Below are 65,231 nucleotides of genomic sequence, written 5' to 3' on the forward strand. Positions count from 1 at the left end.
AACAGGATAATTTCACTGCCCTAAAAATCCTCTGTGCTCCACCTATTCATTCCTCCTTCTCCACTGCTGCTGCTGCTGCTGCTAAGTTGCGTCAGTTGTGTCCGACTCTGTGCGACCCCAGAGACGGCAGCCCACCAGGCTCCCCTGTCCCTGGGATTCTCCAGGCAAGAACACTGGAGTGGGTTGCCATTTGCTTCTCCAATGCATGAAAATGAAAAGTGAAAGTGAAGTCGCTCAGTCGTGTCCGACTCTTAGCAACCCCATGGACTGCAGCCTATAGTTCTGCGTTTTTCAGAATGTCGTATAGTTGGAATCATACCATGTGTGGTAAGCTGCCTTAGTCATGTCCAGCTCTTTGCAACCCTATGGGCCATAGCTCACCAGGTCCATGGGATCCTCCAGGCAAGAATAAGGAATGGGTTGCCATTTCCTTCTTCAGAGGATCTTGCCAACCCAGGGACTGAACCTGCATCTCTTATGTCTCCTGCATTGGCAGGAGGATTCTTTACCACTAGAGACCCCTGGGAAGCCCCAAATCATATTATAGCCTATAGCTTTTTCAGATTGGCTTCTATCAGTAATATGTATTTAAGTTTCCTCCATGTTTCCTAATGGATTGATAGCTTCTTTTTAGTGGCGAATACTATTCCATCATCTGGATGTACCATAGTTTATCCATTTACCTGCTGTCTCTGTCACCTTGGGCTGCTATAACAAAACAGCGTGAACTTCGTGGCTTAAACAACAATTTCTTTCTCACAGTTCTAGAGGCTGAGAAGTGCAAGATAAAGGCACCTAGATTCAGTTTTCTTCTGGCTTGCAGATGGCCTCCTTCTGGCTGTCTCCTTGTGTGTGAGTGTGTGCTAAGTCACTTCAGTCGTGTACGACTCTTTGCAACCCCATGGACTGTAGCCCACCAGGCTCCTCTGTCCATGGGATTCTCTAGGTGGGAATACTGCAGTGGGTTGCCACGCCCTCCTCCAGGGGATCTTCCCAACACAGGGATTGAACCCAGGTGTCTTATGTTTCCTCTTGGCAAGCAGGTTCTTTTACCACTAGCGCCACCTGGGAAGTCACCTTAGACGGTAGAAAAAAGAAAACTCTGGTTCTCTCCTCTCACAAGAAGCAAATCCCATCATGGGGGCTCTACCCTCATGCCTCATCTAAATCTAACACCCCCCAAAGACCCCACCTCCTGCAACATCACTATAGAGGGTAGGGCTTCAACATATGAACTTGGAATGTTGTTGTTATTTAGTCACTGAGTCGTTTTCAACTCTTTTGCGGAGGGGAGAGGGGCAACACAAACATTAAGCCCATAACACACTGAAGGACATTTTGATTGATTCCAAGCTTTGGCTATTAAAATAAAACTGCCATAAACATCTGACTGCACATTTTTTGTGTGGAAATAATTCTTCAACTTATCTGGGTAAATACTAGGGGGTATGATTGCTGGACCATATGGTAGTATGGTAAAGTTACTGATCAGGGTCCCTGGATTCTTCAGTCAGTAGAAATTGGTAAGAGGAATTCAGGGAAAGCTTGAGAAACACTGCAGCATGAGGGGATGGAAACAAGTAACAGCTGCCCTTGCTTGCTCCCTGCGTGGGGTAAGCTGGTCCCTGAAGGGATGAGGGTAGGGGACAGATTGGTCGGTCAGCGGGGACGAGTGGCTCTAGGTGGTCTGCCCACCCCCTTGCTGGTGCTGGGTGCAGACATCAATCATGTACAGTCTTGTCAGAAGTGGCAGCTGGGTTTGGCCACTTTGCATCTTGCTCATGATTTGCCGCAACTGCAAATTCATGAGGTATTTTTAATCCCCTGTAGTGTCTTTGTATTCTGTTGCTCAAGAAGACCTTTGTCCAGGTGCAAGCACTCCAGCCAGTAAAGGGTCCCACGTACAGGCCCTATCCTGTTTCACTCAAGAGTTTGTGTAGTTTTGTAAGAAACTGCCACTCTGTCTTCCAAGGTAGCTGTACATTTTACATAGCCACTGGCAACTAAAGAGAGTTCGTGTTGTTCCACAGCCTGGGAAGCATTTGGTATCATCAGTGTTCTGGATTTGGGCCATTTTAATAGAAGTATAGTGGATTCTAATTGTTAGTTTTTGTACTGTATTTTTTGTTTTTTTTTCTATTGTATATATACTACACAGTAAGATTTTCCTATTTTCCTTCAAAATGTTTTTATAAAAGTAATATATACTCTATAGAAGTCCCCTTTGCACACCAGCCTCTGCCTTAGACTCACGTATTTCCTATACCTCCTAGAAATATATCTTTTTACCTCTCTTCTGAATCTATCCCTTCTGCCATGTCTTTTTAAAAATAATTTAATCTATTATTCAGTTTTGACTGTGCTAGTCTTTGTTGCCGTGTGGGCTTTTTTCTAGTTGTGGCAATTGGGAGCTTCTCTTTGGCTGCAGTACGTGGGTTTCTCGTTGCGGTAGCTGCTCTTGTGGAACACAGGGTCTAGGGAGCTTGGGCTCAGTAGTTGGAGTTCGGGTTTTAGAACAGAGGCTCACTAGCTGTGACACACAGGTATGGTTGCCCCATGGCATGTGGGGTCTTCCTGGATCAGGGATTTAACCCATATCTCCTGCATTAGCAGGCAGCTTCCTCACCACTGAGCCACCAGGGAAGCCCCCTTCCACCATGTCTTGATCTCACCCCGCTCAAGCCTAGAGCTGTCAATGTGTTTTTGTGTTTAAATAATTTTATGTAGGAAAACATTCTGTATTTATAATTACAGTAAGCCCAGAGAATTGCTTTTATAATCTGTGATGTCTCTGGTTGTTGAACTGCCCATGTGATTCTCTTATTATCATTTTTGCAACAATGGATTTATCAATTAAAATACAATATTTTATCCAGAATTTTTACTAAAATGGAAATATTTTATTCACAAAATTCCTGTTTAAAGCCTTCTCTTTTTAAAATAATCCATTCAATTTGAGCAAAAACCTAGTTATTTAAGTAAAAAGTATGTGTTGAAATTAAAAGTGAAAGTTATCATCTGACATTATATTTAAAAAGAGACTGAAATCAAGTTTTTATTATGGTTTTGGTTGTCCATTAGTAGGTTTTCTTGGAGGCTGAATCCACCTTGAGTGTGAATTCTACTCTCAGATAAGGCGATGTGGAAAAGAAAATCCAGCCAATGGAAGAGGGTAACAAAGACCACCCCCTGCCCCACTCCACCGCTGTGGGAAGAAATTCTCATCACTAATGGAGAAGGTGAAGGGCCAGGCCAAGCAATGTGGGAGAAGAATTTCCTTTTCCCATGAACTCTGCCTTTGGCAGCAAGGATTTCTAGATTGGAAGAAGAGGTGGAGGGCCAAAGATGGCCAGGGCTCTCCCTGGTTCGAAGATTTCTGCAACAAGAACAGACATGTTCTGCTCAGTGCTCCATTTCTTCTTAAATAAAATAATTAAAGTTTTGAGTTTTGCCAAAGTTATACAAACAAAACTTAACTAGTTCTACAAGTGGGGATGGTTTAGTCACTAAGTTGAGCCCACTACAGTCCTATAGCCTGCTCCGTCCATGGAATTTTCCAGATAAGAATACTGGGGATTGCCATTTCCTACTCCAGGAAATCTTCCTGACCCAGGGATCGAACCTGAGTCTCATGGCCTCCTACATTGCCAGTGGATTCTCTACCACTGAGCCACCAGGGAAACCCAGATTTACTACTAATAAGAACATAGGTCGGTACAACCTCACCTCCCATCATTTCCCCTTACCTAGAGGAAATAAGTTAGACTCTTAATTGTTATTAACTGCCTGAAAATTGGGTTTCCCAGATGGTGCTAGTGGCAAAGAACCTTCCTGCCAATGCTAAAAGACATTAAGAGATGCTAGGTTTGATCCCTGGGATTCCCTGGAGAAGGCCATGTCAACCCACTCCAGTATTCTTGCCTGGAGAGTCCCATGGACAGAGGAGCTCGGCAGGCTACTGTCCATAGGGTCACAAAAGTCAAACATGACTGAAGCCTCAAAACCCACCTGAATTGCTCCATTTCCCTGGTCTCCACACTATTCTTTTTCTCCTTTCAAGAGGAGTGAACTCTAAGTTTCTTGAAGCTTACAAGTTTTAGGGACTCTTTTTAAGAGAAAGTTGCATTTCAAATAAAAAATTAAATGGAACACTAAGACTTAAGCTTCATTAGCTTCATGGTAAATCTGCCTCTGCCTTCCAGTGAAAACACACAAGGTCTATTGTTTGAAATGATCCTGTCTCCCAATCCACATACCATGTCTGGAACAACAAATCTCTCAATAATTTATGTTCAAGTTGTTTCCAAAGGCCAACAATCTCTATAAAATCTTTTCTATTGAACAGCAAAAACAGTAATATTTCTTTCATCCCTTTTTCTCTAAAATTTAATTCTGTATTTTCCTTCACTTATCACCCTGTAACACATATTTATCCCACTTGGTTTGAGGCAATTTTAGAAAATGACATATAGTCATGAGTAGCCCATGAAGCACAATTAGGAATAAAGTTGGCTTTTCATATCAAAGGACATTAGTTATTATCTAAATCATTAAGTTTGAGGCAGAAGTCCTTTTCTAGGTGCAAAAAGCTTTAGGGAAAATATAATTTCCAGTATTCGACTTAATATAGCTGCTTTGCTATAAAAAGTGGTAAAATACTAAATTTTAAAGATGACCAGATGGTAGGTAGTGAAGCCACTAAGAACAAAACCAAGTAGGGTAAAATCATAGGCACAAAATGTAACTTAAAGGAGTGGCAAAGCTGAAGCTATGTTTCTTTAGCATTATGAATCTCTTTCTTTGCAAACGACAATTCCAGAGCTCCAACGAGGCAATCTTATACATCAAACTGTCAGGAAAATATGTGCCTCTCTCCTGCAGTGTCATGTTACTACCGAAATTTTTATTTTCCAGTAATACAGGAGGTAGTAATTAGAAGGTATATTATTTCTGGCCAACCATAGTGGATACAACCACAGAAAAGGTTAATTGTTTTGCTACAAACACTGCAGTAATTAGCTTTTAAAGTGGGGCTCAACAGGCAACATACTTCAAGTGAAAGTTTTTAAATAAAGGTTATGCTCAATGTTGTGATCGTGTACTGTGCTTAGTCGCTCAGTCGTGTCCAAGTCTTTGCAACCCTGTGGACCGTAGCCCGCCAGGCTCCTCAGGATTCTCCAGGCAAGAATACTGGAGTGGATTGCTATGCCCTCCTCCAGGATGTTGTGCTTGTAGACTCCTCTAAATTAAGTCAATGAGCCATCAAATTCACACATATCACCTGTAGGGACTGGAGCCGTGGGGAGCTCTTCCAAGGGTTAGACCAGGAAGAGTTTAGGCAGAAACTTCAGGAGGGAAGGTCCGGTGCAGCCCAGGTTCCTCTCTTTCCCTCTGTTCTCTTCTGCGCCTCTGCTCAGCCCAGACTCCTCTAGCAGGAATCCCCTTAATGCTGTTTGCTCTCCAGTCCCTTAACACCTGAGGGGCAGTCACAAGCAGGCCTATCCACATGTCTGCAGGCCCCAGGCAAGAGTACAAAGGAGGGCACCGTACTCTATTTATTTTTTATTGAAATACAGTTGGTGTACAATGTTGTGTTCGTTTCTGGTGTGCAGCAAAGTGACTCCGTTATACTGATACATATACACACTCCTTTTCATATTCTACTCCACTATTGTTTATTACAGGTTACTAATATAGTTCCCTGTGCTATACAGACTTTGTTGTTTATCTTTTATATACAGGAGTTTGTATCTACCAGTCTCAAACTCCTAGCTTGTTGCTCCCCGACCCCTTTCCCCTGCTGGTAACCATGGAAGTTTGCTTTCTATGTCTGTGAGTACGTTTCTGTTTCATTAAGCTCATTTGTAGCATATTTCAGATTCCACATATATGTGACATCATACAGTGTTTGTCCTCTTACTGACCGACTTAGTGTAACAATCTCTAGGCTCACCCATGTTGCTGCAAATGGCATTATTTCCTTCTTTTTTATGGCTGAGTAGTCTTCCCTTTGTGTATATATGTACTTCGTCTTCTTTATCCATTCATCTGCAGATGGACATTGAGGTGCTTTCCATGTCTTGGCAACTGTAAGCAGTGATGCTATTGAACGCTGAAGTGCATGTGTCTTTTCAAATTATAGTTTGTCTCACTATACATCCAGGAGTGGGATTGCTGAAGCATATGGTAACTGGTTTTTTGGGAACCTGAATACTGTTTTTTGTAGTGGTTGCACCTCTATGTTTACATAGTTAAAAGTTATAAATCAAGCTAACAAACTGTTAAATAAAATATGTTCAGTCCTTCTACATTTATCCTAAGATAAAAATTTTATTATGTATAAAGCTATATTTTAATGAATATGGGCATTTTAATGGGTACGGGCAGTGATCAAAAGATTTAATTATTATTGTGAGTGCCTGCATAGCCTGATGATGGGCTGTAGATGTTTGGATAAGTAATATTAACAAAATAAAAACTCATACAACTTACTCTATGAAATTTATTTTCTGCCCTTCATTTCAGCAAAATAACTTAAGGAAGTTGTTATACCTATACTTCTCATATAACTAGCGTTCTATTAACAATAAGGCCAAACAACATAATATGGTAGCTTTGGAATTTTTAAATTTAAGTTCAACTTTTGGAGAAACTTTTTTCTGCTCAGTAGCAGTTGAAATTGCCAACAAGATACTTAAAAAAGTACTTATTTTAGAAAATGAAGAATTGGGGTTCCTGTTCTGGCACATAAAGAGTATAGAAGCCAGCACTTCATCCTAACAAGTAAAAAGCTGAACAAACTGAAAATCAACAACTCTTTTTAGATCTTTCAGGGAATTGAAATCACAAAGCAAACTGCTGCTCCTAAAATTGGAGAGACAAATGGGTAGAAACAGAGAATCACAACTTACTGGAGCAGCAACCCATGGGCAGAAACCTCCAGGGGAACCAGTAAGGGGTATGAAAAACCTGAACTGTCATCGATGAATTCCTGGAGATTCAGTGCCAATGACTCTGAGAGTTAAAAACTTCACGGAGATCCAGTGTTTGCAGGATACCCACACTTCTGGGAGTTTTATCTTCTGAAGCTCTACCAGATTCTCACAGTGAATATTAGAAAAAATATATAAAAAACCCTCACATTTCTGGAAGGGTGGAAAGAAAAGGTAAAATTTTTAAACATGCTACAGAATTCTGTTCTTAACAAGTCCTGTCCGCTAGAGAAATTATCTTACCAGAAACTAACTTTTGGGGTTTTCAGTTCAGTTCAGTCACTCAGTCGTGTCCAACTCTGCGACCCCATGGACTGCAGCACACCAGGCTTCCCTGTCCATCACCAACTCCCAGAGCCTACTCAATCTCATGTCCACTGCATCAGTGATGCCACCCAGCCATCTCATCTTCTGTCATCCCCTTCTCCTCCCGCCTTCCATCTTTCCCAGCATCAGGGTCTTTTCCAATGAGTCGGTTCTTTGCATTAGGTGACCAAAGTATTGGAGTTTCAGCTTCATCATCAGTCCTTCCAATGAATATTCAGGACTGATTTCCTTTAGGATGAACTGGTTGGATCACCTTGCAGTCCAAGGGACTCTCAAAAGTCTTCTGTAACACCACAGTTCAAAAGCATCAATACTTTGGTGCTCAGCTTTCTTTATAGTTCAACTCTCACATCCATACATGACCACTGGAAAAACCATAGCTTTGACTAGATGGACCTTTGTTGGTAAAGTCATATCTCTGGTTTTTAATATGCTGTCGAGGTTGGTCATAACTTTTCTTCCAAGGAGCTAGGCTTTATCAGAGCCTAACTGAAGTTTTTAACTGTTAAGAACAGAATTCTCTAGCATGTTTCAAAATTTTACCTTTTCTTTCCACCCTGCCAGAAATGTGATGGTTTTCTTTTTCTCTAATAGTCACTGTGAGAATCTGGTAGAGCTTCAGAAGATAAAACTCCCAGAAGTGTGGTATCCTGCAAACACTGGATCTCCGTGAAGTTTTTAACTGACCTGGGAAGAGAGAAACACTCCATGGCAGCCCACTCTAGCCATACTATCCCAGCTAATGGGAGTATTAATTGAGAAGTTCATAGATCAAGATCACAGGCACACTAAAGACCGAGGCCTAATCACAGCTCTATAGAATGCTTCCACCCCCACCCCCCCACTACCTTAACATCACAGCACCAAAGCTTTGCTTACCCAAGTTCCTTTCACCCAGTACATCATGTCTGGCTTTCAACGAAAAGTTATATGGCATACCATAAAGCAAAAAAAACAAAAACAAAAAACAAAAAACAACAACAACAAAAAACCCCACAATATGAAGAAACAGAGCAAGCAACAGAATCAGACTTAGATATGGCAGGAATGTTGGAATTATCAGACTAGAAATTTAAAATAACTATGATTAATATGCTAAGGGCTCTAAATGAAAAAAATAGACAACATGTAAGAACAGATGGATGATGTAAGCAGATAAATGGAAAGCCTAAGAAAGAATCACAGAAACATGCTAGAGATTTAAAAAGAACAGTGTAACAGAAATGGGCTGGTTAGCAGACTGGACACAGTTGAGGAAAGAACCTCTGAGCTTGAGGATATATCAATACAAACTTCCAAAACTGAAAAGCAAAGACAAAAGGCTGAGAAAAAAATGGAATAGAATGTCCAGGGATGCTGGAACAGCTACAAAAGTATAACATATATGTTTTCGAAATACCAGAGGAGAAGAAAGAGAAAAAGGAACAGAAGAAATATTTGATGAGATAATGACTGAGAAACTATTCCCATATTAATGTCAGACACCAAACCACAGAGACAGGAAGCTCAGAGAATACCTAGCAGGATAAATGTAGAAAACAAAACACTACACCTAGACATGGCAAATGCAAATTGCAGAAAATTAAAAATAAAGAAAAAATCTTGAAGCCAGAGTGGGGGGAAAATCATACTTACGGAGGAGCAAAAATAAGAATTAAATTTTACTTCTCAGAATTCATGCAAGCAAGAAAAGACTGGAATGAAATATTTAGTGTTAAGAGAAAAAAGAAAACCCATCAGCCTAGAATTCTGTATCCTGCAAAATCATCCTTCAAAGGCTAAGGAAAAATAAAGACTTTTCCAGCCAAACACTGAGGGAATTTGTTGCCTTGTAAGAAATGTTAAAATAAGTTCTTCAGAAGAAAGGAAAATTATATTGGTCAGAAACCAAATCTAACAAAGGAAGGAAAAGCATTAGAGAAAAAATAAGTGAAAGCAAACTAAAATCTTTATTTTTCTTATTCTTAGTTGATCTAAGAGATAATAGTTTGTTCAAAATAGTAATAGCAACTACTCATTCAATGATTATAGCTCATGTAGAAGCGAAATGAATGATAGCAATGATATAAAGGGTGGGAGAGGGGAATTAAGAATACTTTGTTATTATAAGGCACTTGTACAACTCCTGAAGCAGCATAGTGTTAATTGAAAGTGGACTTGAATGACTTGTAAATATATATTGCAAACTCCAGGGCAACCATTAAAAAAATAGTAGGAAAAGAAGTAATAATTTATATGCTAAGAAGACAAAATGGAATTATACAAAATGCTCAATTAAAACTACAGAAGGCAGAAAAAAAGTGAAAGGCAGAAATAGCAACAAGACCAAGGTCAATGAACAGAAGACAGCATCAAATGTCAGATATGAATCCAACTATATCAATAATCACTTTAAACATCAATGGTAGAAATATACTAATTAAAAGGCAGAGGTTATGAGAATGGATCAAAACACAAGCCTCAACAATGTGTTGTCCACAATAAATCCAGCTGAAAAATAAAGACACATATAGGTTAAAAGTAAAGGAATGGAGAAAGATACGCCACACTAATACTAATCAAAAGAAAGCTGGGGTTCCCCTTTGCCTCAGTGGTTAAGAATCCACCTGCCAGTGCAGGAGACATAGGTTTGATCCCTGGTCTGGGAAGACCCCACAGGCTGCAGAGCAACTAAGCTGGTGCACCACAACTGTTGAGCCTGTGCCCTAGAAGCCGGGAGCCCACCTGCTCTAAGAGCCCATGCTCTGCAACAAGAGGAGCCACGACAACAAGAAGCCCACGCACCACAAGTAGAAAGCAGCCCCTGCTCGCCGCAACTAGAGAAAAGCCCTCGCAGCAGCAAAGACCCAGCACAGCCAAAAGTAAGCAAATAAATAAATACAAAGAAAGCTGCTGCTGCTGCTGCTAAGCCGCTTCAGTCGTGTCCGACTCTGTGCGACCCCATAGACGGCAGCCCACCAGGCTCCCCCGTCCCTGGGATTCTCCAGGCAAGAACACTGGAGTGGGTTGCCATTTCATTCTCCAATGCATGAAAGTGAAAAGTGAAAGTGAAGTCGCTCAGTCGTGTCCGACTCTTAGCGACCCCATGGACTGCAGCCCACCAGGCTCCTCTGTCCATGGGATTTTCCAGGCAAGAGTACTGGAGTGGGGTGCCACTGCCTTCTCCAAAAAAGAAAGCTAGAGTAGCTATATTCATTTCAGCAGAGCAGACTTCAGATTTATCTCAGGTATTCAAGACTAATTCAACATTTGAAAATTCATGCAATCTATCACATCAACAGGGTAAAGAAGAAAAATCATGTAATCCTATCAATATATGCAGAAAAAGCACTTGATGAAATCTACCACCCATTTAAGATAAAAGTTCTACTAAAGAACCTATAGCTAACATCATATTAAATGCTAGAAGCTTTCCTGCTACCATTAGGGACCAGGGAAGAAAGTTCCTTCTCACTATTCCTTACCAACATTGTAGTGGAAGTCCCAGCTAATACATGAGACCAAAAAAAAAAAAAAAAAAAAAAAAAGATTGGATGGGAAGAAATGAAACTGTTTTTGTTTACACATGACATGGTTGTCTATGTAGAAAATCTGGAAAGATCTATTAAAAACACCTGTAACTAAGGTTACAGGTAAGGTTGTAGGATACAAGGTTAACATAGATCCCATTCCCTTCCTATGTACCAGCAATGAACAAGTGAATTTGAAATAAAAAATACAATACCAATTAAAAACAAACAACTCCAATACCATTTACAATAGCATATCTAAAAATTAAATACTTGAGCATAAACCTAACAAAGTGTAAATAAGATTGTTACGAGGAAAACCACAACACTGTGATGAAAGAAATCAAAAAAGAAATAAAGATACCTGATGCTCAGGGATAGGAAGACTCAATATTGGCAAGATGTTAGCACTTTCCAATTGGTGCTTCCCAAATCTCAGTTCTGTTCAGTTCAGTTGCTCAGTCGTGTCTGACTCTTTACGACCCCACAGACTGCAGCGTGCCAGGCCTCCTTATCCATCACCAACTCCCAGAGTTTACTCAAACTCATGCTCATTGAGTCAGTGATGCCATCCAACCATCTCATCTTCTGTTGTCCCCTTCTCCTCCCACCTTCTATCTTTCCCAGCATCAGGGTCTTTTCCAATGAGTCAGCTCTTTGCATCAGGTGGCCAAAGTATTGGAGTTTCAGCTTCAGCATCAGTCCTTCCAATGAATATTCAGAACTGATCTCCTTTAGGATGGACTGGTTGGATCTCCTTGCAGTCCAAGGAACTCTCAAGAGCCTTCTCCAACACCATAGTTCAAAAGCATCAAATCTTTGGCACTCAGCTTTCTTTATAGTCCAACTCTCACATCTATACATGACTACTGGAAAAACCATAGCTTTGACTAGATGGACCTTTGTTGGCAAAGTAATGTCTGTGTTTTTTAATATGCTGTCTAGGTTGGTCATTTCATGGCTGCAGTCACCATCTGAAGTGATTTTGGAGCCCCTGAAAATAAAGTCAGCCATTGTTTCCACTGTTTCCCCATCTATTTGCCATGAAGTGATGGGACCAGATGCCATGATCTTAGTTCTCAAATCTATTGAGATTCAATGAAATCCCAATCAAAATCCCAACAAGTTATTTTGTGGATATCGACAAAATGATTCTAAAGTTTATACAGAGAAGAAAAAGACCCAGAATAGCCAACACAATATTGAGGAAGAACAAAGTTGGAAGCTGGTACTACCAACTTGGACTCACTACAAAGCTACAGTAATCAAAGTAGTGTGGTATTGGTGAAAGAATAGACAAATGCATCAATGGAACAGAACAGAGGGCCCAGAAACAGACCCATATAAATAAAATCAACTTATCCTTGACAAAGTTGAAAAGACCATCTTTTCAACAAACAGTGCTGAAACAACTAGATGTGCACATGCAGAAAAAAGAAATCAATGTCACAGATCTTACAGCTTTCACAAAAATTAACTAGAAATGAATCACAGACCTAAATTTAAACACAAAACTATAAAACTCCTAGAAGATAACATATGAGAAAATCTAGAAGTCCTTGGGTTTGGTGACAACTTTTTAGATATAACACCAAAGGCACGATCCATGAAAGAAATAATTAATAAACTGTACTTCATTAAAATCAATTATAACTTCTGCTCTATGAAAGATGAGGTCTAGAGAATTAGATGTTAAATCACAGACATGGAGAAAATATTTGCAAAAGATATAACTGATAAAGAACTGATATCCAAAATATACTCAGGACTCTTTAAATTCAACCATAAGAAAACAACCCAATTAAAAAATAGGCCAAAGACCTTAATAAACACCTCATCAAAGAAGATATTCAAATGACAAAAAAAGCACATGAAAAAATGCTCCCATCAAGTGGGGAAATGCAAATTAAAACAGAGCTATCACTAAATACCTATTAGAATAGCCAAAATCCAGAACACTAACAATAGCAAATGTTGGCAAGTCATGAAAAAGCAGGAATTCTCAAGCACTGCTGGTGTGAATGTAAAGTAGTATAGCCACTTTGGAAGACAGTTTGGCACTTTTTAAACAAATATAAAACTAAATATACTCTTACCACATAAGCTGGTTCCTTGGTATTTACTCAAAGGAACTGAAAGCTTACTTCCACACAAAAACCTGTGCACAAATGTTTATAACAGCTTTATTCATAAGAGCTCATACTTGAAATCAACCAATGTCTTTCAGTAGGTGAATAGATAAATAACATGTGGTCCATCCAGATGATACAATATTCAGTTCAGTCGCTCAGTCATGTCCAACTCTTTGCGACCCCATGAATCGCAGCACGCCAGGCCTCCCTGTCCATCACCGACTCCCAGAGTTCACTCAAACTTACGTCCATCGAGTCAGTGATGCCATCCAGCCATCTCATCCTCTGTCATCCCCTTCTCCTCCTGCCCCCAATCCCTCCCAGCATCAGAGTCTTTTCCAATGAGTCAAGTCTTCACATGAGGTGGCCAAAGTACTAGAGTTTCAGCTTTATCATCATTCCTTCCAAAGAACACCCAAGACTGATCTCCTTTAGAATGGACTGGTTGGATCTCCCTGCAGTCCAAGGGACTCTCAGGAGTCTTCTCCAATACTACAGTTCACAAGCATCAGTTCTTCGTCGCTCAGCCTTCTTCACAGTCCAACGCTCACATCTATACATGACCACTGGAAAAACCGTAGCCTTGACTAGACCCACCTTTGTTGGCAAAGTAATGTCTCTGCTTTTGAATACGCTATCTAGGTTGGTCATAACTTTTCTTCCAAGAAGTAAGCATCTTTTAATTTCATGGCTGCAATCACCATCTGCAGTGATTTCTATTATTTATCATTAAAAAGAAATGAGCTATCAAGACACAAGAAGACATGAAGGAATATTACTCCGTGAAAGAGCCTGAGAGGCCAGTCTGAAAAGGCTACATACTGTTTGACTCCACTGGACAAAAAAAGGGGTATGACATTCTGCAAAAGACCAAACTTGGTGACAGTAAGATCTGGTGATTTTCAAACATCAAGAGGGAAGGAGGGATGAACAGGGAAGCACCGTGAGATGATGTGTGGGCACAGTTGGTACTAAAAACTGGGTTGACTTCTAGAGCAGTTCAACTTTCTAATACGGTTCTGCATCAATAAATAAACCACAGGACCTGCCAGGCCTGAAATCTCATTGTCACCTGTGCCTTCAGTTAGTGACCAGATATCCTGAATTAATAAAACGGGGTTTTTGTGTTTTTGTTTTTCCTGTTTTTTTTTTCAGGACAGATACCCAGGAAATTACCTACCCTCTGTCTAAGGTCACTTGGGCAATTGACTTTACAGAGCAAACTGGCCCCGTTTAAGAATTCTTGGCTCCTGAAATTCGAAATAAATTGGGTTTTTCTAAAAGAAGTTTTATCTGGAACTCAATAAGAACTTCAAAAGAAATAACAAAAACCCTTCTAGGCTGAATCCCTGCAGACGGCACAAAAGAGACGGCGAGGTGGAGGGGGCTCCCCGGCCCCGCAGCGGGACCTCGCCCCGCGACACCGTTCGCCCCTGCGGGGTGGGGCGAGCCCAGAGCCAGACCCGGACGGCGCGGCGCGGGTGGGGCCCGGGCGGAGAGCCAGGTCCGCCGCCGCCGCCGCGAGCCGGGACCTGCCCGTCCGACCTGGCGGCGCTGTCTCGCGGGATTGCTCAGCTCTCGCCCGGCCGTGCGACTCCCGGCTCCCGCGGTGGCCGGAGTCCCGGACGCTCCCTGGAGCCGTCGCTGGCCGCGGGGGGACGGTGGGCTGGACGGGGACGGGGAGGAACGGGTGCCTTCGACCGCCGCCCGAGGTGAGGTTCCTCGGACGCCAACTGGGCGAGTGGCCGCGGGCGGGCGGGCTTGCGGGCGCCAGGGCGAGCGGGCTGAGCGGCGCGGGCCTGGAGGGGTGCGGGGTGGGCGGGGGGCGCGCGCTCCGGGCCGCAGGTGCGCGAAGGGCTGCGGCCGGACGGTCTGCGCCGGCCCGAGGTTCCCAGGAAGCTGGGGCGCTGCGATGCTGGTCCCCGCGGGGCCAGGGACGCGGAGCACGGCGCTGGGCCTGGGGCAGGTGCCCGGGGGTGGGGCGCATTGCCCTGCCCGGCGCTGTGTGTGTGTGTGTGTGTGTGTGTGTGTGTGTGTGTGTGTGTGTGTTGGGGGATGGGGTGCGACGATTCGTGGCTCTGTGTGTGTTTGCGGGGGGATGGGTTGAGGGGGTGAGTTGCCCTGCCCGGCGCTGGAACCCGGGACGTACGTGTGTGTGTGTGTGTGTGTGTGTGTGTGTGTTGGGGGGATGGGGTGACGGGTGCGACGATTCGTGGCTCGGTGCCCACAGCTTCCCTCCCACCGAAACCCCGTCGGCCTCCCGGGACAGCTTTGCTCATTTTTCTTTTCTATGAGATCGCTACTCCCCTCCGCCCTCCCCAGCCTTTTGAACACTCGTTTCGCTCCTCCGCAGTAGGAATCCTAGAAGTCTCCCTCCGGTTGGCCTTTTTAAAGACAAAAAAGTCAGTCTCAGAAGAGTGCCACAAAAGCTGGCCCTTTAAAGTCTTTAAAGAGGTTAAGAACTCGTGAGATCTTAGGGAATTTCCCTGCGACTCAGGTCTCCTGTGCGTAATAAGACACCCGACAGGGCCTTTTAGATTTTACAGTTCTGTTAATCCTCATTAACTTGTTCCCAACCCCACCATTTTCTCCATCTCACTCATCCAGTGCCCCGATTTTACCCGGTGTTGCATACAGCACGAACCTCCAGTCATCCGGTCTCTAGGGATGAGATTTCCTCCGCAAGTCATAGATTCTGTGCCAAGGCAGGTGGAACAGTAATTGATGGGACGAAATTTTCCGTCGTGTTCCCGGTGTTAATTACCTAGCATGAAACTCTGCACTTTGACGTTTGCATTTGAGTCGATAACAAATGTTGCTGATACACCCTTTCGATTGTTTTGACAGTAATTGACCCAGAACTCATTTTCAGGAAAAAGAGCTTCCTTCAAAATGGTAAAATAATCAAATGAGGAATTTGAACATTTGTATCTTTGGATGGAAATCTGAGAATGAAGAGTGATTAATACAAGCCATGTGGTAAAATTAGGAATTTGAAGAGAATGGAAACGTTTACGTTTTTGTGGACATGTATTTTTCTACCCCTGGTAAGAGGGCACAGTCTTTTCACCTGTGAACCAATTACTGTTCCCAGATGTATGAAAATGGCCTACAACATGACGTTTTTCCCTAATCTGATGGGTCATTATGACCAGAGTATTGCTGCTGTAGAAATGGAGGTGAGTAGTTCTTCATATCTTTATGGAAGAATAGTTTATGCTCTGTGCTATAAATGCAATAAGCTGTAAATGCAATCTTTTTTTGAAAAAGATAACAGTAAAGGATTTCTTGAAGTTGTTAATAAGTCCTACTTTGAATAAATGCCTTTGAAAATTAAATCTCCCTACTGGATTATATTTTGTATATATTTGTGGCTTTGTTTAGTGGATTTGCATAAGATCGGGTTCATTCTCTATGAATTATAGTTGTGAATGATTTTGAAATATTGTGCACCTGGCAGATATTTTGCTCTCCTGAGTCAGTTTGGTAATTCCTCATGGTAAAAAATGTGAATTCTGAATTTTTACTAATTCATTGAACATATAATCTTCTATTGCCTGGACTAAAGTGTTTGGACTACATATATTTTCATGAGTAGTTGTTATGTTCACTTGAGCCTGTTTGAAGCAAATCAGTGACTAGAAGATTTGGGGGCTGTAGATAGTGTTTTGCTAAGAAGTGACTTTTTTTAAGTATAGTGCTTAAGTAGTCTTTGTAAAAAGACAGAAAGAAAGTGAAGTCGCTCAGTCGTGTCCAACTTTGCGACCCCGTGGACTGACTGTAGCCCACCAGGCTCCTCCATCCATGGAATTTCCTAGGCAAGAGTACTGGGCGGGTTGCAGTTTTTTTCTCCATGAGATCTGCCCGACCTTAAAAGAAACCACACGTCAGGGGAGGAGCAGAGTGACAGTAAAGATTGCCCCAGGTGCCTCAGTTGCCTGCCTCTGGTTTAGAGATATGCAGATGGCTAGGGAGGTGTGGGAAGAAAGAGTTAACCTGTAGAGACAGGAACCTGTCCTCTCCTGCAGATCTGTTAGGATGATAAATTTTGTGAAGGAAAGAAGACAAATGTTTTTGTAGATTTTCTCCAGAAAGGCTGAGAAAGGTAAAGACTTATTTCCTCAGATTGTTTCTAAGAGTTGAAACCCCGGCAATTTTAATATAGACACAGCTTTAAAAACTGACTAGGCTTGATTTTGCAGTCTTCCCTTGTTGTTTAGTTGAACAGTTGTCCAGCTACCTCATTGTAGACTCATGTCTGAAATAGGAGGGCTTTTGATTACTGAGTAGAAGTACTTTTAAAAGATATGGCAAATTATCAATGTATTACTGTAATCTTTCAGTAGATTTCTAAGCCAGTGCAAAGTTGTCATTTTGAGCACTGAACAGATGATGTGGTGAGATTTCCATTGGCTAATCAGAACCATTTTGATTGTTTAATCTGATTAAATCAAGTAGTATGAGTAACTTCAAGGAATAATTATAACATTCATTCGCATTTTCTCTAATATGTGTTTTATAACTCATTTCTTATAGTGTTCTTAAAAAATTTTTTAAATCTGGTTTCCTTTTTATGTAATAGCTATATACATTTGAAGTTAGAATGCTGACATTGACCTTAAAATTCAGATTCTTTAGAGTTCCTTATCATAGAGAAGTACCATTATGAATAGAGAGAGAGAGATGCCTCCCTGCTATTAGATACTGTAGTTTTAAGATGTTAAGAATGAGTTTTTGTTTTATGCTTGTCTATTTAAAACCAATTATTTCTGACCCCCTGAAAGAGTTATTTTTTTATTTAGCTAGCTTCTTTCCCAGGTAGTTTTGTGTCTGGACATACCCAAGAAATGTCCTCCTTTACTTGATTGCTGACACTACTAATTTCTTCATTATATAATCTTTCTCATGCACTAAACTTTCTCCTGCCCCTTACTATTGAGTTTTAGTCCATAAGTCACTTTTCAGTTGGTTTAAGGATATAAAAGAAAGATATCAAGCAATCACTTAATATCAGCTTTAACCTAAGTCTACAAAAGAAGAAAGGGAAGTAGAAAGGCAAAATAATATCAACCCAAGGCAGTCTTAGTTGCTCTTGTTCAGTCGCTAAGTCCTGTCCGACTCTTTGCAACGCCATGGACTGCAGCACGCCAGACTTCCCTGTACTCTGCTGTCTCCTGGAGCTTGCTCAAACTCATGTCCATTGAGTCAGTGAATTCATCCGATCACCTCATCCTCTGTCACCCCCTTCTCCTTCCGTCTTCAATCTTTCCCAGCATCAGGGTCTTTTCCAATGAGTCGGCTCTTTACATCAGGCAGCCAAAGTCTTGGAGCTTCAGCTCTAGCTTCCCTGGAGGAGGGAATGGCAAACCACTCCAGTATTCTTGCCTGGAGAATCCCCATAGACAGAGGAGCCTGGCGGGCTACGTAGCCACCATGGGGTCACAAAGAGTTGGACACAACTGAAGCAACTTAGCACGCATGCAAGGGACTTAAATATCATGCAGAGTTTCTTATCCTTTTTTGTGCCACTGATGCATTCTCAGAATTTTAAATAAAATGAGTAGGATTACAAAGGAAACCAATTATATTGAAATATACTTCTGTTTATAGCCCAGGTTGTGTGTGTGAAGTGTGAAGTCGCTCAGTTGTGTCTGACTCTTTGCGACCCCATGGACTGTAGACTACCAGGTTCCTCCATCCATGGGATTTTCCAGGCAAGAATACTGGAGTGGGTTGCCATTTCCTTCTCCAGGAGATCTTCCCGACCCAGGGATTGAACCCGGGTCTCTCACATTGTAGGCAGACGCTTTACCATCTGAGCCACCAGGGAAGCTCAAGGTTAAGAAGCTTTGAACCTGTCATTATATAGGTGAAAAACTGAAGCCCTAAGAAGTTGTGATTTGCTTGTAATTTGAGCACCATGAAGCTAGAAGTTGTGATTTGAGCGCTGTGGTCTGATGTAGTCTTCTCTGTCACCATGGACCATAGTGTCATTTTAAAATATTTTATGTATTTTTTTTACCCTTGACCTTATTAGATAACAACAACAAAAAAATACTCCCTAAGATTAGAATGTCATGTGTTAATTTCAGTCTTTGCTGCTTCTTTATAAACCTCAATACAAATTAAGCTGGGAGATCTTTTTTAACCTCTAATCAGTTTTACCTTTCTCTTTCTCATCCATGCCTTGGATACAAAGTCTCGTCAGAATTTTTAGATCGAAAATAAAATCTTTTGGCTTCAGTCTGTCCCCTCTGGTGGTGCCAAAGTGATTTTATTGATATGCAAATGTGTGCAGTCCTCTCTGGGGTTAAAATTCTTTATTTCCCTAAAGCCAGAAAAATACAGACCTGACCAACATGGCACCCAGCATTCTTTATATGTGACCCTGCCTTCCTGTCCAGCTTCCCATCTCTCCCCTTTCCACATTATACACTCTGCTTCAGCCAAACTGAGCTGTTTGTAGAACTCAGATTCCTATTATTCCCTCTCACTTCCATACGTTTGCATATATTGTATCCACTGCCTCAGTACCTGCTCTTCTTCATCTGCTCAGTCTTTCCAGGTCTCAATTAAAGTAACTCTATGTCTAGTGAAGCCTTCCTTTCACTTTTCTCCCAAGCATATTTAATCAACTCACTGTACACTCTGATAGTACATAATCTATGCAAGTGTCCTTGTACTTAACATGCTGTAGTACACTTACTTACACAGCTCTCTCATGAGCTTGTGAGCTCCTTGAGAGGAGGGATGTTTATTCTTTTCTATCTCTAATGCCTAGTACAATGCCTCTGAGCCTGGTAGATGTTCAAGAAAGGCTGACTAAAGGAAAAGGAGATGTTTCCTATTCTAATAAATCAGCAAAGAGAATTTTCCTTCCAAATCTTTACCTTCCTCTGTATCTTCTGCAGAGTCTAAGTGAAAGGCACTCATATCTTTCGATGGTTTACATATCAGCCACCTTTGATCTGCCTGAGCTAGTTCTAATAAAATACATCAGTTGCGTCATCTGTGTTCATTGACATACTAGCTTGACATGTATTTATTTTTAATTGAAAGGATTAGATTTTTAACTAACCCTTTAACTAATTTAAATTTTATATTTATCTATGTGATATGTAAGAATTAATCTTTTGATTGGACCACTGTATCATCAACCATATGTGTCAGATTTCTTTTCAAATGTTGTCTTTGAGTATTTATAGTCCAGTCAAGTATTAAATTATAACGGAATATAAAGGGGCTTTTATTTTTTTTAAGTGTTTTATAACTTCTCTGAAGAACTGATGGGGTTTTACACCTCCAACCCAATTGCTTTGGATTCCTGCTGGTCCCTGTTGAATTTCCAGTGTTCACTGTGAATCAATGTCAGGATGCTTCCCTGGTGTAATGTTAGGGGCTTCCCTGGTGGCTCAGACGGTAGACTCTGCCTGCAGTGCAGGAGACCCTGGTTCAATCCCTGGGTCAGAAAGATCCCCTAGAGAAGGGAATGGCAACCCACTACAGTATTCTTGCCTTGAGAATTCCGTGGACAGAGAAGCCTGGCAAGCTCCAGTTCATGGGGTTGCAGAGAGTCAGACACGACTGATCTACCAACACTATCACTATCACTAATGTTAGGATGAGGGGGTGAAGAATTATCTGTTGACTGTGGCAATCAATTGTGCCTTCATAGCTATCATGAATCTCATTTAAGTCAAGAGATCTATTTCTTTCCTCTTCTATGCCTTAGTTCCCATTATGTGTGATGACTATCCTGTTTTATAGAATTTGTGGTCGTTGCTGATCTGTGATTATATGAGACGGTTTAGGCCAAAGTGGTTTGTCAAAGTTTAGTTCATAGACCAGCAGCTTGTGAGCTTGTTAGAAGTGCAAGTTCATGGACCCCATCCCAACCTATTGAACCATGATCTGTGAAAGTAGAGCCCAGGAAACTGATAACAAGCTGTTCAGGTATTTCTTATGAGCATTAAATTTTGAGACCCACTCGTTTAGAACAGGGAATGCAAACATTTTCTGTAAAGAGCGAAATAGTAATTTTGGCTTTGCAAAACATTCGGTCTCTGCCACAGCTATTCAACTCCTCAGTTGTAGCAAATAACAAATGAGTGTGGATGTGTTTCAATAAAGCTTTATTTACAAAAACAGTGCATCATTTTTGGCCCACAGGTTATAATTTGCTGAACCCTGCTTTAAAGTACTTGAAAATCTTCTTAAGGATTACATACATACAGCATGTAATAAATAATCATTATTGTGGGTTCTTATTAATATGTTACTGTATGTGCTATATGTTATTTACTTTCCAGATAAATTTTTTTTAAGTCAAATTTATCACAAACCAAAGGGTCTGACCAAGATATCCTGGTCCTTTAGTTCTGTTTCAGAGATTACCTGAAATAAAGGACTTTGATTTTTTTTTCCCCCTTATTTTATTATCTGAGGCTGAAGTAATTTGTACTACAAAGAGTTAATTTACAATTCTGAGAAGTTACTTGGCTTTATAATGAAAAGGATGTTGTACAGTGTAACTCTCCAAGTGTAAAAACAAATGGTTGCTGGTTTTCCATTGTGTTGCTTTTTGTTTCATATCTAGAGCATTGTTTCTCAAATTGTGAGGTTGATGTCCCTTGAGAGACTGATTTCATCCAAAAAGAGCTGAGACTGATCTAGGGAAAATGGAAACCGGAATATTGTATTTTTCTTTTTGAATTGCCTACGTTAAGGCCTAGGCAAAAGCTAAGTCAAGTATTGTGTTTGGAACAGCATGTGGTTGTTCCACTTTTGAAAGGTCTAAAGGGAATTGAGCCAAAAAAACCCTTTCCTTTCACCTGTTAATATGCACTATTAAAATGTCTCTATTCAGTTAGAAATAAGGGGATGGAGAAAAACTGTATAAACAGACTTTTAAGAAAAAAGTCAGCTTCTCTTGGGCATTGGTTTCTAAACATATTCATCTGCTTTTTGATGAGTCTAGTGAACCCCACTTCTATCCCATGCAAAAGGAAATGTTTAATATGACTAACCTCTGTATTTTTTTAGGGAAGACTTTCTGAAAATAAGTGTAACTATTCTGAAAGTCATGTATTGAGTCATTTAAAGTGAAATAGATATGGAAAAGTATTCCAGATCAGTTGTGTGTATAATGGCCACTGTTGCATTTTAAATGAGGATATAAACTTACCTTCCTTCCTGACATTGTTCTGCATTAAAAGAGAGAGCGCCTTGACCACTTCTGAGTCTGCAGAATCAGGGTTAGACCTGTATGGAAATAGGGGACAATATTTCTCCTAGGAGTCTCTGCTGATAGGCACAAGGTTCCTAGGGCCATTCCTTGACATTTCAGTCTAGGATATTATGATTTCAAGAGAGCCTTCCACAAAGGGAAGTGGTTCTTTTAGACCATGGGAAGACTGTTGTGTTGTGATTATCACCTTTCCTTGAGAATGCAGCTTGTAGATATTAAATTTTTATTACTCTAGTTTGTATATTTGTTATGTATTCATTCATTGATGTTTGTTCAAGGTATACCTGAATGTGAATTATAGTCTTTCAAGTTATAAGTTTTCTTCCAGTGAAGTCTCTGCCCCTTTATCTCTCTCCTCTTTCTGGGACCCTTAGAACGCAAATGTTAGTACACTTGATGCTGTCCCAGAGGTCTCTTAAAGTATCCTCATTTTTAAAAATTCTTTTTCCTTTTTTCAGTATAGCTTGGGAGATTTTTACTACTCTGTATTCCAGTTCACTGATCTGGTCCTCTGTATTATCTGATCTACTGTTTATTTCTTAGAGTATATTTTTTTCTTTCAGTTATTATATTCTTCAGTTCTGTTTAATTCTTCTTTATAATTTTAAGCTCTATTAAATTTCTCACTGTATTTATCCATTCTTCTGAATTCATTTGAGCATCTTGTGGTCATTATCTTGAACTCCTTATCTGGTAGATCGCGTATTTCCACTGTACTTAGTTCTTACGAGGTTTTGTCTTGTTTCTTAATTTGGATCATATTCCTCTGTCTCTTCATTTTGCCAAATCCTTGTGCTTGTTTCCATGTACTAAGTAGGTCAGTTATGTTTCCCAGTCTTGGAGAACTGGTCTTATGTAGGAGACATCCCATGGGGCCTGGCAGAACACTCCTCTCTGGTCTCCAGGGCCATATGCTCTGAGGGTGTCCACTGTGTGGGTCCTCCTGGTGTGACAGGCCTGACTACTGTGGGCACCCTGGTAGGTGGGTCTGGTCCCTGGCCCTACTGGCTGCCACATCCCTGCCTTGTTTGGTGGCCACCAGTGGTTGTGGACCCCCCACCATAAATAGGCTAGAGGGAAGACTCAAAAACGGCACTTGCCAACACCATTGTCCTCGTGGTAGAATGAGCTCCCCAAGTGGGTGCCGCCAGTGTCTATTTCCCCTGGAGGAGTCCCTTGCCTTCTGCCTCTCTGGGAGGCTAAGATCAGCAAGGTGGTCTTACCGGCCATGTTACTGCCTCGGCACCGGCACTGGGAGTGTGTGCAGTTTTGTATGTGCCTTTGAGTGTGGAATCTCTCTTTCTTGCATCTCGCCAGCTTTCCTGTGAGCAGCGCTGCTGGCCTTTAAGGCTAAGGAGCCTGGGCTCTCATCTTCCCAGTGTGAGACCCCCGGTTAGGGAGCTGATGTAGGGCTAGGACGCTCACTTCTGGGGAAAACCTCTGCAGTTGTGACTATCCTTCCGTTTGTGGGTTGCCTACCCTGGGGAGTCGATCTTGACTGTGCTGTATCACTACCTCCCCTACCTGTCTCATTGTGGTTCCTTCTTTATGTCTTTAGTTGTGGAAAATTTTTTCTGCTAGTCTTCAGGTCGTGTTCATCAGTAGTTGCTGTGTACATAGCTGTAATATTGGTGTGCCTGTGGGAGGAGGTGAGCTCAAAGTCTTCCTGGCTCCACCATCTTGGCCATACTCTCTAAGTTATAAGTTTAGTTTATTCTTTTTAATATTTATTTTTATTTGTTTGTTTCGCTGTGTTGGATCTTAGTTGTGGCATGTGGAATCTAGTTCCCTGACCAGGGATCAAACTTGGACCCCCCTGGGAACACCAAGTGTTAGCTACTGGACCACCAGGGAAGTTCCTTTAAGTAGGGGGGACTTAAGTAACAAATTTTACTTAAATTTGTTACTTAATTTTGCTTAAATTTATTACTTAAATCCCCTTAAGTAACAAATTTTAAATTTAAAAATGGACTCTTCAGTGGATAGATTATTTTGCAGTGCCAAGAACTTAATATATATTTGTTTAATTTCCAAAAGAAAGCTCTTTTGGAGAAATAGTTTAAAATGTATAGTGCTCACTGCTTTGTTGCTGCAGTTACTCTGTACTCAGTCGTGTCCACCTCTTTAGGACCCCATGGACTGTAGCCTGCCAGGCTCCTCTGTCCATGGGATTCTCCAGGCAAGGCTGCCATTTCCTACTCCAGGGGATTTTCCTGACCCAGGGATCAAACCCATGTCTCCCGTGGATTCTTTACTGCTGAGCTACCTAAGTACTTTAAAAGTAATAAGTTTTCTGTTGTGGAAATAATGCACATTTCTGCTATTATTCTTTTCTTATATCCCAGGCCCTGCTTTGCATTTTTAAAAAAAGAAGTTGACTTGCCTGAGATTGGTCACATTCATGATAATAAGTGGCAAAGTTTTCACCACTTGATTATATACTAGTCAATTAACATTCTCAAAAATTTACTCTAGACTCTTGTAACCGCTTTGAAAGTATTTGCTCTGTGAAGTGTAAATGGTTGAGGACCCCTTTAGCTCTTTAGTGAGTCTGTTTCCTAGCTACGGTGCACCACTTTTGTTTCAACCATTTTTTAAACTTCTTCACATTCTCTGTTTTCATTACTATCACTGGAACTTGGATTTCTTTTTGGTGACATAGTAAGGTAGGAAGTAAAGCTCTTAGCACTTCTTGAGTTACTGTGCATATCACCAGAAGTAGAAAGCACAAATCCTAAGCTCAGAATCAGATGCTTGACAGTCACTTGGCCTTGGTCACTAGTAAAGTGGCTTCTTCCACGTACCAGGGGCTTCAGAAAAGTGACAGATGTTTCTATAATCTGCAGTTTTAGGACAAAGGAAGGCAAGGTATAGACAAGACACTACCACAAGAGCACTCTTCAGAGGCTTAGCTCTACATATTTTGATATTTTTTAAAATAAAAATATTTTTCCTCTTTATATTCCTCTCTATTAGCCATCTAACCCAGAGTTTCTCTTCAGGATCTTACAGCAACAGCAAGCCCAGGTCCATGCTATGGTTCTTTCCATTATCATGTGATTATAGCATGGGGAGCTAGCCAGTGTGTTTTAAGGAAAAGGTGTAGTATGGCGGAAGTACGCATTCTGAGGGTATGAGCTATAGCTTTCCCTTGTCTTTTGAGTTCTACTCCGGCCACTTGAAGAAGGAATGCTATTGGCTACACCTGATGTCATAAGTAGATCAGCAGATAACACCCAGTTCATGAGAGGTCTTGGGCTGATTATCTCCAGGTGTTCCATAGATGTGTCCGGTGTCTGCCAGGAACCGTTAGTAAAATCAAGGTGGGAGGTCCCTTTTATTATGTAGGGTTAATATCCTCATTGGAATGTATCTATGGCCTCACCAGCTTTCTGTCCTGAATAAGACGGGCTAGTGTGATGTCCTATGAAACAGTAATATGCTTAGAGTCTCCAGTCCCTGGTCAAATGAAATTAAGGCACAGAGCTGAAGAGCTGATGTTACTCTAAGGCAGTGTTCCTCACCCTCTAGCATGCATCAGAATTGTCTGTAGGGCTTGTTAAAACACAGATCACTGACCCCACCTCCCGAATTAGTAGGTCGGATGCGGGATGGAGAATTTGCCTTTCTAACAGATTTCCAGGGGCTGCTGCTGCTGCTGTTTCAGGAAACACTCTGAGAATGCCCTGAGGCAAGTTGGTTAAGACGTGTTGCTCTCCTTGCTAAGGTGAAAGGAAATTCCTTTTGGAGGAAAAAGCATTGGCCAGATTCAAGCTGCATATGTGTTGCCAAGGGTGTACTGATTTGTTGCATTAAAGAGACCACATCTGGAAAACTACCTTATACATTTGATTAAGGTCGCTCAAGACAATATATTAATAACCTATCCAGTTAAAATGGACAGATGCCAAGAATTGCTACCCATGAATATGGGCATTACTTACCTCTGAAAGCCCCATCTGCAGTATTGCTTTTGATTTCCTGCTATGGTAGAGGGAGATCTCTAATATTTTTCATTTGACTACGTCAACCATAAAAATGTTTATCCAGGAAGCCAGTATGGTACTTGGGCAGACTATGAGTCTTGGGCAGCTTCTAGGGCTGGGAAAGCCAGTGAACATAACTTCCAAGGACAGGAGAGGGGATGAGAGAACTCCAGTTGCCAGGGTCTAGCTCATGGGTCATGTCCTCCCCATTATCTTCTCCAACAAGATCCCACCAAGCCCCTGTTAAAAACCCACTGATCATCTGACCCCCAAAAGACCAGCTCTGAAGCTACCACATTAAATCTAGAATCAATACATTTGTGTCAATATATCTTACCCCATCTAAAATTTCGTCCTTTCCTCCATATTCTAGCACCCTCAAACCAATGTAAATGTATAGTGTCTTATAAACAATATATAATCCTTTTTCCAGATTTAGTTTGACTTAACTGTTCCAGAGCACAGTGGGTAGAACTCTACCTACAGATGAAGACATTGAAGAATGGTGGGAATGGGTATGAGGCTATTTATTTTCTTTTCTTGTTACAAAGTATATCTTTCAGAGGAGTGCCCCAGCAGAAAAGGGATGAGGGTCTGCCTTGAGGGCTGTGGGTTCAGAATCCTGCATGGATACTCTGAACCTTGTCATGTACCCCCACGTCACATCTTGAGGTCCCACTCATCACAGTATCCCTCCTTATCACTATATTGTTAGATCTCTTATACGAAAGGGAAGCAAATTTAACTGATATAATTTGGCAGCCTGCAGGATCAGTCTGTACCTTTGGTTTTCACCTTCAGCCTTGAGATAGTAAAGCGGTACTGAAGCCAGTGGATGGTCTGTGTGACTGAGCCCAGTTAAGGCCTCTGTATAAACCTTTAAGATTCTGGCGGGCAGGTGCGGAGGTCTTGTCGTCTTGCAGCTGCCCGAGACAGGCCTCGTGTGTATGTTTTCTTGCTTACTAAAGGTGGCACCTACCAGTCTGGAGTGGCCTTTGATCCTTGTGTTGCACCCCACACCTTGAACCGAGAATTCAGGGGTGCCGGTTTGTCACTTTCTTCCTAAGCCAACAGTGCCCTTAGAAGCACTCACTTCAGCCCGTGGGCCTTGAGTACATGATGCTCTTTATACATTTCTCGGCTTCTCTGGTAGCAGGAGAAGTTCTTTGAATCCGAGTGATTATAAGATAACGCAGTTAATTGCTTTTCTGCTGCATACCATGGACTTGCAGATTTCCATCTTTAAACACTGATAGAATGTTCACTCGCTTTTGGCCCCAGGTAGGCCGGAAAACTAGTTCTAGAATTCTTCTCATTTCACTGAGGTCATTTACAACTCATTCTTTATATCATTGCCAAGCTGGCTGGTCTTCTTGGTTGCAAATAATAGAACCCCACTTTGACTAACTGAAGCAGAAAATGGATGGATGTTGGGTGGCTTGTCGGATCATTGGAGAGGCTGGAGAACCATAGAGAAGCAAAGAGGAAGAACACACAATTAAGATCATGCCACAGGATCACCCCGTCACCAGTGCCAGTGGGCACCTCCTGGACCATTGTCCCTGGACACTTACTTTGGCCTAGTGGATATTACTGATCCCACTGCAAATGCATCAAGTAATCCGACTGTTCTTTTGTACAAGAATCTCAACACCTGGAAGAATGGCCTAGCTTAAAAATCGTGTCTGTATTTTTGTTGTCAGGTTGCATCCATCCTTAAGTTTGTGCAGCCTCCCACCTACTTTGGGATTCCCCAGAATCGTACTGCTGGGCAGATGGAAGTGAGCTCAGTACAGAGTTAGTTAACTGACAAGGAGAAATGTTCATCGTAGTACCAACAGTTGCTTTGAAATGTATGTCCACCTCTGCTATTCACACTTTGTCAGCTTCTTCATAAACTTTTTGAGACACAAAGTGTCCTTAGAGGCCATCCTGGAGTTCGTCACATTCATTTTCCTGACGAATGTTCTGAGACTCAAAGACAGAAAGTTTGCTGCCAAAGGTGACACCAGTAGTTAATGGCTAGAGCTGGGACAATAACTACAGTGCTGGCATTATTTCCACCAAAGAATTAGATGAAATCCTGCCATGCTAAATACTAGCTAAATAACATGGTGATATTCTGAGTACAAGATTAAGGACACAGGAAATGTCACAGTGAGTCATGTTAGTAGTCTTTCCGTCTCAGTCAAGGCTTGGTTTCTGAGAATGAAACCCAGGACATTTTTATGGAAGAACATAGATGATTTCCATCAAGAATTTTAGTTAAAAGATGAGGGAAATAGGCTTGTTCTGTTTTTTCAACCATTTGGGATGAGTTCATTAACAGGCTGACTACCCATTATTTAAAGTGCTATTATGTGTTATAAAATTACCTGTTCCAGAATTACCAGCTTCAGGAGGTGCATGTATCATCCAGAATATGATAAACATAGTTTAAGGTTTTATTGTCTTGAGTAATGTGTCCCGTGAACATTGGTTTTGTTTTGTGCTAGGTGACTCAGTTCTCTTTTGATATCCTTCTTCGCCTCCGCTCACATTGGCCTTCCTGCCTGTGTTGTGCTTTGGGGAAGAGAAGTTTTCAGGGAGAGCGGGGTGGCAGCTTAGCATCAGGGTTACAGAGGACAAATCTGGAGTCGTATGGACCCAGGCTCTTACCCTGGTTGCCGCTTACTAATTGACTCTCTAGAAGGTGCTCTTGGAGTCTCTGTTTCCCTATCTATGAGGTGGAAATAAGAATGTCCCTCTCACAGACTTGCTGTGAAAAGACCTGGTATATGAAAAAGCACAGTGCCTGGTTTATGGTAGGTGCTGAATAAATCAAAGCTCTCATTTACTATCAGTAACATTAGCTCAGGGATAAGGCCCTTAAAGTCTATTTCAGACTGGTTGTGGGGATTGCAAAAACAATTTCAATAAGATTGGATTCCATGTTCTCACTTGTAGTCTGAAGGTTTGGATCAGGTAGGTGCTTTGCTGGCGTGGTCTCTGGAGGTGCTCTGAGGTTACTGGAGGGAAAGGGGAACAGTGAGAGCTGTCTCAGAGGGAGGGCTTCCTGTTCAGCCAGTGCAGCTGTGCTTTTATTTACTGAATGTATTACGCCTCTTTGTACTTCTTACTTAAAGAAACTATTCCTTGGCAGAATGCACACATACATACACACGTTTTAAAAACAAAGTCCCTCCCTAGTCTAAAATTCTAAATGGCTATTAGCTTGTAACGGAGCGTGAACATTAGTAGTCCACACTGGATCGGATCTTAAGACATGCTTGCTTTGTCCTGTACATTATTTTACATGCTCACATTAAATTTTCTTTTTATTTGGAGACTTCTCATACAAATCCAGATTCTGTTTTCTTATGAAAACTTGAAATACCGGAGAGTTCTATGTTCCCACTCCCTGATAACAGTCCACTAGAAGTGAGTTGCAGCTGCTACCCAACTACTCCTACCCTTTTGAATTTATCTGCCTGGCCACTAAAGGTGTCTTGAATTGTCAACATCTGATTTATCCCTGTGGATTGCATAAACAACAACGTTATTGGATTAACCAATGTTGACACCGTAGAAGAATTAGACAGAGCATGTGACTTGCCTTATTTGCCCCATAAGAAAATTGTTTTAATATAGCAAAAGGTACTGGAGAAGGCAATGGCAGCCCACTCCAGTACTCTTGCCTGGAAAATCCTATTGATGGAGGAGCCTGGTGGGCTGCAGTCCATGGGATCGCTAAGAGTCAGACACGACTGAGTAACTTCACTTTCACTTTTCACTTTCATGCATTGGAGAAGGAAATGGCAACCCACTCCAGTGTTCTTGCCTGGAGAATCCCAGGGACGGGGAAGCCTGGTGGGCTGCCGTCTGTGGGGTCACACAGAATCAGACACGACTGAAGCAACTTAGCAGTAGCAGCAGCAAAAGGTACATGTGTTAGTTTCATTTTGTCCATCCAGGACAATAATAGTTCTAAAGTGCTGACCCTCAATTTATTTATAGCTCTTGGGTTAGAAGACTTAAACACAGTGTGTTTTAATTCTTTCCATCATAAGATTCAATTTCCAGAGACTCAGAATTTGTAGGAACTAGGCTGTCTTGGGACAGCAAACAAAGAGGTAACTACCACGAGTTGCTCATGCCTCCCCTGTTCCACCCCAGTCCCAGAAGAGGATACCCACACAAGCTGGGCATTCTCCCCCTCGGGACAGAGAAAATGGATAAAGTACTCTACTGTTTGCTCTCCAGCAAGCTCCTGTTACGTGGTTTAGGCTTCAGGATCATTCAAATAAGTATCAAATTCAGCATCATTCAAATAAGAGAGATGCAGTGTATCTCCCTTATTTCCCTCATAGCTCAGTTGGTAAAGAATCTGTTTGCAATGCAGAAGACCCCAGTTCAATTCCTGGGTTGGGAAGATCTGCTGGAAAAGGAATAGCCTACCCACTCCAGTATCCTTGGGCTTCCCTTTTGGCTCAGCTGGTAAAGAATCGGCCTACAATGCGGGAGACCTGGGTACAATCCCTGGGTTGGGAAGATCCCCTGGAGAAGAGAAAGGCTACCCACTCCAGTATTCTGGCTTGGAAAATTCCATGAACTATACTGTCCAAGGGGTCACAAAGGGTTGTACACGACTGAGCAACTTTCAGTGTATAATCATGGCAGTCCTCTCTTTGCTCAGTCACTTGCCCCATCAGGGCAAGGTGAACTCTGCACTGGTCCAAAGTCCTCCACAGCTCTTGTCCTCTAATAGTTTGGCATGCCTTTAAACCAGACTTGTTAATTGCAATGTACTCCTTGGAAGGAAAGTTATGACCAACCTAGATAGCATATTAAAAAGCAGAGACATTACTTTGCCAACAAAGGTCTGTCTAGTCAAGGCTGTGGTTTTTCCAGTGGTCATATATGGATGTGAGAGTTGGACTATAAAGAAAGCTGAGCGCCGAAGAATTGATGCTCTTGAACTGTGGTATTAGAGAAGACTCTTGAGAGTCCCTTGGACTGCAAGGAGATCCAACCAGTCCATCCTAAAGGAGATCAGTCCTGAGTGTTCATTGGAAGGAATGATGCTAAAGCTGAAACTCCAATACTTTGGCTACCTCATGCGAAGAAGCTGAACTCATTGGAAAAGACCCTGATGATGGGAGGGATTGGGGGCAGGAGGAGAAGGGGATGACAGAGGATGAGATGGCTGGATGGCATCACCGACTCGATGGACATGAGTTTGGGTAAACTCTGGGAGTCGGTGATGGACAGGGAGGCCTGGCGTGCTGCGATTCATGGGGTCGCAAAGAGTTGGACATGACTGAGCGACTGAACTGAACTGAATGACATCTCATATTTACTTACTAATTTTTTTGTCTACTTGGTCTTTCATTTACGAGGAACTATGCATTGAAATTTCCCATTGTGATCATGGAATTATCCACTTCTCCATGTAGATTTGTTGCTTTGCATTTTGTATATTTTGTGCCATTTTATTAGGTTAATGCAGTGCTCAGCAGTGTATTTTAAAGTTTATCTGTTGCAGTTTGTCTGGAATCTGAATGTTTTGTGGCCAGAGATGTTTAATTGGTCACAGTGCTAAAAGTAGAAGTCTTCATTCTCCTTTTGATTTTTCAGAGATATCGCAGTGTTCATAGTTCACTGATGAGACCCTTTCCCTATTTTTTGGGTAGCTATAGATTTTCTATTTTATCTTTAAACATTTTCTCACATTTCAGTGGCATTTGGAAAGAAAGAATGTATTATATAAGATCAGTGCATTCCCCCTTGATTCAGATTTTTCATCTTACTCTACATGTTCTCTTTGGATAATTTCATTCAGTCGTTTTAGTTACCATTTTTATAATGATGACTTGTAAATCTGTAACCTTAACCTAATCTCTTACCTGCAGAGCTCTTTTTATTTAACTTCCTGTTAGTAGATATAGACACTCACTTGTCCCATGGGCAATTCTTACTGTCCATCAATAGGAGAATGGATAAGCAAATTTTGATATAGCCATACAATAGAGTGTTTGTGTTAATCTCTCAGTCGTGTCCAATTCTTTGCAATCCTTTGAACTGTAGCCTGCCAGGCTCCTCTGTCCATGGAACTTTCCAGACAAGAATACTGGAATGAGCTGCCATTCCCTTCTCCAGGAGAACTTTCAGACGCAGGGATCAAACTCAGTTCTCCTGCATTGCTGGCAGATTCTTTATCATCCATCAGGAAGCCCAGTACAGTAGAGAACTACTCGGCAGTTGTAAAGAATGAAGTGTTGATGTACACAACAATGTGATGAATCTCGAAATGATGCTAAGGGAAAGAAGCCAGACAAAAAAGAATATATACTGTATGATTCCCTTCATGTAAAATTCTAGAAAAATACCACTCTATAGTGATAGAAAACAGATCAGTGATTGCCAGGGAAGGTTATGGCTGGGAGAGGGGGTGTTGATGAGAGAGGGGATAGGAGGGAGGGATTACCAACATGCAAGAGGAAACTTCTGGATGGATAAATTGGTACGTTGATTATGGCAATGATTTCAAAACCTATCAAAGAATGCACTTTATACATGTTCAGTTTATCATATATCAATTACACCTGAATAAAGTTGGGAAAAAACCCTCAGAATTAAGGACTTTTAACAGGAAAACAGCAATCCTTGCCCACTGTTCTCTATCTCCACCCAATCCTCCTCCCTCCTGGCAGGTGCTTTGAGCTCTTTGGGGTATTCCCCTGCTACGTAGGCCATATTCTACCTAATATGCTTAGTTTGTTGTTTATTGATGTATCAGTTTACAACTTCAGGCAGTATCTGTTCAGTCTTTCAGTCTTTCCTCCATTATGGTAGTTGATAATTTACTTATTTTATTCTTCCACTTTTATTTCTCTCAACCTAATACAGTATGATACCCTGCTGAATTAAGTAGTATACTTTGATTACACTTACTTCTGTAGTACCTATGCCCCCCCCACCTCCTCCTGTTAATCCCCCCGCCCCTCCCCCCAGTTAATGCAGCATTTGCATCTCTCCCCATTTGCTTTGTTTCCTGTGTACCTATGGCTGATTTTTTTCAGATGTTCCAGCAGACTTGTTAGACATATAGCAGTAATTATCCCAGGTGCTGAGAGCATCATATAATCTGTCAGCTCCAGTCCCCCACTTCCGGCCCCTTGGAGGTCTTCCTCCTTCAGCTGTCTGTCTGTCCTCTTATCAGTACGCTCTGGCTGCTTGGTTTAGATTCTCAGTGGTGGTACTGTGGCTTCCTCTTGCCATTCTTAGTGTTGGGTCTACTAATTCCCGAGTCCCGTGTCATTTTCCTTCCTGATTTATTCATATACTCCTTCAGTTGGTTTTAGGAATACTATATCCTCTAGTTGCTTCCTTAAAAGGCATATTTGAAAGGTAAAAATTTGCTTCCTCACAGGGCCCAAAAGATCATTATTCTACTGTCAGCTAAATGTTTGGTTGGGTGTAGAATTCTAAATTGAAAGTAATGCTCCTTCCGAATTTTATGAATTATTTCTGCATTGTCTTCTAACATCTGATATTATCAAATATTCAGAATTTAATTCCTTTGCATGTGGGCTATTTTTTTCCAGCTGGAAATATTTATGATCTTTTCTTCATCTTGATGGTTTGAAATTTTTTGACATGCCTTGTCATTGTTCATTCATTGCTCTGAATAGTTATTATTTGTTCAATAAATATTTATAGATAAATCACTCTACACTCACACAAATGGTTCTGGGCACTGTGGATACAGCAGTAAAAAAAAAACAAAATCCCTTCCCTTTTGGAATTTACCTTCTGACAGTGAAGGCAGAAATAAACTAGAGAATATATCAGTCAGTTCAGTTGCTCAGTCATGTCCAACTCTTTCCAGTGCCATGGACTGCAGTATGCCAGGCCTCCCTGTCCATCACCAACTCTTGGAGCTTGTGCAGACTCAGGTCCATCGAGTCAGTGATGCCATCCAACCATCTCACCCTCTGTCGTCCCCTTCTCCTCCTGCCTTCAATCTTTCTCAGCATCGGGATCTTTTCCAATGAGTCAGTTCTTCGCGTCAGGTGGCCAAAGTATTGGAGTTTCAGTTTCAGCATTAGTCCTTCCAATGAATATTTAGGACTGATTTCCTTTAGGATTGACTGGTTTCATCTCCCTGGAGTCCAAGGGACTCTCAAGAGTCTTCTCCAGCACGACAGTTCAAAAGCATCAATTCTTTGGCACTCAGCCTTCTTTATAGTCCAACCCTCACATCCATACATGACTACTGGAAAAGCCATGGCTTTGACTAGACAGACCTTTGTCAGCAAAATAATGTCTCTGCTTTTTAATATGCTGTCTAAGTTGGTCATAGCTTTTCTTCCAGGGAGCAAGCGTCTTTTAATTTCATGGCTGCAGTCACCATCTGCAGTGATTTGGGAGTCCAAAAATAAACTAGAGAATATATAAAACTGGTACTATAATGAGATGTCTGATAATGATAAGGACTATAAAGAAATATAAAACATAGTAATAAACCAGAGAAAGACGGTATAATTTTTATGTAGGGCTGGCAGGGTATGCCTCTCTGAGGTAACAGTTGAGCCAAGACACAAGCTGTGACTACCTGGAGGAAAAATGTTCCAGATGAAGAGAAAAGCAAATGCAGGATCCTGACGTATACATGGAATGCTGAGAGGCAGAAAGCCAGTCTGGTGGCAGTGGAGTAAGAGAAAGAGTTAGAAGGTGAAACTGAAGACATAGCCAAGGGTCAGGGAACTTAAGGCCTTATAGGACTTAACAAGGACTTTGAATTTTTTTTTCCTTTGGAGTCTTTCGGGCAAGGATAAATTTGCATTTTAAAGAATCAGAGAAATTGTAAGATTAGCAAGTGGTAAGTAGTGAGACCTGTTGTTGTTTGGTTGCTCAACTCTTTTGCGACCCCATGGATTAGCACGCCAGGCTCCTCTGTCCCTCAGATTTACCAGGCAAGAATACTAGAGTGGGCAGCCATTCCCTTCCTTCTCCGGGGATCTTCGTGTTGCAGTGATCGAACCTTCCTCTCCGAGACCCCTTCTTAAGAAGCTGGTTCTTTACCGCTGAGCCACCAGGGAAGCCCAGTGAGACCTGTCAGGACTATTTCAGTAGTCTAGGTGAAATATACACTGGCTTAGATGTAGTAACTTAATAACGGTGAGTCCATATAGGCAAAGCTATGGTTTTTCCAGTAGTAATGTGAGAGTTGGACCATAAAGAAGGCTGAGCGCCGAAGAATTGATACCTTCGAACTGTGATGCTAGAGAAGACTCTTGAGAGTCCCTTGGACTGCAGGGAGATGAAACCAGTCAATCCTAAAAGAAATCAGTCCTAAATATTCTTTGGAAGGACTAATGCTGAAACTGAAATGCCAATTCTTTGGCCACCTGATGCGAAGAGCCGACTCATTGGAAGAGACCCTGATGCTGGGAAAGATTGAAGGCAGAAGGAGAAGGGGACAGAAGAGGATGAGATGGTTAGATGGCATCACTGATTCAATGGACATGAGTTTGAGCAAGCTCTGGGAGATGGTGAAGGACAGGGAGGCCTGGCGTGCTGCAGTCCATGGGGGTTGCAAATAGTCGGACACAACTGAGTGATTGAACAACAACAGCAACAAATGGTCACATTTGAGATGTATTCTGAAGGGAGAGCCAATGGATTTGCTGATGGATTGGCTATGGAGTGAGGAAAGGAGAGGACTAGAGGATGAATCTTTGGATTCTTGGCTTGAGTAACTTGGCGAATGGTGGCACTAGCTCACTGAGATGGGAGACTAAGGCAGTGTTTGGCGGATAGGGGGCAGTGGGTTTGAGTTGTGTTTTTGACGTGTTAGGTTTGAGATGCATGTTGACACCAAGTGGAGTTGTCCAGAAGGCAAATGGTCATTCAAGTCTAGGATTCACAGGCGAGATAGAGGCCAGAAATTGTGAATCCTTCATGGAGAGATGGTGTTTAGTACCGTGATTCTGGATTTGTTTCTCCTGAGGAGTTGGGTATACAGAGAGTAGACAGAGGTCTGAGGAGTGAGCCCTGGAGTGCTTCAGTCTTTCCAGTTGGGGAATGGAAGAAATCAGAAGAGGAATGGAAGAAATATCAGAAGAATGAGATCCACAGAAATTCAGGAAAATCCATGTTATAGAAGTCAGTTGAAAAAAGTATCTCAGGAGGAGGGCAGGATCTACTGTGTCAAATGTTAAGAGTTGAGTAGAATGAGGACTCAGAATTGACCATTGGATTTGACAATCTGAAGTTTATTGGTATCTCTGACAAGCAGTTTCACTGAAGTATGCAGACAAAACCAGACTGGAGAGTGGGCTCAAAAGGAAATGGAAAAGCAGAACTGAAGAAAGTGGGTAAAGATAACTATTTTCAGGTTTTTTGTTTGTTTGTTTTTTATAAAGAGGAAGAAAAAAAAAGAAATGATACCTGAGTTGGAGTGGGAATGTGGAGTCAAGGAAAGATTTTTTTTTAATGGTTAGCGATAATAGAGTAAGATTGTATGATGGAATCACTGTAGCAGAGGGGGGAAATTATTGCAAGAATAGGAGACCATTACCAGAGGAAAGTCCTTGATTAGAAAAGTGGGAAGGGGTCCAGTGTACAAATGCAAGACTTGGTTATGAGTTCAAGCTGTTCAACCATTGAAACAGTAGAAGAGAGAGAATATGGATAAAGTCGGTTAGGTTTGGTACCTTTTGTGAGCGGTTAAGGAAATTATCTTCTGGTTATTTCTGACTTTTCAGTGAACTAGGAATCAAGTCATCACCTGAGAAGAGAACGTAGAAGAGTTGACTGACATTTTAGCCCAGACATGTTTTAGAAGCGGGATTGCAATGTGCTGCCAACCTTTCCAGTGTGGAAACTGGCATCCTCCTGTTCTGAAAAATATTCTTAATTTCTTTATTTGATTGTCACCCCAATCCCATCTTCCTCATTTATTTCTGTAAGTCCTTTAGTCAGGAGTTGGACGCTCGGACTGGTATTCCTATGGGCTGTCTCTTCTTTCAGCTTTATCTTCTAGTGCTTCTATAGAGTTTTTAATTTCAGCTATCTTATTTTAAAATTTTCCTTACCATCTTATTCTTTTTAATGGAAGCAGTAGCTTCTCATTTAACTTACCAAGCTTCTTGTTTGTTTTGTGGTTTGTTTTCTTCTCTTCCCTGGATAATCTGTTTCCTCCACATTTCATTTTATCTGCTTGCTTATTTTAGTTTCTGTCCTTCGTGGTGTTTTCTGCAGATGCCTGATGATGCCTGGCTGTGCAGTATGTTTGTGTGGGGCACTGAGAAGCTCTGTGTGAGTGAATGGGCCTTGTTACTGGTGGGCTTCATAGTGAGGTGAGCTCGAGGTCAACTAGCTTTTCCATTGTCAGTGTGTAGAGGTCTTTTCTCCAAAGCTGTTGGGTTTTTTCCAAAGTTGGGGGATGCTAGGTATCTGCCGGTTTGCCGGCCTTTGGGAAACAGAGCAGGAGAAGGTGAGGGCTTCCTGTTTCCACAGGCAGCCTGTTCCTCAGTTCCTCCCTTCACTGTGGATCGTGCTTTTGCCCTGCTCTGTGCCTGATACCCAAGTGCCGAACGTCTAGTTCCATCTCTTCTGGAAACAGCCTTGGTAGGATGCAGTGGTCATCTGGCTGCCTGGTAGGGGTTGGGGTGGTGACATGGTGAGGAACTAACGTGTAAATGGTCCTCCAGTTGTAGCCTTTTATGCCACTCTGTGCTTCAAAGAACTGAGACTCTCAGATTCTTTAGGGCAAATGAATCAGCTCATCCTCGTGTGAATCCCTCCATTCCAGCTTTGTCCCATTAAGCCACTTACCACTCCTCTAGTAGCTTTCTGTCGCTCAAGGTTTGGGGCTTTCCTTTTTGTTGTTTTGTTTCCTTTTTGTTCTTTGGAGGACTCTAATATGCTAAAGTAGTCTCTCTTGTTCGCTTACTAGTGGGTCTGTCCTGTTAGTAAGGAAGCAGGGAGGGGGGAAAGGAGATAACCATGTGTGCTCAGCCTACCGTGTTCTTCCAGAACCTAGCCACACTCCCTAAAGGGTGAGAGTCACAACAACTACATTTCTTGAGTACTTCATACCAGACTCTGTTCTAAGCGCCTTCCATTCATTAACTTTGTATTCATAACAATCGTGTGTGTGTGTGTGTGTATGTGTGTGTGTTAGTCACTCAGTCGTGCCCACCTCTTTGCCATCCCACAGACTGTAGCCCACCAGGTTCCTCTGTCTGTGGAATTCTCCAGGCAAGAATACTGGAGTGGGTTGCCATTCCCTTCTCCAGGGGATCTTCCCGACCCAGGAACTGAACCCGGGTCTTCTGCATTGCAGGCAGATGCTTTACCATCTAAGCCACTAGGTTGAATATTTATTGAGTATGTAACTATATGCTCAATGCTGTTCTAAGCGCTTTACATTTATTAACCTTGTATTCATAACAGTCTTGTGAGATAAGTACTATTACTATTGCCATTTTACAGATGAAGAAACTAAGGCACAGTGACTTTAAGTAACCTGCCAGAGTTATAAAACTAGTAAATGTGGAGCTAGCATTCAAACACAGCTGTCAGACTGTAGACATCTCCTGCTCACAATTCTCCTAGGATCCCACTCCTTCTTTTATAATCCAAGCAAGTTAGCATGTCATCTGTGCTCTCTGTGATCAGGTCAAGGAACCTCTTCAGTCTCCTCTCTGTCTACTCCATCCTTGACTTCAAGTCTTTGACCTTGTAATCTAGTCATAGTGAACTTCTTTCCCTGAATCCACCATATTCTTATGATCCTCATGCCGTTTTTCATGCTGTTCCTTCCACCCCAAACATTCCTTTATTCTCCAGTATGCTCAGTATAGTGATAGGATATCTTAAGATATACTTGCATGCATGCCCAGTCATGTCTGACTCTTTGCAACCCCATGGACTATCACCCACCAGGCTCCTCTGTGCATGCAATTTTCCATTCTAGACTACTGGAGTGGGTTGCCATTTCCTCCTCCAGGGAGCATATGCTTATAAATTGAATATTTGCATAATTTATTTCATCTACCAATCAACTCATACTTTTGTTTTAACCCTAATGTCTGCTTGAAAATGCATAATTGTATAAATTAATATTCCACTGTGTATGAAGGGTTCTTATGTCTAATTAAACACTTATCTCCTCAGATTTGATTGTATTGAGAGTGAGATTTAAAATTCTTTTGGAGTCTAAGTGAAAAACTATATGCTAAAAAATTCATTTGTTGTATTAAAATGTTTTCTAACCTTCTCTTATTGTTTTTTTTAATAGATTTTTCTTCCTCTTGCAAATCTGGAATGTTCACCAAATGTTGAAACTTTCCTTTGCAAAGCTTTTGTACCAACCTGCACTGAACAAATTCATGTGGTTCCACCCTGTCGGAAATTCTGTGAGAAAGTGTATTCTGATTGCAAGAAGTTAATGGACACTTTTGGGATCCGATGGCCTGAGGAACTTGAATGTGATAGGTAAATTATGTTTTCAGCTGAAAGCTACTGATGATATTTTCATATTGGTATTAATTTTCAAGAATGTTAGTGACAAACTTTCATTATTTGTCAATGACTGTTTATTGCACACTTAATGTATGTTAGGCACTTGTATATGAGCACTGTACACCGTGGTGAGCAAAACCAGACTTGGTTCTTGTTTTTAGAGAACTTACAGTGGGGTGGGAGGAATAGAGAGTAATCAAATCAGCATAAAATTAAATGCAAAATTTAGTTCAGTTCAGTTCAGTTGCTCAGTTGTGTCCGACTCTGCGACCCCATGAATCGCAGCACGCCACGCCTCCCTGTCCATCACCAACTCCCACAGTTCACTCAAACTCACATCCATCGAGTCAGTGATACCATCCAGCCATCTCATCCTCTGTCGTCCCCTTCTCCTCCTGCCCCCAATCTCTCCCAGCATCAGAGTCTTTTCCAATGAGTCAGCTCTTCGCATGAGGTGGCCAAAGTACTGGAGTTTCAGCTTCAGCATCGTTCCCTCCAAAGAAATGCCAGGGCTGATCTCCTTCAGAATGGACTGGTTGGATCTCCATGCAGTCCAAGGGACTCTCAAGAGTCTTCTCCAACACCACAGTTCAGAAGCATCAATTCTTCGGTGCTCAGCTTTCTTCACACTCCAACTCTCACATCCATACATGACTACTGGAAAAACCATAGCCTTGACTACACGGACCTTTGTTGGCAAAGTAATGTCTCTGCTTTTCAATATGCTGTCTAGGTTGGTCATAACTTTTCTTCCAAGGAGTAAGCGTCTTTTAATTTCATGGCTGCAGTCACCATCTGCAGTGATTCTGGAGCCCAAAAAAGTAAAGTCTGACACTGTTTCCACTGTTTCCTCATCTATTTCCCATGAAGTGATGGGACCAGATGCCATGATCTTTGTTTTCTGAATGTTGAGCTTTAAGCCAACTTAAACACTCTCCACTTTCACTTTCATCAAGAGGGTTTTTAACTCCTCTTCACTTTCTGCCATAAGGGTGGTGTCATCTGCATATCTGAGGTTCTTGATATTTCTCCCCGCAAACTTGATTCCAGCTTGTGTTTCTTCCAGTCCAGTGTTTCTCATGATGTACTCTGCATATAAGTTAAATAAGCAGGGTGACAATATACAGCCTTGACGTACTCCTTTTCCTATTTGGAGCCAGTCTGTTGGAGTTACACCTCTGCTAATACAATGAGTGAGGGTGCACAGTTCTTTGAGAATGAATGAAGATGCCTTTGCTCTAAACTAGGGGGAAACGGGCATTATTATCAACTCATGGACCTTTCTGCATATGTCTTGATTAATTACTTTATCTGCTAATCTTTAGACATTGGAAGCCTGTAATTCGAAATATTCTACTGACATAATGAGACCTCATATAATCTGGGAACGATGGTGACGGTTCTCTTTTTGTTTCTTTATCCATAGACTAAAGAAATTCTAGAGCCTTTGTGGAACTCATACACTTCTGCTAGATGCATAATCACTTTCTAGAACAACTGATAATACATAGTAAAGTGAAGGTGTTCTTACTGTACATCTTAGGAAATCCCCTTATATGGAAACTTTTCCCCAAATAAGGAATCATATGCAAGAATACTTATTGTAGCATTACCCATAATTTTTTTAAATGAGAAAAAGTCTGGGGGCTTCCCTGGTGGTCCACTAGTTAAGAATTTGCCTTGCAGTGCAAGGAGCAGTGGTCTGGGAAGATACTCCATGCCACACAGCAGCTAAGTCCATGCACCGCAATTACTGGCCCCACACCCTGGAGCCCATGAGCTGCAACTACCGAAGCCCATGTGCCCAGAGCCTGTGCTCTTCAGCAAGAGAAGCCCCCACACCAACAAAGAGTAGCCCTCACACACTGAGACTAGAGAAAGCCCTCGCGAGCAACAAAGAACCATCACAGCAAAAAAAAAAATAAAAGATTTTTTTAAATGAGAAAAAGTCTGAAAGTCCATTGTAAGAATAAGTAAGCTGTGATGTACTTACACACTAGAATACTGCCATACAGTTATGAGTGTGGTTGACGTACATCTGTCAATATAGATAAATCTAAAAGTTATAATATAATAAAAATATAATAAATATAATATGTAATATATATTATTATATATAATATAATAATATAATAAAATATATTAAAAAGTATGATATATACAGCACTATGTCAAAAAAGTTCAAAATCTGTAAAACAATACTGCATAACATTATAGTTGGAAAAAACATAGTAAGGGAGGGGAAATAAAAACTGAACTTGTAGTAATGAATACTTTGGAAGAGAGAGCAAAGAGAATAGGACCAGAAAGGGGTCCCAACTGTATCTGTAATAAAGTAAAACCTTTTAAAAAAACTAGTAGATACATCCATGTTTTTATATGGGCATACATTTTATTATTTTCTATTCTTTCTAAGGCATATTTAAAATGTGTTCTCCTTTAAAACCTCCACTAATTTCTTTTTTTTTTTAATTTTTAAATTTTTTGGCCATGTGGTATGTGGGATCTTAGTTCCCCGACCAGGGATCAAACCCATGTCCCCTGTGTTGGAAGCATGAATCGTAACCACTGGACCCACCAGGGAGGTCCTCCACTAATTCCTAAACCATGTAGCTCCTCCAAAATAATCCTGGTGTGTAGAAACTCAGTGATAAAGTTCTGCACAAAGCAGAAATATCGCTTGCATCATTCTGGACTGCTCTGAACAACGGAGGCAAATAACCATACCTCAACAAAATGGTGATGTGAGTTCAGCTGGTCCTCAGCCTTCCTCTTGGTGATCTTCTTGCCCTTCTTTATAAACTTAGAGATCACTTGAGCTTTGTCTTCTCCATCCAGGAAATGATCTCATTTCATTCAATTTAATTGTCATCACCTTACTGTGTGGCTGATCTACTTTGCTTATGGATGTTAAAAAAGAAAAATTTATTTCCCCAAGACTTATATTTCAAAATATTTCAAACAGATAAGCCAGCATCTTTTTGTCTAGAGACTACCAATCAAGATAAATCCTTTCTTAAACACTTAGCCTTGAAATCAGAATTTATTTAACAGTTATTAATTGATTGTTTTCCAAGTAAGGGAGTTTTCATGTTCATGTGCCTGATACTTAATATTTATGGTAGTGTATTGGGGCCCAATTAACAACTACAATTTTTTAGTCAATTTCAAAACTTCCTTCCCAACTGTAAACCTGTATCTGCTTAAGGTTGTATGTCTCCCCATCAGTTATGAATGCATTAGAAGGGACATCCCTGGCAGCCCAGTGTTTAAGAGTCCATGCTGCCAATAAAGCAGGTGTGGGTTCAATCCCTGGTCAGGGAACTAAGATTCCACATGCTGTGTGGCTGGGCCAAAAGATTTTAAAATGATAATAAAAGAATTTTAAAATGAATGCATAAGGAACATTTTATAGTTGTGAAGTATAGCATTAAAATAGTAACGCAAAAATGTTGGCTTCTTTTATTTTTTGTTAAATCTTTACAGATTACAGTACTGTGATGAGTCTGTTCCTGCAACTTTTAACCCACATACAGAGCTTCTTGATCCTCAAAAGAAATCAGAACAAATCCGAAGAGACATTGGATTTTGGTGTCCAAGGCATCTGAAGACTTCTGGGGGACAAGGCTATAAGTTTCTGGGAATTGACCAATGTGCACCTCCATGCCCCAACATGTATTTTAAAAGTGATGAGCTAGAGTTTGCAAAAAGTTTTATTGGAATAGTTTCAATATTTTGTCTCTGTGCAACCCTTTTCACATTCCTTACTTTTTTAATTGATGTTAGAAGATTCAGATACCCAGAGCGACCTATTATATATTACTCTGTCTGTTATAGCATTGTATCTCTTATGTACTTTATCGGATTCTTGCTAGGCAACAGCACAGCGTGCAATAAGGCAGACGAGAAACTGGAACTTGGTGACACGGTGGTTCTAGGCTCTCAAAATAAGGCTTGCACCATTTTGTTCATGTTTTTGTATTTTTTCACCATGGCTGGCACTGTGTGGTGGGTGATGCTTACCATTACTTGGTTCTTAGCTGCTGGCAGAAAATGGAGCTGTGAGGCCATTGAACAAAAAGCAGTGTGGTTTCATGCTGTTGCATGGGGAATACCAGGTTTTCTCACCATTATGCTTCTTGCCATGAACAAAGTTGAAGGAGACAACATTAGTGGCGTCTGCTTTGTCGGCCTTTATGACCTGGATGCTTCTCGCTACTTCGTCCTCTTGCCACTGTGCCTTTGTGTGTTTGTCGGGCTGTCTCTCCTCTTAGCTGGCATTATTTCCTTAAATCACGTTCGACAAGTTATACAACATGATGGCCGGAACCAAGAGAAACTGAAGAAGTTTATGATTCGAATTGGAGTCTTCAGTGGCCTGTATCTTGTGCCATTAGTAACTCTCCTGGGATGCTACGTCTACGAGCAAGTAAACAGGATTACCTGGGAGATAACTTGGGTCTCTGACCACTGTCGTCAGTACCATATCCCATGTCCTTATCAGGTAAAAGCTATCATTTGTATTATTTCGCTATTTAATTTTAACATGGCATTCCCTGGAAATATCTTTGAATTCATCATGAAGCTAAAATTAGATTTCAGGTGAGAAAATGCAATAGAGGGAAATGTTCCCTAGGCATCAGTTGAAACGGGGATGAGTGTCTTAAGAGTTGTTTCTTCAAGTTTTAGCTTCAGTTACACTGATAGTAAAGTGCCTCCTTTAGCTGTTCTTTTAAAAATTAAGTTAGATTGCAAAGGCGGATGAATGGGAATGAAGAATAGAGTCAGGAGAACAGGTTCTTATTATATGGAGAAGAAAAGTAACTTTTGCTGAATTGGGAGTAGCTTTTAATTCTTTAGTTAGTTGAGAAAACCCTTATTTGGGTTTATAATAAGATGATATGTAATATATCATTTTATGTTTTACTCATATATACTTTTAAAAACAATTTTTGCCTAAACTATCCTGTCATTTCTTATGACAAAAGCACAATTAAAACAAAACATGATTTATGTGTTTGTGATACTTCTGATTAAAGTTGTGATTTTAAGATTTAAAAGTATCTGAAAATAGAAAATCTCTTAGAGCATTTTAGTTGAGTTTTTAAAATAGAAGCTTTGTGCTTTGTTTTTAATCGATTTTATAAATTTTTCTTGAATATCTATATATGGTACTGACTAATGTTGCTTGTGAGTGCTATATCATCACAGTGTATTAGATCAAGCAATGTATGGACTGAATTATTTTATGTAGTAATTTATATTCTAGAAAGTTACCGCACTGTAACAGTGAGACCTATTTTACATACTGATATGTGGGGATAATGGTTTTACCTGCCTTACAGCCTGTCCATAGTCTGTTATCCATCATCTGTTTTTACTATATAATCAATAAGGAAGTACTCTTAAAGTGATCCTGCCGTATTTTGTCCTAGATTGCTCATATTTTTGGCAAACGGGCGGGGGGGATGGCAACCATTACATACTGCTAAAAAGTGTAAGATATATGATGTTTTAAGATTATATTTCATGTAAAGAAAAACTGTATTAGAAGATAAAAGTGAAAAAATTCTAATCTTATAATGGGGAAGGACTTTATGATATAAAATTTATGAAAGAAAAGATTGCTAAATATAACTAAGGAAAATGTTTTTTTCAGATTCTGCATGGCAATAAAACCCACCATAATCAAAGTCAGGAGACCAGCTGGGAAATTTTATTCACACTTCACATCATAATGAAAGAGCTAATTTCCTCCTTACTTATAAAGGGTTCTTATAGATCAATAAGAAAAAAATTAACAATCTGGTATAAAAATGACAAAAGGATATGTCAAGAGGTCACAAAAAAGGAAAATAAAACAAGCTATTCTTAACATAAGAAAAATGCAAATTAAAATTATAATAAAATCATATTTCTGCTTATGACATGGCAAATGTGGTTTTATAACCACTGTATGGATGAAACTGTGGGAGAATACACGTTCTAGACTTTGCTGCTCAGTTAGTTCAACCTTCTGTGGAAAGAATTTTTATAATATCCGTTATTTAAGATGCACGTGCTCTTTGATCCTGTCCTTCTGGGACTTTATCAGTAGATCTGCTGACAGATCTGAGATATTACAGACATACAAAGATAGTCACTGTAACATTATTTGCAATGGCAATAGGGAATAACCTGAACATCTATTAGTAGGGGTAGTTGAATAAATTATAGTTCATTCACACAATGGAGCAGGCTTTAAAAAGAATGAAGTGTTTATTTACACTAATATAGAATGGTCTCCAAGAAATATTAGTAAGTGTAAAAAGAAAGATAAAATGCATAAGGTATAGTATTTTGATATTATATAACATTCTAAAAATATTTGAAAGTTTATGCTTGAAAGAAAAGTATGATTTAATTTTTATAAAATTTCCATATTTTTTTCATTTTACTGATGCTTACTTTGTTCTCACTAACCTAGTTTTTATAACATAAACATCAGTAGTACATAAAGACTCTGAAATAATATGCTGTTAAAAATGAGTTTAAATGTATTTTTTTAATAGATTATAGTTAAGGAAAATAGGTAAATATTGAGAGGCACATATTTTGGGAATTATAAGAGGCTGCTATACTTACAGGAAAAAGAATGCCAGATATCAAGCCAAGGATGTAAAGACATCCTTCCTAAATATATTTAATATGTTATTCCCTTTCTACTTATATATTTTGATAAAAGTTCTTTGATCAGAACTTCTATGAGGAATGTATTACACTTATATCACTATTCATTATGCTATATCAAACATTTCATAAGACCAACTGATTTATACTTTTGTTCAAGTTTTACATTAACTGTATAGATTTCTCTTTACTTTAAATTTATCACTGAAATTCTTCTTATTTATTTGTAGGCAAATACAGAAACTCGACCAGAACTGGCTTTATTTATGATAAAATATCTGATGACATTAATTGTTGGCATCTCTGCTGTCTTCTGGGTTGGAAGCAAAAAGACATGCACAGAATGGGCTGGATTTTTTAAACGAAATCGCAAGAAAGAGTAAGCATCTATTGAATTATGTGACATTGTTTTAAGATAAATAGATCAAATACCAAGGAACTATTCAAATCATCACTGTACCAGAGTTTCACTATATTGACTGTTCTTTCAAAGTCTTTTGAAAGTCTTGAAGTCTTTTTTCATGCAGAGAGATGCTTTATTTTAGTATTTGCTACAGTAGTCTTTGACATATACTATTCTATTGAAATATAAATACAAAGTTTGTAAAATATATATTTTCTTTCCATGGCTTATAATATATCCAATATTATTACTGCTATCATTGAATTCATTGTTTTGGGTTCAGCATTGTAAATAATTTTATCCTTTTTTATCAATGATAAAAGATGAAATGGGTCAAATATCAATATATATTAAGCAATATAGAATATGATTCAAATATGGTATATGATCATTACCTTTACTTTGCATTACACATAGTACTGACTTAACTTATTTGCCTTGTTTAAGATGGTAAAAATTTCAACTTGTGGAATATTCTTTAACAACATAGTAGACTTACATTTATGAATAGTTGATTTTATTATTTATATATGTTATAAATTGTGTACTATCAATGTAATACAGAGTTATTTAACTGTTTCCAGTTGGTTTGATTAGTGAGCATTTTTGTGATAAAAATTTTAGAACCTTTTTACAAATTAATTTTTGAAGCCTGAAGAATTCATTTAACTGGACTTTAATTTCTTTGAACGATTATTATATCTCTATCCCTGGTGGCTCAGACGGTAAAGACTCCACCTGCAATGTGGGAGACCTGGATTGGATCCCTGGGTCAGGAAGATCCCCTGGAGGAGGGCATGGCAAGCCACTCCAGTATTCTTGCCTGGAAAATTCCATGAACAGAGGAGCCTGGCAGGCTACATACAGTACATGGAGTCAGACACAACGGAGTGACTAAGCACATCCCATATTTATATGCCCACACTAACTTCCGAATAACTTGCTATAACTTGAATATTAGAAAGAAAGCAATTGTATTTAAGCAAAGACCATTAATTATATTCTATATTCTCTCTCTCTGGTTTACTTTCTTATTTTATATCTTTGTTTATGATACACATACAGATAATCCCCTACTTTATGCCAGTTTGAGTTTTTTTGCCCTCATCTTTTGATTTTGTGTATTTAATTTCCTTCTACTATTTATGGTGACAAAAGCCACCGACAGTGTATGCACAAAAGATTTCACTTCATGGCAATCTACTGATATCTCATAGTATTTATAATCCTAGATTTTTATAAATAATGTAAATCATATAGACTCTAACTTGAATGAATAAGGAATTTTGGCACAAGATGTATGATATGCTTTACAGTTTCTATTATAACACTTAACCTTTATCCAGTAAACTCTCTCCTTGAATTTTCTTACAGTCCAATCAGTGAAAGCCGAAGAGTATTACAGGAGTCATGTGAGTTTTTCTTAAAGCACAATTCCAAAGTTAAACACAAAAAGAAGCACTACAAGCCAAGTTCACATAAACTGAAGGTCATTTCCAAATCCATGGGTACCAGCACAGGGGTGACGGCAAATCATGGTACTTCTGCGGTAGCAATCACTAACCATGACTACTTAGGACAAGAAACTCTGACAGAAATACAGACTTCACCGGAAACATCAGTGAGAGAGGTGAGAGGGGATGGAGCGAGCACCCCCAAATTAAGAGAACGGAACTATGAGGAGCCTGCCTCCCCAGCAGCACCCAGCTCCAAACCCTCCGGGGAACAGACGGACAGGAAAGGCCAAGGCCGGGCAGGCAACGTGAATGACAAGAGCAGTGTGTCTGAAAGTGCGCGGAGTGAAGGAAGGTGAGCTTGGACTTGCTTCTCTTAAATCATATGACTATTTCAAACACTGCCTTACACATTTTTCATTAAAGGATAACATTTTCATTTCCAGCCTATAGCTGGAAAGAATGCATTCTTTGAGATGACAGGTCTATACATTTTTAGTCCAAGTCAGTTTGGGATTAAAAAGTGTGAATTCTGCCTATAAATGCTCTTTTATAGTTTAATTCTTAGTATTGGGAAGAGCCTTTTATGTATATTGTTCAAATAGAAAAGTAATGTTCATTTCTATGGTAATTGTTAAGAGTTGCTTGTGAATTTAGGGAAATGTTTGATTCATGTAAAATACAGGCTATTAGGTTTCAATTGCCCACTCCAGTGTTCTTGCCTGGAGAATCCCAGGGATGGGGGAGCCTAGTAGGCTGCCATCTATGGGGTTGCACAGAGTTGGACACGACTGAAGTGACTTAGCAGTAGCAGCAGCCCTACATTATAATACTGTCTAAAAGGTATTTGTCATTTTATATGAGTTTGATTATAAAATGTTTTTATTTTCTGAACATGAAAGGATATTGACTTACTTTCAATGAATTTTTCCAAATGATCATAAGTGATCCAAACACAGGTAAGTACTGAATTAGCCAAAATATTGACAGCTGACTACTTTAAGGTCTCAAGGCTGTCTTACCTTATCCTCCCAAACTAGACCAAATGTACCTCCAACAGCTTTTGCATACTAGATTATGTATTATTAGATAAATGCCTTTATTGTCCCCTAGATTTGTAAACTCCTCAAAGGTGAAGCTGAGGTCATACTCATCTTTGTGCTCCCAGCCTCTTACACAGGGTCTAATCCGTGGGGGAGAATCAATAAAAGGTTTGCTAAACTAAGGGCAGGAATCCTGTCTTATTCCCCATGAGATACCATGCTTAGCCTGTACAGGGGTGATGCTTGATGAAGTTGCTGAAGTTAGCAAAAATTGTTTTTGAAAATAAATTATTTGTACTTTGAGGTGTTAAGAGTATACATAAAGAGTTAATTATTTTCTGATAAAAGTGGTTACTGACTAGGAGTAAAACTCATGGAAAGAGAAATAGCAGTTGTAAGGACATCCAGCATCGCGTCTGTGCTTTGGTGTGTATGTACATCAGTTTTTGTTGTTGTACCTAGGGTAACCCCAAAGAGTGATGTCCCCGGAAGTGGCCCAGTGCAGAGCAACAGCGTGCAGGCATCCAGTTCTCCAGAGCCAGGCAGCCTCAAAGGCTCAACATCACTGCTTGTTCATTCGGCTTCAGGAGCTGGAAAAGAGCAGGGCGCTGGCGGTCATTCAGATACTTGAAAACCAGGCCATCGTGTTACTGAGAAGGGGATTCCTGCTACACTGGAGGTGCCAGTACACTGTCTTACAAGAATCACTGTTACAGTTTGCTTTTGCACTTAAAGCTACATCGCCTCTTGTTACACTGAAAACAATAGATTCTGAGAATATGATTCATTTCACACAGAGGTTAATGGCAGCAATATACCCCCCCAAACGGGAATGTGCAGGTTAATAATATTTTTCAAGTTGTGTGGGAGGAGAGACTGTTAGAAGAATCTTCATTTTCGATTTATGAAGATTCTTCTGTGTCAAAAGTGTTTTAAATTGTACTATGCTGTTTCACTTTTCTAGTATAAAGTCAAGATTTTTCTTTGCTGAAGTATTTAAAACTTATCTTCATATCATTTTTATATATTTGAAAATGAATTTTTATGTTTTGAACTTTTTTAAGAAATCTTAAGTCTATTCAGATATTTTTATGTTATTCCAACAGCTGATTTTAGCACTATTTTGGTAGCTTTTACATTGAATTTCTAAGAAAATAAGTTCTTTTGTAGTATGAAAAGTAGTTGATACACTGAAATTCAATTTATCATGGAAATTCACCTTTAAAAACCTATTTACCTTATCATCTTCAATGTGTGAATTTTATGAAGTCTAGTTGTTTTAGGAATTTCACAGATCTATTATGCAACTGAAATAAGGTGCTTACTGAGTGTCCAATGTTGATATTATGCTGCTGACTGATCCTTCTGATTTTTTAAAATGAAATTTTCTGAAGGATTAGTAGATGAATTGTTACTCTTATAAATTAAGCCAAGTGCAAGGTGAATTGTTACTGTTTTATAAATTAAGCCAAGTGCAATTGATTTCCTTTTTTAATATATCATGACTACCCAAGATTGTGTTTGTATGACCATTTACAATTGCTTATACATTTAACTTTTGTTTTTTTAACATTTCGAATACTACAGACTTTTTGCATTTTTGCAGTATCTTTCTCAGACATAATGTAGAATTCATCTGTGCAGCTAAATAGGATTTTGCTGAATATTCAAACATGTGCTAGCAGTATTAGTGCCAAACAAATGGAAAATATATATATACAGTCCTGATAAACAGAATAAAATATATTTCACGTAACATACTTTGAAATATTAAAGAATTTTCTTAATTTTGTTTTCAATGAATATCTTTCCCTGAACGAAACTTTGTTATACTTTTGGTCTTTTTCTCTTATTTAACATTCTGTTAAAGTGTAAAAAGAAAATCATCATGTACTGTATGAAAAATGTAAATATTAACTTTTCCACATTTTTTAACTTTGTATACAAAAATTTTATGTGATCTTTTCAGTAATAAAATGTTCTTTGCATATGAGATTATAGAGTAATCTATGGTTATGCACAGTGTTCCTGGCCCAAGAAGTGATATCGTTTTTCAGATTGGTGGTTCCATGACTAACAAGCCAAAATAGGCTCTTTTTTACCTGGAGAATCAAAAGACAGTCAAGGCTTGTGTTATTTCTTCTTTGTCACAGTATCTTCTCAAAGTATATTTCCTGTTCAGTCACTGAGTCACATCCCACTCTTTGCAATCCCATGGACTACAGCATGCCAGGCTTCCCTGTCCTCCACCATCTCCTGGAGTTTGCTCAAGTTCCTGTCTACTGAGTCGGTGATGTATAGTGTAATTATCGGAGAAGGCAATGGCACCCCACTCCAGTACTCTTGCCTGGAAACTCCCATGGACGGAGGAGCCTGGTAGGCTGCAGTCCAGCGGTCGCTAAGAGTTGGACACGACTGAGCAACTTCACTTTCACTTTTCACTTTCATGCATTGGAGAGGAAATGGCACCCCACTCCAGTGTTCTTGCCTGGAGAATCCCAGGCACGGGAGAGCCTGGTGGGCTGCCATCTATGGGGTCACACAGAGTCGGACACGACTGAAGTGACTTAGCAGCAGCAGCAGTATAATTATAGAATTGTTTTTGTCATAACATTTTAAAGCCAACTGTAGACCTGAGATGTGGGATAAAGCAAAGGGAACCCAGGACCCTACTTTCACTCCTGACAATGAGAAATAAAACAAGATCATCCTGAAAACATTAGAAAAACTTAATAAGATCATGTGAAATTGCCAGGTTAAGATTTGGTAGAAGAGAAATTCACACTGTCAAGCCCAACATTTGGAGTTTTTTTTTTTTGCCTAGGAAGCATTTGACAATTCAGAAACCTGGCTGAGACATTGAATAGTGCCGTTATCAGACTCAAACTCTGGAGGACGAGGACAAGGAGAACAGAGTCAGAATTGTGACCTCAAAGGGATGCATCCTAGGGTAGGATGAACTATAAGGAAAGCAACTCTGCTTTGTTATCTGGGTGGACTAGAAAAGTCTCTAACCCTGGAATTAGGATAAGGTGGTTTTGGATAACTGTGACCATCAGGCACCAGGCAGAAGCAAATGAAAATTTTCTCTGGAGGAAGAAAATGTCATTTTACCTACTCTGTGGATATTTTGTCAAATACAATGTCCATCATATACTCAGACGTACTCAGATATGCAAAAACAATACATGAACAAGAATTGGTACAAGCATCAGACAAGAGCAAAATATTAAGAGATACTCCTAAATTGCCAGGCATAGGTTCATTAAACTAGTATAATTTAAAAAGAAAAGAAAATAAAGAAAACAATAATGAGATACCACTGCACACCTATTAGAATGGTTAAAATCCAAGAAATTGACAACATCAATTCCTGCTGAGGATGCTCTCATTTCTTGCTGATGGGATGCAAAATGGTGTAGGCACTTTAAAAACATTTGGGCAATTTCTCACACAGCTAAATGTGGTCTTACCATATGATCCAGCAATCGCACTCCTAGGTGTTTAACTGATTTATAAAGATACACTACCCTTGACATGCAGTATAAAACCCTCCACTCTTTCAGTCTCATCAGAACATAGTGACTTCCTCCCTTGACACACACTACCTCCACCAGGTGAAAGTCGGTATCAGCAGTGATAAGTCATACTGAGAGTACGTACCCTTCGTATGATGTGCTGAAAACAGCACTTGACCTCTGTGACCTTCCTCCCCCAAATTTCTAACTTCACTCTAGGCATGACTTCTCCAGTCACACAAATCTAGGCAGATGGAGTTTTTACAAAATACCTGACCAGTAGTACTCCTCAAAACTCTTAAGGTCATCAAAAACAGTCTGAAAAACAGTCATGGCCAAGAACTAAGGAGACATGATGTAACGTAGTATCCTAGAAAAGAAAAGCTACATTAGATAAAAACTAACAAAATCCGAATAAAGCATGGGCTTTAGTCATTTCAGTTCAGTGGAATGCTCATTAATTATATATGCAATAAGTTCCTCCCCTCTGCTGGCTCTCTGTCAATGGCATTCCTTTTCATCAGTTGCTGGACATTGTAGATGGATGCTCCAGTTTTCTTGTTTTTCCTCTCCTTTTGTTCATGTCTGAGTTTTTGTTCTCTAAGAAACATTTGAAGTGTTCCTCTAAGAAAACATTTCGAGCTTATCTTCTAAATTCCTGTTGAATTTTTATCTTGGCTATCATTTTTTAATTTCACAGAGCATTTTGTAGTACCTTCCTGTTTTCATGACTCTTTTTGAAATTATGTATGCAATTTTTGAAATTATGTATGCAATCTTCCTACATTGGAAGATAGATAATTTGCTTTTTAAAGGTCATAGAAAATATATTAATGTAGAATTTTTATTTTGTAACAGATACTAAGGTCCTTTAGGCCCTCATAATTTTCTAGTTGATTTTTCCTGGATTTTCTAGGTAAGTAAGCTTCTTGTAACAAATAATGATAATTTCATTTCTCACCTTTTAACTAACTTGATCTTGAAGCCAGTAATCATTAATAGTGAATAGTAGCAGGTAGTCTTGTTTATTTTAATGAAAATGCCTATAGATAACAATGTTGGCATTTGATATAAGGTAGGTATTTTTACTTGGGTTTCTCTTACCTTGGGCGTAGGGTATTTCTTCACGGCTGCTCCAGCAAAGTGCAGCCGCTGCTCCTTACTTGGATGAGGGGTATCTCCTCACCACCGCCCTTCCTGACCTTCAACATGGGATAGCTCAAGGTAAGAGAAACCCAAGTAAGATGGTAGATGTTGCAAGAGGGCATCAGACGGCGGACACACTGAAACCATACTCACAGAAAACTAGTCAATCTAATCACATAAGGACCACAGCCTTGTCTAACTCAGTGAAACTAAGCCATGCCCATGGGGCAACCCAAGATGGGCGGGTCATGGTGGAGAAGTCTGACAGAATGTGGTCCACTGGAGAAGGGAATGGCAAACCACTTCAGTATACTTGCCTTGAGAACCCCATGAACAGTATGAAAAGGCAAAATGATAGGATACTGAAAGAGGAACTCCCCAGGTCATTAGGTGCCCAATATGCTACTGGAGATCAGTGGAGAAATAACTCCAGAAAGAATGAAGGGATGGAGCCAAAGCAAAAAAAATACCCAGTTGTGGATGTGACTGGGGATAGAAGCAAGGTCCGATGTTGTAAAAAGCAATATTGCATAGGAACCTGGAATGTCAGGTCCATGAATCAAGGCAAATTGGAAGTGGCCAAACGAGATGACAAGAGTGAATGTCGACATTCTAGGAATCAGCAAACTAAAATGGACTGGAATGGGTGAATTTAACTCAGATGACCATTACATCTACTACTATGGGCAGGAAACCCTTAGAAGAAATGGAGTAGCCATCATGGCCAACAAAAGAGTACAAAATGCAGTACTTGGATGCAATCTCAATAAAGACAGAATGATCTCTGTTCGTCTCCAAGGCAAACCTTTCAATATCACAGCAATCCAAGTCTATGCCCCAACCAGTAACACTGAAGAAGCTGAACGGTTCTATGAAGACCTACAAGACCTTTTAGAACTAACACCCAAAAAAGATGTCCTTTTCATTATAGGGGACTGGAATGCAAAAGTAAGAAGTCAAGAAACACCTGGAGTAACAGGAAAATTTGGCCTTGGAATGCGGAATGAAACAGGCCAAAAGCTAATAGACTTTTGTCAAGAAAATGCACTGGTCATAGCAAACACCCTCTTCCAACAACACAAGAGAAGACTCTACACATGGACATCACCAGATGGTCAACACCAAAATCAGATTGATTATATTCTTTGCAGCCAAAGATGGAGAAGCTCTATGCAGTCAACAAAAACAAGACCAGGATCTGACTGTGGCTCAGATCATGAACTCCTTATTACCAAATTCAGACTTCAATTCAAGAAAGTAAGGAAAACCACTAGACCATTCAGGTATGACCTAAATCAAATCCCTTATGATTATACAGTGGAAGTGAGAAATAAATTTAAGGGCCTAGATCTGATAGAAGGAGTGCCTGATGAACTATGGATGGAGGTTCGTGACATTGTACAGGAGACACGGATCAAGACCATCCCCATGGAAAAGAAATGCAAAAAAGCAAAATGGCTGTCTGGGGAGGCCTTACAAAAAGCTGTGAAAAGAAGAGAAGCGAAAAGCAAAGGAGAAAAGGAAAGATATAAGCATCTGAATACTTCCCTGGTGGCTCAGATGGTAAAGCATTTGTCTACAATGTGGGAGACCCAGGTTTGATCTCTGGGTTGGGAAGATCCCCTGGAGAAGGAAATGGCAATCCACTCCAGTACTATTGCCTGGAAAATCCCATGGACAGAGGAGCCTGGTGGGCTATGGTCCATGGGGTCGCAAAGAGGTGGACACGACTGGGCGACTTCACTTTGAAGCATCTGAATGCAGAGTCCCAGAGAATAGCAAGAATGGATAAGAAAGCCTTCTTCAGTGATCAGTGAAAAGAAATAGAGGAAAAGAACAGAATGGGAAAGACCAGAGATCTCTTCAAGAAAATTAGAGATACCAAGGGAACATTTCATGCAAAGATGGGCTCAATAAAAGAAAGAAATGGTATGGACCTAACAGAAGCAGAAGATATTAAGAAGAGGTGGCAAGAATATACAGAAGAACTATACAAAAAAGATCTTCACGACCCGGATAATCACGATGGTGTGATCACTCATCTAGAGCCAGACATCCTGGAATGTGAAATCAAGTGGGCCTTAGAAAGCATCACTATGAACAAAGCTAGTGGAGGTGATGGAATTCCAGTGGAGCTATTTCAAATCCTGAAAGATGATGCTGTGAAAGTGCTGCACTCAATATGCCAACAAATTTGGAAAACTCAGCAGTGGCCACAGGACTGGAAAAGGTTAGTCTTCATTCCAATCCCAAAGAAAGGCAATGCCAAAGAATGCTCAAACTACTGCACAATTGCACTCATCTCACATGCTAGTAAAGTAATGCTCAAAATTCTCCAAGCCAGGCTTCAGCGATATGTGAACCATGAACTTCCTGATGTTCAAGCTGGTTTTAGAAAAGGCAGAGGAACCAGAGACCAAATTGTCAACATCCGCTGGATCATGGAAAAAGCAAGACAGTTCCAGAAAAACATCTATTTCTGCTTTCTTGGCTATGCCAAAGCCTTTGACTGTGTGGATCACAATAAACTGTGGACAATTCTTCAAGAGATGGGAATACCAGATCACCTGACCTGCCTCTTGAGAAATCTGTATGCAGTTCAGGAAGCAACAGTTAGAACTGGACATGGAACAACAGACTGGTTCCAAATAGGAAAAGGAGTATGTCAAGGCTGTATATTGTCACCCTGCTTATTTAACTTATATGCGGAGTACATCATGAGAAACGCTGGACTGGAAGAAACACAAGCTGGAATCAAGATTGCGGGGAGAAATATCAAGAACCTCAGATATGCAGATGACACCACCCTTATGGCAGAAAGTGAAGAGGAACTAAAAAGCCTCTTGATGAAAGTGAAAGAGGAGAGTGAAAAAGTTGGCTTAAAGCTCAACATTCAGAAAACAAAGATCATGGCATCTGGTCCCATCACTTCATGGGAAATAGATGGGGAAACAGTGGAAACAGTGTCAGACTTTATTTTTTGGGGCTCCAAAATCACTGCAGATGGTGACTGCAGCCATGAAATTAAAAGACGCTTACTCCTTGGTAGGAAAGTTATGACCAACCTAGATAGCATATTCAAAAGCAGAGATATTACTTTGCCGACTAAGGTCCATCTATTCAAGGCTATGGTTTTTCCAGTGGTCATGTATGGATGTGAGAGTTGGACTGTGAAGAAGGCTGAGTGCTGAAGAATTGATGCTTTTGAACTGTGGTGTAGGAGAAGACTCTTGAGAGTCCCTTGGACTGCAAGGAGATCCAACCAGTCCATTCTGAAGGAGCTCAACCCTGGGATTTCTTTGGAAGGAATGATGCTAAAGCTGAAACTCCAGTACTTTGGCCACCTCATGCGAAGAGTTGACTCATTGGAAAAGACTCTGATGCTGGGAGGGATTGGGGGCAGGAGGAGAAGGGGACGACTGAGGATGAGATGGCTGGATGGCATCACTGACTCAATGGACGTGAGTGTGAGTGAACTCCGGGAGTTGGTGATGGACAGGGAGGCCTGGGGTGCTGCGATTCATGGGGTCACAAAGAGTCCGACACGACTGAGCGACTGAACTGAACTGAACTGAGGTATTTTTAACAATAGAAATATCCTGTTCCATTTGACAATTTTTTTTTAATTGGCAGTAGGTGTTGAATTTTATCAAATGCCTTTTGCTATTAGTGTTGGTCATGGGGGCTAACTGCTGTCACAAACAATCCTCAAAATTTTAGTAGCTCATGCATAGAAAATAGGTAACTAATAAGGACCTACTTACAGCACAGGGAACTCTTACTCAATATTCTGTGATGGCCTATAAGGGAAAAGAATCTAAAAAGTGAGTGCTGAGTCACTTCAGTTGTGTCCGACTCTTTGTGATCCTATGGACTATAGCCCGCCAGGCTCCTCTGTCCGTGGGGAGTGGATATATGCATAAATGATTCACTTGGCTGTACACCTGAAACTAATACAACACTGTAAATCAACTATACTCCAATGATTTTTCTTTAAAATTTAGTATTCTAAAATCTGTTTCCATGCTACCCTGGTGGCTCAGATGGTAAAGTGTCTGTCTGCAATGCGGGAGACCTGGGTTTGACTCCTGGGTTAGGAAGATCCCCTGGAGAAGGAGATGGCAACCCACTCCAGTATTCTTGCCTGGAGAATCCCATGAATGGAGGAGCCTGGTAGGCTACAGTCCATGTGGTCGCAAAGAATTGGACAAGACCGAGTGACTTCATTACTTCATTGCCACTCACAGGACAAATGTAGATGTTCTTGAGGTAGCCTGCCTAGTGAGTCCTCAAGCACCCCTCACTTCTGTCTGGTGACTCTGCTGTCTGTCAGGACTTCAGATTCTCCTCCAGAACTCTCTGCACCCCGCCAGCAGGTGGAGGCAGAGAGAGAAAGAGCAACCACCTGCACACAGGAAAATATGGCTTGAGCAGGGAATTGGCTTGCTTCACTTTCAGCTACATTCCATTTGAGAGAATTCAGGCACAGATCCATACCTAACTCCAAAGGATGCTGGGAAATGTGGTGCATCCGAGAGGGTGAAGGAACAGGCTCAATGAGCAGCTCAACAGCAATGTTTTAGTCCACAACTGTGATATCGTCAGCACTTTTCCTAATATAAGATATCCTTTCATGCTTTGAGTAACTAATAGATCTTAAACACTTTCTATATCTACCTATGTTCTAAATGATGTCTCAATGGGCATAATGTTTGTAATCAGTAAGCTTGAATTTTTTTAAAGTATTCATTTTTAATAACAAACTTTAAAGCCATCTTCTTAATTCAAAAGAAAAAAGCAGTTTCTCTTTTTCCCAGGACCAGTGCCTCTGATGCAAAAAGAGCCTGCTATTTCAGAGTCAGTGACATAAATTTTTTTTTAATCTTTATTGAATTTGTTATAATATTGCTTCTGTTTTATGTTTTGGATTTTTTGGCCGTGAGTCATATGGGATCTTAGCTCCCCAACCCAGGGATCAAACCCGCACCCCCTGCCTTGGAAGGTGAAGTCTTAACCATTGGACCACCAGGGCAGTCCCAGTGATGTTAATTTTTGTAAGAATTAACATGACCTTTTTTAACCAAGAAAGTTGACCTAAATTACATACTATATTTACATTTACAATAATGAAGTTGGCATGAGCCATGTGCAGCTAAATTCAACTGCAGTCAAGATATGATAAAGCAGCATATATCACTATAAAAATCAGCCACAAATCCTCAACAGAACTTGGTGGAATGCCATCTTTCAAAAAGACAGTACCCCGTTGGGATCCATCGTGGATATTCATAGTACTGAAGGAATCTTCCCTAGACTTTCCTCGAAAAAGTAGACCAAAAACAGCTTGTAATTGCCACCCATCATCAAAATCACAGTTTTAGTGCCTCTTTACTTCTCAGAAGCATACCACTGGTGGGTGTTTCCCACCAGTACTGCTGGAAAGTTTAAACATTGCCAAGGCAGTTAAACACCGGTACTCTCAGGAAATGAAAGATGTAATTTTTTAATAAACGCAGAAGCCCTGCTGTTACTTTTCTGCCTGAATATTATCATCTCTAATACCTTACTGCTCACACATCAAAGACTTAAAATTCCAGATGCTAAAGGTTTTAACAGTGATCACTGGGACTTACCACATGCAGAAGAATCATATTTTCATTAACTCACAATGGCAATGAATCAACAAAGAGAAAAGAGGAGAAAAGATTAAAGGGCTAATAGAAAGAAAGATTCTTCAAAGTCCCTTGCACAGCAAGGAGATCAAACCAGCTCATCCTAAAGGAAATCAACCCTGAAAATGCATTGGAAGAACTGATGCTGAAGCTGAAACTCCAATACTCTGGCCATCTGATGTGAAGAGCCGACTTATTGGGAAAGACCCTGAGGCTGGGAAAGATTGAGGGCAGGAGGAGAAGGGGGTGACAGAGGATGTGATGGTTGGATGGCATCACTGATTTCAATGGACATGAGTCTGAGTAAACTCCAGGAGATAGTGAAGGACAGGGGAGTCTGGCGTGCTGCAGTCCATGGGGTTGCAGAGTCAGACATGAGTTAGAAACAGAACAACAATAAATAGCTCATGCAGCTCAGCATCAGGAAAACAAACAGCCCAATCAAAAAATGGGCAAAAGACTTAGACATTTCTCCAAAGAAGACATACAGAAGAGTAGATTTGAAACATACACACTACAATATGCAAAATAATTAGCCAGTGGGCATTTGCTGTATGACATAGGGAGCTCAAATCTGGTGCTCTGTGACAACATGGGGTGTGGTGGATGACGGAGTGGGAGGTGGGAGGGAAGTACAGGAGGGAGGAAACATACGTATACCTACGGCTGATTCATGCTGATGTATGGCAGAAACCAACACAACATTGTAAAACAATTATCCTCCAATTAAGATAAATCAAAAAGAAAAGATTAAAGGGCTAATCTCAAAGTTCAGAAGACACTGGGACCCAGAGCTAAACAGTAATGAAAATGGCATAGTAAGTTTGTCATGAACATAACCAGAGGAGCAGAAACTGACCCAAACAATATGAAAGAAAGATGATAAAAGAAAAGGAAGGCAGAGGAACTTCCCTGGCAGTCCAGTAGTTAGGTAAGACTTCGCCTTCCAATGCAGGGGGTTCGGGTTTTATCTGTGATCAGGGAACTAAGATCCCATATGCCTTGGGCCAAAAAACCAAAACATAAAATGAAAATAATACTGTGACAAATTCAATAAAGACATTAAAAATATCTTTTTAAAGAAGATACAAAAAGAAGGCAGAACTGGAACTGGTAAACACCAGTTAGAAATGAAAATAAAAGAAAAAGTAATTGCTAGAGGAATACATTTAGCAGCCAAATCTGAGGTTTTTATTTTCCATCCCAAGAAGAAAAAAAGGGAAAATTAGGAAAATGTTCTAAGAATACACTTTCTATTTCTCCACCACAAAAGGAGGAGGTGAGAGGGGGATGAAGCTGAATTATTTTCTTGGGGGCCTATTCTAGGATCGAATTAGTTTCACTGTCAGGAAATGTATGAATCTGAATATATAGACACTCCAGACTTTATCTGGGAAAAGTCACCAACAAAGTACTAGCTCCCCTGGTGGTTCCAGTCTTTCTGAACAGCTGGTCCAGTGCCCGAATGAAAACTTTCATAAAACAGGAAGGTCCAGAGCCTGTAAACCAAGCTGACCACTGGCAAAACCCCTTGCTGGCATTTTTAGCCTCTCAGCTGCCACCTCTGTCAGTGCAGAGTCCAAGTGAAAAAGAATAACATGCTGTGTTTCTAGAGCTGACCTTGTTGGCAGGCTGCGAGCAAATAAAAAGTACAGTAAAACAAAACAGGAGGACTGTGTTTCCTCGACTGACAGTCATCACTGCCTCTTTGTCACTGGTTCTGAGACTCCAGGTAGGGCTTTCCAGGCTGGCCTTGCAGACGCTGAAAAGTCCACAGGTTTTCTTTAGGAAAGCCAAGACCAGGAGAGGTGCGTGCAGCACATCCCAAACCGAGGAGTTACCAGTCAGGGTTCTCGGAGTCCTTAATCAATAGAAATGGCTAAAAGGCAAGAGGAGAAGTTCTGACAAGCCTTTATCAAGACACACCCTGCAGCACCAGCGAGGGGAAAGCAAGCAACAGGTGCGCCTGCTTGCTCCCTGAGTGGGGTGAGAGTGGGGGTGGATCGGGTTGGCCCAAAGTGTCTTGGGTGGTCTGGGTGGTGCTGTGTGCAGAGATCACAGTGTGGTCTTCTGCTTTTGCTCCCAACAGCTCAGATGCAGAAGCTGAGTTTTGACACTTTGTATTTTATTGTCCATTATTTGCCCCATCTGCACATGCACCGGGCTTTCCTGGAGGCTCAGTGGTAAAGAATCTGCCTGCAATGCAGGAGACGTGGGTTTAATCCCTGGGTCGGGAAGATCCCTTGGAGAAGGAAATGGCAACCCACTCCGGTACTCTTGCCTGGAGAATCCCATGTACAGAGGAGCCTACAACTGACTGGGAGCGGCAGTCTATCCAGGTCCCAAGGAGCTGGACACAACCTAGCGACTGACCACCATGCGCATGCACGTGGTTGTTTGTAGTCCATTATAGCTTCTTCGTGGGTCTTCCCAGGTGGCTCAGTGGATAAAGAACCTGCCTGCAGTACAGGAGACACAGGAGATATGGGTTCAATTCCTAGGTGGGGAAGATCCCCTGGAGGAGCGCACAGCAACCCACTCCAGTATTCTTGCCTGAAGAATCACATGGACAGAGGAGCCTGGAGGGCTACAGCTCATGCGGGCGCAAAGAGTTGGAGACGACTGAAGTGACTGCACGCAGGCATAGCTTCCTCATAATCCATTGCTCGAGGAGACATTCCTTCTGGTGCAAGCATTGCAGCAAAGGGTCCTGGGTTTCAGCCTGTCTCAGGAGGGTACTTCAGGGACTGTCTAGGGCACCTCAGGGACTGTGGAGGCAGGGCCCAGCCTGACTACCCTGGACACCCTGAAGAGACTGATGATGAAGCAAGCTCCTGTCCTCTGATTCAGCAAGTATACAGCCTGGCGGAAGAGGCTGACTCTGCACAGGCAAGAGGTAAGAACATTTAAAGAATTAGCAGTTAGTTAGTTACAAGGCATGAAATCTAAATACATTGACATGGAAGTCTTCCAATATATTGCTCAACACACAAAAGCAAGTGGCAAAACTATACTTCCAGGATATCACCATGTATGTACACAACTGTCACCCCACAGGACAGTCTATACGTTTCCTCTTGTTGTGCTGACATGTATCTAAATGCATAAGGGTACCATGGATGTGAACAACCCTCACCTCACAGAATGAGGCTGTATGTTTTCTACAGGTACATAATCAGGGACTCTGGAAAATGTGATAATATTTTCTGTGGAGGGGGTCAGCATCACAGGTGATGATCAAAGCAGACTTTAACCTGATCCATAGTGTTTAAGGGCTTCCCAGGTGGTGCTAGTGGTAAAAAGCACCCACTTGCCAGTGCAGGAGATGTGAGAGATGAGACCTGGGTTTGATCCCTTGGTTGGGAAGATTCCCCTTGGAGAAGGCAAAAGCAATCCACCCCAGTATTGTTGCCTGGAGAATCCCATGGACAGAGGAGCCTGGGGGCTACGGTCCATAGGATCACAAGGATGTGACTGAAGTGACTTAGCACGCATGTAATATTTACATTTTTACAAGGAATACCTATTAATAGATCACCTGGTATAAGCGTTAATTTTTTAATAGATCTACCAAGCATGTGTCTAGCTAATGGTGACACAGTGGGTCCAGCCACATCTGGCTGCAAGGGTCTTCGTGTCACTGATGTACATGCCTGGGGGCAGGGGAGGGGCAGCCCACACCACCAAGACCTGGAAAGGCCACCAGCTCATCTGGTTCAGACTCCGTTTGCTCCCTCCCTCCTGTGCTTCTCTGTGTCCCCAAAACAGTCTTCTCTTTGGCTGGCAATCAGTACAGGGGCTTTGAGAGCGTCCATGCCTCAGTCCTTTCTCTAGACCCTGCTTGCATCCCCACAAATAAAGCTTAGGCCTGCTGACTTGACCCAGCACTGGGAGATGGAGGATGTCCAAGGACCAGCCACCCAGGATGTGATACGGGGGACACGAGCAAAGGAGGAGAGGCTGCCATAGGCTGGATTCAGCTGAATGACCACAGTGGCAAATCCTTTCTCTCCACCTCCCCTCCGCCCCGCACCCCCGTACACAGACACCCTGCCTCAAGTGCCCCAGCAGAGGGTAGTTCCACATATCGTTTGTTTCTGTGTTCATGAATTTCAGGTTGAAAAGCGGGTCAATAGTGAAAGCTAAGTCTGAGATCTGAAGGTCCTGGCGAATCTGAGGCGTATGTGGCTTTCCGATGAAGGCAGACCCCTGCTTTTCTCTAGCGACTCCGCCCCGTGTGTTCACCCACCCTGTAGAGCCTGGCGTGCTGCAGTCCATGGGGTCGCAGAGTCAGATGTGATTTAGCGACTGAATAACAACAACACAGAGCCATGCAGTCGGCCCAGCCTCCTGAGGCAGAAAAGTGTTCTAAGCGGCCAAGCGAGGAAAAGGGGTAGGGAGAGGGCCGGAGGTGGCCACCTCCCCCACATTCCCCTAGGCTCTGTTGCCTCATGGAAGGGATCTGGAAATGTTCAAGAGCTCCTAGTAATAACAGCAGATAATATTCACTGTCCTGGGTGCTAGTGATATAATGAGAAAAAAAGAGACAAACCCCTGCTTCATATTCCAGGGGAGTGTAAGGCTATGCACAAGTAACCGAATAAACAAACAAGGTAAATTCAGACAGGGATAAGCTTTACACTAGAATATTAGTCAGTGGTGTTAATTGAAGCATCTTTTATAACAGAAGGCTTCCCTCATAGCTGAGTTGGTAAACAATCCGCCTGCCATGAAGGAGACCCCAGTTCGATTCCTGGATCGGCACGATCCACTGGAGAAGGAAAAGGCTACCCACTCCAGTATTCCTGGGCTTCCCTTGTGGCTCAGCTGGTAAATAATCCACCTGCAATGCGGGATACCTGGGTTTGATCCCTGGGTTGGGAAGATCCCCTGGAGCAGGGGAAGACTACCCAAGCCAGTATTCTGGCCTGGAGAATTCCATGGACTATACAGTCCATGGGGTTGCAAAGAGTTGGACATGACTGAGTGACTTTCACTTTCACTTCACTTATAACAGAAACTTAGGTGTCTACAAATATGCAACTGGTTATATAATTCATTCCATTCAATGGACTATGTGAAAATATTATAAAGAACAAAGTGGGACTCTAAATATTCATAGGAAAAGAACTCCAGGAAATATCACGGTGAAGAAAACAGATTATAGGAAATATGTGTGTGTATTTTCAACACCACTAAGCAACTAATTTAATTCTGACACCCTCTATTAGGAGATGGAAACAGGTTAGGGGTTCAGTCCCAGACGACTGCCTCCCACCTTCAGCTGCTAGTCAGAAGTCCAGGTGGTCACTTCCAATGCACCAGCTATAGGTTGGAGGTTCCCCTGATGCCTCCTCGGGTTCAACTGATTTGCTGAAGTAGCTCAAGAACTCCTATAAACATTTACTTACATTTAAAATGTCCTCTGGAGAAGGAAACGGCAACCCACTCCAGTATTCTTGCCTGGGAAATCCCATGGACAGAGGAGCCTGGCAGGCTACAGTCCATGGGGTTGCAAAAGAGTTGGACATGAGTTAGCAACTAAACAATGATAGTATTAATATAATAATTTATATTATCATAAAGGATTCAGAAGAGTGGCCACAGGGAGCAATACA

General features: G+C 41.0%; 1 protein-coding gene across 2 annotated transcripts; it reads left to right on the forward strand.

The window, feature by feature from the left end:
- On the forward strand, nucleotides 14,517-51,266 carry FZD6 (frizzled class receptor 6). Of its 2 annotated transcripts, none has more exons than XM_018058333.1 (7): nucleotides 14,517-14,672; nucleotides 15,808-16,139; nucleotides 39,485-39,681; nucleotides 43,195-44,212; nucleotides 46,608-46,756; nucleotides 48,155-48,589; nucleotides 49,740-51,266. In XM_018058333.1, exons 2-7 carry the CDS (start codon nucleotides 15,963-15,965, stop codon nucleotides 49,906-49,908), a joined length of 2,145 nt encoding a protein of 714 aa, XP_017913822.1. In that variant the 5' UTR covers nucleotides 14,517-14,672; nucleotides 15,808-15,962; the 3' UTR covers nucleotides 49,909-51,266. The 2 variants fall into 2 exon arrangements, with proteins under 2 accessions (XP_017913822.1, XP_017913821.1); XM_018058332.1 differs by having other exon boundaries at nucleotides 15,833-16,139.

This window comes from Capra hircus, chromosome 14 (genome assembly GCF_001704415.2).
Source record: "Capra hircus breed San Clemente chromosome 14, ASM170441v1, whole genome shotgun sequence".
Classification (NCBI taxonomy): Eukaryota; Metazoa; Chordata; class Mammalia; order Artiodactyla; family Bovidae; genus Capra; species Capra hircus.

What these genes read in the sequence shown, in the direction of transcription:
- FZD6 (XM_018058333.1), top strand. Translation starts at nt 15,963, where the DNA reads ATGGAAACGTTTACGTTTTTGTGGACATGTATTTTTCTACCCCTGGTA. An exon ending in TTGCTGCTGTAGAAATGGAG is followed by an intron (nt 16,140 to 39,484) that starts GTGAGTAGTTCT and finishes TTTTTTTAATAG; the next exon opens with ATTTTTCTTCCTCTTGCAAA. An exon ending in GAGGAACTTGAATGTGATAG is followed by an intron (nt 39,682 to 43,194) that starts GTAAATTATGTT and finishes AAATCTTTACAG; the next exon opens with ATTACAGTACTGTGATGAGT.